Below are 72,089 nucleotides of genomic sequence, written 5' to 3'. Positions count from 1 at the left end.
AAGAGATTTGGTTGATGATCAAAACAAATGTGTAAGCATTCAGTTCTGGCAGATGTTCCTGTCAATCCTGTGATTCAGTCTGGCAACCCTGCCCTGCTGCTGTAATATTTAAAGTCATAATTGGTACCAGTTTAGGTTCAGATTTTCGATTAGGAAAATCAAGAGTTCGGAAAGATTTTTCTTCTTATAATTTTTGTAAATGACAGTTTGTCATCAAGCCAGATACCAAGGTATGTGTAGGAAGGAAGGAACTCAATTTCTCTACCATTCGTAATAACTAGTTATTACAAATTAATTTAACTTCTATGGGCTACGTGGGACGCGTCCCACCTGCGGGACACAGCCAGTGAAATATCAGGGCGGCAAATTCAAAAACAACAAAATGTCATAATTCAACTTTCTCAAACATACAACTATTTTACACCATTTTAAAGATACACTTCTCCTTGATGTAACCACATTGTCCGATTTCAAAAAGGCTTTACAGCGAAAGCAAAACATTAGATTATGTTAGGAGAGTACATAGACAAAAATAATCACACAGCCATTTTCCAAGCAAGGACATGTGTCAATAAAACCCAAAACACAGCTAAATGAAGCACTAACCTTTGACGATCTTCATCAGATGACAATCCTAGGACATTATGTTTGTCACGTCCTGACCAGTAAAGGGGTTATTTGTTACTGTAGTTTGGTCAGGACGTGGCAGGGGGGTGTTTGTTTTATGTGGTTTGGGGTTTGTTGGGATATGTGTTTATGTAGAGGGTTGTTTGTTTAGAGTATTCCGGGGTTTTTGGTTATGTTCTATGTTTGTATTTCTATATTCTGTCTATGTTGTGTATTTCTTTGTGTTGGCCTGGTATGGCTCTCAATCAGGAACAGCTGTACATCATTGTTGCTGATTGGGAGTCATACTTAGGTAGCCCTGTTTTCACATGTCCCTGGTGGGAAGTTGTTTTTGGACTGCTAGGGTTAGCCTGCAATACTGTTCGTTCGTTTTCTTGTTTTGTCATTTAACCTCTCTAGGGTAGGTGGCACCAAATCGTCCCACCTACGCAACAGCCAGTCTAATCCCGTGGCGCGATATTCAAATACCTTAAAAATGCTATTACTTCAATTTCTCAAACATATAACTATTTTACACCATTTTAAAGACAAGACTCTCCTTTATCTAACCACACTGTCCGATTTCAAAAAGGCTTTACAACGAAAGCAAAACATTAGATTATGTCAGCAGAGTACCCAGCCAGAAATAATCAGACACCCATTTTTCAAGCTAGCATATAATGTCACATAAACCCAAACCACAGCTAAATGCAGCACTAACCTTTGATGATCTTCATCAGATGACAACCCTAGGACATTATGTTATACAATACATGCATGTTTTGTTCAATCAAGTTCATATTTATATCAAAAAACAGCTTTTTACATTAGCATGTGACGTTCAGAACTAGCATACCCCCGCAAACTTCCGGGGAATTTACTAACAATTTACTAAATTACTCACGATAAACGTTCACAAAAAGCATAACAATTATTTTAAGAATTATAGATACAGAACTCCTCTATGCACTCGATATGTCCGATTTTAAAATAGCTTTTTGGTGAAAGCACATTTTGCAATATTCTAAGTACATAGCCCAGCCATCACGGGCTAGCTATTTAGACACCCAGCAAGTTTAGCCTTCACCAAAATCAGATTTACTATAACAAAAATGTTATTACCTTTGCTGTTCTTCGTCAGAATGCACTCCCAGGACTTCTACTTCAATAACAAATGTTGGTTTGGTCCCAAATAATACATTGTTATATCCAAACAGCGGCGTTTTGTTCGTGCGTTCTAGACACTATCCGAAATGGTAAATCAGGGTTACGAGCATGGCGCATTTCGTGACAAAAAATGTCTAAATATTCCATTACCGTACTTCGAAGCATGTCAACCGCTGTTTAAAATCAATTTTTATGCAATTTATCTCGTAAAAAAGCGATAATATTCCGACTGGGAATCTGCGTTTCGGTAAATAGAGGAAAAAAAAGAAAGACGGGGGCGACCAGTGCACGCGCCTAAGCCCACTGTCCCCTGATCGGCCACTTGACAAAGGCGATAATGTGTTTAAGCCTGGGGCTGGAATGACGACAGTCAGCTTTTTCCCGGGCTCTGAGAGCCTGTGGGAGCCGTGGGAAGTGTCACGTTACCGCAGTGATCCTTTGTTTTGGAAAGAGATGTCAAAGAAAGCCAATAAATGGTCAGACAGGCCAATTCCTGTAAAGGAATCTCTCAGGTTTTTGCCTGCCATATGAGTTCTGTTATACTCACAGACACCATTCAAACAGTTTTAGAAACTTTAGGGTGTTTTCTATCCATATCTAATAAGTATATGCATATTGTAGTTACTGGGTAGGAGTAGTAACCAGATTAAATCGGGTACATTTTTTATCCGGCGGTGTAAATACTGCCCCCTAGCCCTAAGAGGTTAAAATGAACCTTACAAATAGCAGTGTTGGGTGATTTGGAAAGCAATAGTTAGTCAATATAAGGGCACAAGGCAAGACCCAGATGCAGACATGGGAGGCAGATGGTTTGAGTCTTGATATTTATTAAACAATCCAAAAGGAGTAGGCAAGAGAATGGTCGTGGACAGGAAAAAGGTCAAAACCAGTTGAGAGTCCAGGAGGTACAGAGTGGCAGGCAGGCTCGAGGTCAGGGCAGGCAGAATGGTCAGGCAGGTGGGATTATAAACACACCTGGAGGGGTGGAGACAATCACAAGACAGGTGAAACAGATCAGGGTGTGACAGTCAATAAATAATATAATAATACTTATAGGAAAGGTTTTCAACTTTGTCTCACAATCTGTGGATACTATATGATTAGAAAGGTTCAAAATGAATGTAAAACATCACAGCACAATTGAAAAATATATGGCGCATCGAAACCACAAGGGTGGTCTATGGTGATAGGTGGGATGGGCTGAGAGTGGCGGGATTAAGGAGTTTATGTTCAGTAATGTGTCATTGTTATGTGATTGCTGTATATAAAAGTACCATGAATGTAAAATCTGTATGCAAAATGTATATGTAAAAAGCTGTAAAAAATAAATAAAGATATGTGTCCTCCAAGGTGGAGTGGTGCTGGATGGGTTAATACAAAAGAAAAAAAGAATAACCCTGTTACACTCCCCACTACTGAATTCCACTTGCTAACTAGACAGAAAATACACTACTGCCCTATGCAAACATACCATGAACACTCAACATACTGTATGTACAAAATTATGCAGAAAAAAACATTTAGAAGAGAAAACATAAAGGTAGAGATGTGTATTGAGGGTGCAGACCCTGCTTCTTAAACAGTCACTAAATATTCCAGTCGTCAGACTATTCTCCATGATAAATTGAGTGAAAAGAGGTTGATCAGTCCCCATAGCCCTCATACCTGTCACATGTTAATAACACCCAGTGACTTGAAAGGACCTCAAATAAAAAGAAAACCACAATAAGGGACTTGAACATATCCTCGTCTCATTCTTGTCCTGTGACATCGAACCATGTCCACAGGGACATAAAAAACAACAACAAATATAATATGTAAATACCTTTGACCCCCTGTATGCACATATTAGCCTTTAAGAAAACAAAATACTCATGGAGAGATACCTCCACATAGCTATAAAAACCTTTCAGACTAACTCTCTGCTGATTCATAATCTCAATAAATCTCAACACTGGTTTAACTACACAAGGGGTGACAGTGTCGTGTGCTGTGTTGATGGTGGGTGCGTCAACACAGTCAGTGTGTAACTAGCCAGGTAAGGAATGGTCAGTATGGGGATGGTCAGAAGGAGACTGGTCAGTGTGCTCACTCACTACACTGTTAAGTTCTGAGCCAGAGTCTCGAGGACTCTGGTTGAGGCAGGACCTCGGCTGCGATACAGCTTGAACAGAATCAAGATGTGAAATGTCCTGAGCATCCCAGGATCACACATCATCCTCCATGCTCATGTCATCTGTTCCTTCAGATGGCAGCTCCAACACCTACACATTTGTTATTTACTCAGCATCATTATTATCATCCACTGCAGGAAATCGGCAAAGCCTGTGGTCTCATAGATTGTACAGTTGTATGCAAATTAGGGACAATATATCGGTGAGCATATCGGAATCGGCCGATATTAGCTAAAAATGCCAACATCGGCAACGGCCTGATGTCTACTTTAACACCAGAGTGCACTGACGGGCATACCTATGTAACGTAGGTAGATGATGTACTGACACCACAAAAAATACAGCGCTACACAGAACAAAAGCAGAAAAATATTAAGTGCACACTTCCAACAACTAAACGAGTTTAAGTTGAGCAGTCATTTGAAAGAGCAAGAACAGCGAGACAACTCAAAGGAGAAATCCATTGACGCCAAGATAATGGAATTCATTGACCTTGACAATCAACCGTTCTCTGTCGTGGATAATGTTGGCTTTCGCCGACTGGTCGAGCCCCGATACAAACTATTTTTCAGATGTTGCCGTACTGGAGCTACACAGTATTGTTGAAACTCGCATCCATGAGCTACTTGCTATGGGCGTCACTGCTATTAGCTTCATGACTGACATTTGGACCAGCGATGTCAGCCCCATGAGCATTATGAGTCTGACAGTACAGTGGGTCGACAAGGATTTCGTACTGAGGAAAGCCGTATTGCATGCTCAAGAATGTTCTGGTTTTCATTCCGCTGCTGCCATTTCAAAACATGTTTGAAACTTGGAAACATGAACACACTCCTAGTGCCGTTCGAACAACTGACTTGAGAAATAAGCTCATCAACTGCAGCTGCAGCAGACGTGATATCATTTGTCATGGCAATGAAACACCTGCTCAACAAAACTGCCGACACAGAACGTGGGGTTAAAACTTACAAAAGTACTCTAGGCTGTGAACAAGCGATTCGGTGGCATTCTCTCTGAGCCTCTTTACTGTGTCACCACCATGCTCGATGCTAGGTACAAGGACCGCTAGTTCGATGCAGACAAGAAACAGGGTTTATGTGATATTTTACATACACAGCTGGACAAGATGGAAACGGACACAGTGACAGTGTGCACAGAGGAAGAGAGGCCACGGACAGACAGAGCTGAAACTTCTCTGCTTGACATGTATGATGAGATCCTGGTTGAGAATGAAATGACTGAACAAATGAACAACGAAACAGCACAGCAAGAAAGTGGAAGAAATAGGTTTGATTGTTTTACTGGTAAATGGGGACATACATAAATGCAAACAAAAAAAAACGTTTTGGTCAGTGTGGTGTAGTGTGTGTAACCTTTATTTAACGAGGCAAGTCAGTTAAGAACACATTCTTATTTACAATGACAGGCTACCCCGGCCAAACCCGGACAACGCTGGGTCAATTGTGCGCCGCCCTATGGGACCCAATCACGGCCGGATGAGATACAGCCTGGATTTCAACCAGGGACTGTAGTGACGCCTCTTGCACTGAGATGTAGTGACGCCTCTTGCACTGAGATGCATGATTATACTCTCCAGTGGAGCTTTGGCCACCGGATCAGGAGTCTTCCTCATGACGCATCTCCTGCAGCACCACACATACTCCTTGACATCCCTCTCCAGACCATGTCTTGTCCGGTACATCGTCCTCTGTCCATGGTGGCCAGCTTCATCATGGACACGCTTTAACACCGTCTCTCATGGCGATTGGGACCACATACAGGTATGTTTTCCTCTTTGTAACCATGTTCTTTGAAACGCGATACAATATACCCATCTTTTGAGAAGACGTAGAATCTCGACAAACACGTATGGACGCTCTCTCCGTGACGGTCTTCGTCCCCGCTCCACAAAGAAGATCACTCTACTCATCACGTCATCATAACGATGCTTACTCATCAGTTAGTCTTGTGGCAGGACATCGTCATCGGATTGCTCTGATGGCATCACAGCTTGTGGAAGCTGTGGCAACAGCAGTGCACGGGAACACACATCCCCCACCCAGCGCCTGTTTGAGTGAAGAACAGCAGCAACTTCCTCTCTTTATAAAGCACCAGATGGGGTAGCAACAGCAGACTGGCAGCTAATGACTAACTCATTGGTGTTAGAGGCTTTGTCAAAAGGATGAGTGGACCAGCGAAACACATCTTGCACTCGGTCTGTGCACACAGCATTAGCTTCGGCTAGTAATGTCTCGTACGGAAACCTCGTCAGGCGGTGGAGTGCACTGGGTCGTATGAAGTGCTCTCTGAATCTGCAACGACATTTTTGGGACCAGCGATGTACTTGATGTCAAATTCGTACGGTGCCAGCCTGGCAACCCATCTCTGCTTACAAGCAATGAGCTTTGCTTTTGTCAGGATGTGCAGTGCATTTGGAAAGTACTCAGACCCCATCACTTTATTGAAATGTTGTTTTGTTACAGCTTTATTCCAAAATTGATAAGATTGATGAGGGAGAAAAAACTATACACATAATAACCGATACTGACAAAGCAAAAATGTTTTGGGGAAATTTTAGCACATTTATAAAATAAATAAAATCTAAAATATCACATTTACATAAATTGAAGCACCTTTGGCAGCGATTAGAGCCTGAAGTCTTCTTGGGTATGACACTACAAGCTTGGGACATCTGTATTTGGGGAGTTTCTCCCTCCAACTCTCCCTCACTCACTATGCTTCTTTGCCTCCCACATACCGGGCTTACCTGTAGCTGGATCACCCAAATTAAGGAAACGGTGGTGAAGAGGAAGGAAAAGGGATATCCAAGCTGGACTGAAAAGTGCTTTCTGATAAACATTCGATACTGCAGCGATACGAAAGTAATCACAAGCTCCTGCTCACCCAATCTGGAGTTTATGATGCTGAATTGCCGGCCCCACTATCTGCCGAGTGAATTCACATCTGTTTTCATGACTGCTGTGTACATACCACTGACACCACGTCAGCACTCAATGAACTGTACGAGACCATTAGCCAACAAGAATCCTTACACCCCAAAGCTGCCTTTAACCAGAAAAAAACAAAAACATCCTTAAATATCACCAACATGTCTCCTGTCCTACAAGAGCAGGGCCTACAATGAAATGTTTGGTCCACCGGCCACTGTGGCAGGTAGATGGAAAAATCTACCTCTTTTAAAGAAAATATCAGCTGAGACAAAATGTTCAGCTGCCACTTTAAGGACGGGAGGTTACCGTGGTAATGGTGACACTCATGTGTCTGTGTGTGTGTGATTTGGATCTGACAAGTAGAATACTCTTTTGTATCAGTTGAAGCAGCAGAATCAAAAATTGAAAAACAACTGACTTTGTGAACAAAACAATGTAAATAGCCAATAAACCCAAAGACAAAGTCCCTCTTGTAGACTTTCGAGTAAATTAGATAAACTTTTATGCCTGTGAGCAGTGCAGTGCACAAAGCTTCCCAGCCAGGCTGTGTTGCTGCACGAGATATAGATTCATATTTCTTTTTGTGATTAGCAGCTATAAAACAAAACGGCAAAAATACTTTGAAAACAGCTACTGCAACATTTTCCTGCTATAAATCACAACTCGAACATATGCTCATACTTCACCTTTTTTCTTCTTGCAAATGTAATGCTAGCACCGTAGAGGCCTGCAAATTGACCACCCACCTACGTGGTTGGTGAAATAAACAGTCTTACCCGCCAATACCTAAATTGACCCGCAATTTGGCAGTTGGCGGGTGTTGGCGGGTGTTAATTTTATGCCCTGTATGAGACAACGGAACATGCTGGACCATGCTTACACAAACATCCGGGACGTTTAGGGAGCCATGCCCCGCCCCCATTTCGGGCCAGTCAGATCACGTCTCCCTGTTTCTACTCTACTAATCTACACATGAATCATCCGCTAACATTGTGGAATACATTTGACATTTTACAAACACTCTTTTCCAGAGCAACTTACAGTAAGTAGTGAGCACATACATTTTCGAACTGGTCCCCCATGGGAAACAAACCCACAACCCTGGCATTGCAAGTGCCATGCTCTACCAACTAAGCCAAACCTGACCATCTTACACATCAATACATGTTAAATCCAGGCTTTATCACATCCAGGCCGAGATTGGGAGTCCCATAGGGTGGCGCACAACGGGCCCAGCGTCATCAGGGTTTGGCCGGTGTAGGCGTCATTGTAAATAAGACTTAACTGACTTTCCTAGTTAAATAAAAGTTAAATAAAAACATATTTAAAATAATATCAATACACATCATCAGTCACAAGTTTAATTAAAAAATGTGTTGATGTTGTACCCACAGAAAAAACCCAGGATGATTGGAAGAATCCGTGAAATGCTGAGAGCCAGTACTGCAGTATTCAACATCAGCAAAGCAATGCCTGATGACACTGCTGCGCATGATATGTACAAGGCGATCCTGTACGAGGTCTGGAAATCCATTAAGGATGCAAAAAGACAATATAGACTCATTGGAATCAAAATATGACAGCTCAGACACACAACGCATGTGGCAAGGACAACAGGCCATCCCGGACTACAAAGGCAAATCCAGCTGTGAGATGCCCACTGAGTCCTCCCTCCCAGACAAGCTCAACACATTCTATGGTCGCTTTGAGGCCACCAACACCAAGCAATCCAAGAGGTCTCTCTCTGCTCCGGACAACCAGGTGCTTCTGCACTCCGAGGCTGACCTGAGGAAAACGCTTTGTGAGTGAATTACATTAGATTACATTTTAATCATTTAGCAAACGCTCGTTCAGCATTCAACACCATTGTTCCCTCCAAGCTTGTCACAAAGCTTAGGGCCCTGGGTCTCAAAACCACCCTCTGCAACTGGATCCTGGACTTCCTGGCTGGCAGGCCACAATTTGTGAGGATTGGCAACAACACCTCGTTCACTCTGACTCCCAACAAAGAACCTCCAGGGATGTGTGCTCAGCCCACTGCGGTACTCTTTGTTCGCCCATGAATGCATGGCGAAGCACACCAGCTCCATCATCAAGTTTGCTGACGAAAACCATGTACAACCAGATCTCATAGTTTCACTTCGAAATATGCAGTAATTGGATGAATGTCTATTTTTTTACTCATTAATTCCATGTGGTTACAGGGTTTATTCCGTGTGGTTACATGGTTAAAACAGAAACAACTCAAAGGTTTAAGTTTAGGTATGCATTCACAGTGGTTAAGGTTAAAGCTATGGTTTGGGGAAAGCATTAAATAAAAATGGCCATTTCCATTTAGTCATGAAGTAATCTCCCTGCTTGCTAGGGAATTGTGAACTGCTGTGGCATAGTGTTCTTACCAGAAAGCTCTGGTTCTAGGCTTTGTGAGTTCAAGCCCAGTGTTGTGCCATTGTTTTTGTTGGTGAGCCCCGAGGAAGGCATATATCGACGTCCTCAGGACCTTTTCAAATGTCCAAAATCAAAATCTGTTTCTAGTGACCAGCCTGAACAACAACCTTTCCTTCAACATCAGGAAAACTAATTGATTTGATTGTCTATTTTAGGGAGGAGGACACACCCTGATCCACATCGACGGGACTGCAGTGGAAAAAGTCAGCAGCTTCAGGTTCCTCAGCGTCCACATCACCAAGAACCTCACATGGACCGACAACACCACCGCCCTGGTCAAGAAGATGCAACAGCGCCTCTACTTTCTCAGGTGGCTGAAGAATTTAGGCATTCCACCTCGGGTCCTCTCCAAATTCTATTGCAGCACCATCGAGAGCGTCCTGACCCACTGCATCACGGCCTGTTACGGAAATTGCTCCGTTTACGACCTCAAAGCCCTTCAGCGGGTACCGGAGCATCGGGTCCCGGACCTCCAGGCTCATAGACAGTTTTTACCCGCAAGCCATCAGACTACTGAACTCTTGAACCGGGACTGAACCCCGGCACAACAACAGTTTTTTGTACTGACTCCCTGCACCTTAACATACATGCACTCACTCACACAAAGGCTCGAACACACACACACACACACACACACACACACACACACACACACACACACACACACACACACACACACACACACACACACACACACACACACTCCATGACTGCTGCTACTGTACTCCCATTGTATTTATAATACTGCACAATGTCTATTTGCACAATTCATCTACACATGTGTAAATATCCTACTTTAATTCAATTGAGTGACTTTTTGTAGATATTTTATCAAAGTTAAAAACCAACTTTTTTTTGTACTCTATTATTCAGTTAATAACTACTTTCCTATTGTTGTTGCATTGGCGAGAGGTAAACCTGCAAGTAAGCATTTCGTTGCACTGTGTACTTCACGTAAATCATGTGTATACAATAAACAAACTTGAACATGAACAGATCTAATGAAAATGGGGATCGACCATGAGTGCATTGTGCGTGCCACAGATTCGGGGGGGGGGATTTGGTGGTGTAGAGAAATGCTCACCTTTAAATGTAATATTCTGCAATTCTACACATTTTGTCATGGGGCCTAGAGAAAATATTGCAGTTTAAAGAAAATTGTCTGCAATTCTTACATGTTTTTGTCATGTTGGCAGAGAGAACACTTAGCAGCCACGTATGCACTTATTGCCTGAGCACTAACCTAACCACCCACAGGAGGCTGAGCCACACCATGACAATTTTATTCTGGGTGTCATTAGAGTTTGAGTAAACAAACTGCTATATACTGTTTTTTATTTATTTAAAAGGTATAAAAGAACAGTGATGTGACAGTAGTTTATGTAGAATAGCCCAAAGACACAGAACATACTCTATGCCTATGTCTACACCACGGCAGTCTGGAGAAAGATACCAGGTGATCTGGACTTACATCCTTTTTTATACTTAAATCCTGTTTTTCTTGTTTTAGGTGGTTTTTTTTACTTTTTATATTCAGAAAGTAAGGACATCAGAGGGGGAGACAGGCAAGTGGGAGAAAGAGTGAGATAGGTGGACACAGGGATTGATCCATGGTCTCTGGTGGGGAGATGTATATATGACTTATGCCAGGGAGTTTTACCACTGTATGGGTCTGCACGACAAGCCTTCTGTTTGATTCACACACACTACAGTGAGGGAAAAAAGTATTTGATCCCCTGCTGATTTTGTACGTTTGCCCACTGACAAAGAAAGGATCAGTTTATAATTTTAATGGTAGGTTTATTTGAACAGTGAGAGACAGAATAACAACAACAAAAAATCCAGAAAAACTCACGTGAAAAATGTTATAAATTGATTTGCATTTTAATTTGGGAAATAAGTATTTGACCCCTCTCAATCAAAAGATTTCTGGCTCCCAGGTGTCTTTTATACAGGTAACGAGCTGAGATTAGGAGCACACTCTTAAAGGGAGTGCTCCTAATCTCAGCTTGTTACCTGTGCAAAAGACACCTGTCCACAGAAGCAATCAATCAATCAGATTCCAAACTCTCCACCATGGCCAAGACCAAGGAGCTCTCCAAGGATGTCAGGGACAAGATTGTAGACCTACACAAGGCTGGAATGGGCTACAAGACCATCGCCAAGCAGCTTGGTGAGAAGGTGACAACAGTTGGTGCGATTATTCGCAAATGGAAGAAACAAAAAAAAGAAATGTCAATCTCCCCCGGCCCGGGGCTCCATGCAAGATCTCACCTCGTGGAGTTGCAATGATCATGAGAACGGTGAGGAATCAGCCCAGAACTACATGGGACGATATTGTCAATGATCTCAAGGCAGCTGGGACCATAGTCACCAAGAAAACAATTGGTAACACACTACGCCGTGAAGGACTGAAATCCTGCAGCGCCCGCAAGGTCCCCCTGCTCAAGAAAGCACATATACATGCCCATCTGAAGTTTGCCAATGAACATCTGAATGATTCAGAGGACAACTGGGTGAAAGTGTTGTGGTCAGATGAGACCAAAATGGAGCTCTTTGGCATCAACTCAACTCGCCGTGTTTGGAGGAGGAGGAATGCTGCCTATGACCCCAAGAAAACCATCCCCACCATCAAACATGGAGGTGGAAACATTATGCTTTGGGGGTGTTTTTCTGCTAAGGGGACAGGACAACTTCACCGCATCAAAGGGACGATGGACGGGGCCATGTACCGTCAAATCTTGGGTGAGAACCTCCTTCCCTCAGCCAGGGCATTGAAAATGGGTCGTGGATGGGTATTCCAGCATGACAATGACCCAAAACACACGGCCAAGGCAACAAAGGAGTCGCTCAAGAAGAAGCACTTTAAGGTCCTGGAGTGGCCTAGCCAGACTCCAGACCTTAATCCCATAGAAAATCTGAGGGAGCTGAAGGTTCGAGTTGCTAAACGTCAGCCTCGAAACCTTAATGACTTGGAGAAGATCTGCAAAGAGGAGTGGGACAAAATCCCTCCTGAGATGTGTGCAAACTTGGTTGCCAACTACAAGAAACGTCTGACCTCTGTGATTGCCAACAAGGGGTTTGCCACCAAGTACTAAGTCATGTTTTGCAGAGGGGTCAAATACTTATTTCCCTTATTAAAATGCAAATCAATTTATAACATTTTTGACATGCGTTTTTCTGGATTTTTTTGTTGTTATTCTGTCTCTCACTGTTCAAATAAACCTACCTTTTAAATTATAGACTGATCATTTCTTTGTCAGTGGGCAAACGTATAAAATCAGCAGGGTATCAAATACTTTTTTCCCTCACTGTATGATTGGAGTGTTTGTAACAGTAAAGTAAAGCCTGGTAGCTGAGACATTGTTTCAGTTGTATTTGTATTCATATTCATATTATTGAACTACACTAGGGATGAATGAAGTTTGCTGTATAGACTACTCAATGTCCATTGCTGCCACAGGTAACAATGTTTTTCCATGGGATTAAACACTTTGAAGAGTAATACCGTGGCAATAATAAAAAGAGTCTTGGTAATCGATGGAAATCTAAGAATGAAGGATTTATGAGACATCAATAAGAGATTGATAGTTTCACCTGATAGACACTGTTATCCTTGTCTTGTGAACCAAAAATATCTACAAATATTTCTATAGGTACTATTAGGAACATGGAGAACTCAACGCAATTCACGTCATTTATGCTAGCTGGATATAGTGACAGTGACACTTAAAGTACTTCTATTTCATTATATTAACTGTGTTATACATCTCCATAGTTTTTGCGAACACTGTGCTTATTGTGGTTATATGTATGGATAGAAGCCTTCATGAACCCATGTATCTGTTTCTGTGCAGTTTGTTTGTGAATGAGTTGTATGGTAGCACTGCTTTGTTTCCTGCTCTTATGACTCATTTGGTTTCAGATGCCCATTCAGTTTCCACTGTGTACTGTTACCTCCAGATGTTTTGTATATACATATATGGATCTATTGAATTCACCAATTTAGCAGTCATGTCCTATGACAGGTACCTTGCTATATGTTATCCACTACAGTATAATGTCGCCATGACACCTAACAGGGTGTGTATTTTAGTTTGTGTAATATGGTTGTACTCTTTTGTAAAATTCATCATAACACTGTCTTTAACTATTTATTTGAAATTGTGTGGGAACCTTATAGACAAAGGGTACTGTGACAACTTCCTGGTAGTGAAACTTGCTTGTTCAACTTCAGACACAACAGTTAATAACATCTATGGACTCTACGGTGTTGTTTTGTCTGTCGCCGTCCCTTTAATTACTATTTTGTTTTCTTATATTAAGATTCTGACTGTTTGTTTGAAATCTTCCATTGAGACCAGACAGAAAGCTTTCAGCACCTGTACTCCTCACCTGGCCTCGCTGCTCAACTTCTCTTTCGGCTGTTTCTTAAATCTGCTCCAGAGTAGATTTGATAGGCCTATGAGAAATGTACCAACTGTACTTCACACTATGTTGTCAGTGTACTTTGCGATGTGCCAGCCACTTTTGAACCCTATTGTGTATGGAGTTAGGATGGCTAAAATCAGACAGGCTTGTAAAAACATACTACCTGTAGGTCTGTACCCTAAAACATAAGCTAAACATTAGTGTGACTTTTTCTGTCCTGATTGTTAGATTTTTGTGATGTTGACTTGTGTGTTTTGTTACTTATAGTTACAATAATGAGTGGGGGTGAGGATGGTGAAAATCAGACATGTAAAACATTTGCTAATTTGTGAAATATTGTCATTTACCTTTTATTCACTAAATAAATAAGTGGAATCGACTCGTCTGCCTGTCAGGCCTACTGTCCCCCTATGAACCTCCATTAAGTTAAAGCCACGCCAAACAGCTCCATGCCACCAGGACCTGGATACACACAACGGAGGGCCGTTTCTTTTGCTCCCAAGCATCATGCCTTTGGGACTCCCTTCCTGACAATCTCAGGGCTGCTCAGAATGTTGGTGCCTTCAAAGTTGGCCTTAAGACTCATCTCTATGAGCCTTCCCTTCCTTCTAGATTTTGATTGTTGCTTTCATGGTTTGGTTATATACACTGCTCAAAAAAATAAAGGGAACACTAAAATAACACATCCTAGATCTGAATGAATGAAATAATCTTATTAAATACGTTTTTCTTTACATAGTTGAATGTGCTGACAACAAAATCACACAAAAATAATCAATGGAAATCCAATTTATCAACATTTACATTTACATTTTAGTCATTTAGCAGACGCTCTTATCCAGTGCGACTTACAGTAGTGAATGCATACATTTCATACATTTCTTTTCATGCATTTTTGTACTGGCCCCCCGTGGGAATCGAACCCACAACCCTGGCATTGCACACACCATGCTCTACCAACTGAGCCACAGGGACGGAGGTCTGGATTTGGAGTCACACTCAAAATTAAAGTGGAAAACCACACTACAGGCTGATCCAACTTTGATGTAATGTCCTTAAAACAAGTCAAAATGAGGCTCTGTAGTGTGTGTGGCCTCCACGTGCCTGTATGACCTCCCTACAACGCCTGGGCATGCTCCTGATGAGGTGGCGGATGGTCTCCTGAGGGATCTCCTCCCAGACCTGGACTAAAGCATCCGCCAACTCGTGGACAGTCTGTGGTGCAACGTGGCGTTGGTGGATGGAGCGAGACATGATGTCCCAGATGTGCTCAATTGGATTCAGGTCTAGGGAACGGGCGGGCCAGTCCATAGCATCAATGCCTTCCTCTTGCAGGAACTGCTGACACACTCCAGCCACATGAGGTCTAGCATTGTCTTGCATTAGGAGGAACCCAGGGCCAACCGCACCAGCATATGGTCTCACAAGGGGTCTGAGGATCTCATCTCGGTACCTAATGGCAGTCAGGCTACCTCTGGCGAGCACATGGAGGGCTGTGCGGCCCCCCAAAGAAATGCCACCCCACACCATGACTGACCCACCGCCAAACCGGTCATGCTGGAGGATGTTGCAGGCAGCAGAACGTTCTCCACGGCGTCTCCAGACTCTTTCACGTCTGTCACATGTTCTCAGTGTGAACCTGCTTTCATCTGTGAAGAGCACAGGGCGCCAGTGGCGAATTTGCCAATCTTGGTGTTCTCTGGCAAATGCCAAACATCCTGCACGGTGTTGGGCTGTAAGCACAACCCCCACCTGTGGATGTCGGGCCCTCATACCACCCTCATGGAGTCGGTTTCTGACCGTTTGAGCTGACACATTTGTGGCCTGCTGGAGGTCATTTTGCAGGGCTCTGGCAGTGCTCCTCCTGCTCCTCCTTGCACAAAGGCGGAGGTAGCGGTCCTGCTGCTGGGTTGTTGCCCTCCTACGGCCTCCTCCATGTCTCCTGATCTACTGGCCTGTCTCCTGGTAGCGCCTCCATGCTCTGGACACTACGCTGGCAGACACAGCAAACCTTCTTGCCACAGCTCGCATTGATGTGCCATCCTGAATGAGCTGCACTACCTGAGCCACTTGTGTGGGTTGTAGACTCCGTCTCATGCTACCACTAGAGTGAAAGCACCGCCAGCATTCAAAAGTGACCAAAACATCAGCCAGGAAGCATAGGAAAAGAGAAGTGGTCTGTGGTCACCACCTGCAGAACCACTCCTTTATTGGGGGTGTCTTGCTAATTGCCTATAATTTCCACCTGTTGTCTATTCCATTTGCACAACAGCATGTGAAATTTATTGTTAATCAGTATTGCTTCCTAAGTGGACAGTTTGATTTCACAGAAGTGTGATTGACTTGGAGTTACATTGTGTTGTTTAAATGTTCCCTTTATTTTCTGAGCAGTGTATATATTTTGTACACTTTTTTATCTTTGATTTTATGCACTTTGAGATTGTTCTTGTATAATGAAAAGCACTTAGAAAATGTAATACATTGTTATTATTACATAAACAAAAAAAACAGAAGTTCATTACTTTGAATTCCTTACTTAAATTGACAGCTGTATCTTAGTATGTAACAGTGGATAAACTGATGTACAGTAAATGTGGAAAAGGTAAACCCACCTTATAGCCCACCTGGCAACATTACATCCATCCTAATAGAAAATAGGCCCTGTACAGTACATACAAGCTTGGGGATTGTTTGACATTTTGAGAGAGAAATTAAGGGAAATACTGTAGCATGAAAACCAACTGTATTCTGTCTGAGATCTGGATGCATGTCATATTTTCTGAGGGCCAACTGTTCAATGTAACATGATATATGTGTGCCAGCTATCTGACAGATGACTAGCTTTGGTATTCCTCAGAAATGTCGAGTCATACCAGAAAGGCAACTACCTGGGACACAAGAGTAACATGTTGCCTAATTTGAATAGCTTATTCTGTCCTAACAAAATCCAGATAATTCATTGATAATAACAAATATACTGCATATACTGTATTTCGTTTTATTTATAAGTCGTAGGACCAGATTTACATTTATGTCATTTAGCAGACGTTTGTGTCCACAGCGACTTACAGTTAGTGCATTCACCTTAGAACACAGCTAGGTGGAACAACCACATACCCATCTTGTTTTTCCAGGGTCACTGTGAGATATGTTTGACCCACAGAATAAAAGAATACAGCAAGGGTAATGATGATGGATTGCATGTATGAAACACATGTCATGTACTTTATCCATCCTGTAAAAAGATGTAAAAAGTTTTGGAGTTCTGTCAATGAAAATTGTGTGTGAAACACCAGTAATTTGTTTTACTCCATGCATACTTCACTATGGGGAAAGCAGAAGCCAATAGCAAGAGCATAATAAACATGTTAATCGAGTCATTAGGTACCAGGTCATTAGTCCACTGTATCACCTCGTTCCCTAGGAACCAATTAATGCAGCTATTAACCTGTAGAGACCTGAGGGGCTCCAGGAGAGGCACGGCTGGTCTTGATTGCATCCCAAATTGTACTCTATTCCCTATATATATTCCCTATTCCCTATATTGATCAGAGGCCTCTGGTCAAAGGTATCACTATATAGGGAATAGAGTGCCATTTGGGACACACAACTTCTGTCATCGCCTCTGGGTTGATAGGCTCTGAAAGTGTACTGTAGGCCTAGGGAAGCCCAGAGTGTCAATAATGGTCTTAATTTTTATCTGAGCAGGAAAGGCTCTGGGCCTAGTTCTTAGACCATAGCTAGGACTCAGGGTCCTGAGTTATTCCCTGTTTTCCCTGGTTAGAACATATGGTCAGGAAAAACTATAGTGCCCTAATACATATATAGCCTGGGTACCAGTCTGTTTGTGCTAACATTCCACCCCTTGTCATTCCATACATGACAAGGAGTTGGAATGATAGCACAAATAGATCTGGGGACAGGCTACCAACGATGACATCTCCTCAGACTGTTGTGTTGCTTCCCTCATTCAGACTGAAGCTAACAAGGTAGTCCCTCAACAATACCAAGATACCTGCCAGTGGTTGGGAACATGAATAAGGGATGGATTCTCCATGAAAGTGTAGTTTAGTCCATGACTATACTTAATCTGGGTCCAGGAAACCGTCCATTTGTCAGAGGCTTTGGATTGGTTTCAATTAACTTTTTCTTTACTGTGCACAATACATGGCACCCAAACTCCTGCTTAACAGATACTGAGAGAGCTGATAGCATTGCTTGCCCAGCCCATTGGTGATGATACATACTTCTTCTACATTGTAGAGTACCAGACTAGAGGGTCCCCACACATACATTGTTTAACGGGATCTTAGACCACTAACACAGCCTGTTCATAACATTAAGGATGTGTATTCTTCTGATGTGCTGTACTACCCTACCAAACTACTATTTTTATTTAGGAATGTCACTCTGGCTATGTGTAATAGTGTTGCTTCCGTGCTTCAACCTCGGCTTTAACCATGGAGTATCTGAACACATCGTCAACCGAAATGGACTGTCCTGGGTGTATTCTTTAGTCATCAACTCCATCATTATCTCCCTGAGTTTACGACTGCAATTTTGTGGTAATGTTATAGACAGAGTGTATTGTGACAACTACTTGCCTGTTCAAATATTACACAAAAATATAATATGGGGTCTTGTAACTATGCTTTCTTTGGCACTTTCCTCGAAATATGTTAAGTATTTTACAGAAAGCATTTACCACCTGTACACCACATATAGCCTCTATGCTGAACTTCTTCTTTGGCTGGTTATTTGTGATTCTACAAGGCAGATATGAAATTGCAGATCTTCCACCTTTACTTCACACTATTTTATTTGTTTATTTTCTGATATGTCCACCACTTTTCAATCCTATTATGTACGGCATTAGGATGGTTAAAATCAGGCAGGCTTGTAAAAAGGTACGAGGCCTTAACCCTAAAACATAACATGATTGTTTATTTTTGTAATATTGTATGATGTGTTTTTTAAGTTGTTATAATTGACTATACAAATGTGGCCAAAAGATAATTTTAAAAAAAGTATGAAGTTTGTAATGTATTGTCACTGAGAATGTTTTATGTCATATTAGGTATCTGATCTTTATCATTTGCCAATTAAGTATGATGTTCCTCAAGGCTCTCTTCTAGGAAAGTTATGGTTTTTTACAGTTTTCAGAATTGGGCTGAAAAATGATATTCTGCTGGCAAAAATGTGTCATTAGGACGTTCCCTGAACATGAACAAATGGTCGCGTGAAGTGGTCAGGATGTTGTGTCATTGTCACCTGGAGGTTTTAGTTCCCGCTTTATCCCGGGGGCTCCCCTGATTACTTAGATTTTGTTTAAATTTCTATTTCATTTTTTCAATAATTTTAATGATCTTTTCGATTGCATCTCTTCAGTTTGTTTAGTTCAGTTTGGAAAGAACAGGGTTAATAGTGAAGCGAAAATATCCAATCAGGATTTGTCTTTGCTGGTCTCTGGGTAAAAAAACCGAGCCAGTTCAGCCAGCCATTGCCTAGGCCTTCAGAAGGTGGGTGGCAGGTAGTCTAGAGGTTAAGAGCGTTGGGCCGGTAACCAAAAGGTCGCTGATTCGAGCCGGTAAGGTGGAAAGTTATGCAACTGACTTGGTTTTCCCTGCCATTCAACTGTATTAGAGCAGGATTGTGGAATGAACCAACATAATTTTGATCTGCAGTGGGTGGAACCGTATATAAAAAAAACAAGTGACGTGTTTAGGCACATCAGTACTGAGAGAGCAAGAGCAAATAATCAGTGGCAAGAGCAAGCTGTAATCTTACCATGCTAGTTGCTAGTGTGTGTTGTAGTAGTGTGACATTGGCAACGATGGCTGCTGCAGCAGCAGGTGTTTTCATTTTCCATATTTTTATTAACTTTTAAAATATACAATCCACCTGCAGAGAAGCTGCCCAACATTTGCATTACATTTTAGTCATCTAGCAGATGTTCCCATCCAGAGTGACCACGGTCAAGCGCCCAGCTCAGGGGCACATCGACAGATCCCCCTGCCAGCTAACTCAGGGAACTGAACCAGCAACCTCATGGCCACTGGTTCAGTGCCCTTCGCTCCCAACCACCAACCTTCCTTTTTAGTGTCTTTCTTTCTTTTTATATTTTTACCGTCACTTCACTCATCTCCAGTTCCAGATTCCAACTCTCGGTTTCCTTCATCCCATCCCACCTATCTCTGCTGGTCATCCCCTTCAGATTTCAGCGCATTAAGTGATGCTATGTTGTCTGTTCATTTCTAGATTTTAAAGTTTGATTCAACGTAGGCTATTGAAAGATTTTTGTTCCCTCTGAAGGCCTTGGTTCGGTCGTCACAGTTCAAACTAAGATTTTATGACATTGTGTCATGGTTCCTCTGGATGTTTTGTCTCGTTCCCGTTTTTTCCCGGGGACGTCACTTGATGGTAGCAAAGAAATGTTATCCATGTATACCCAGGGCATGTATATCCTAGTTTCATTACACATCACTTGTTACTGTTGCCAAGCCCATGGTCCAATCACAGCCCTTTGTCTTTTGACAATGTTAGGGACATCCCCCTATACACAGTGCTTTTACCATACACTGTTTTCAACTCACATATTTGACATAGATGATTACATTGTGCATGTTCATTTATACAGTAATTATTATTCAAACATGTCCTCACCTGGGATTTGAACTCACAACATTCCGATTCTCATGCTATGCCACCTTGTCTATGTCAATGACTGATTTCATTTGTATTCCTACACTTTGCACTTCAAAGTAAATGTCAGTTCTGTTAAAAATACACTCAAGAAAGACTGTTATACTTATCGTAGTGATTCAGGAGTACGACTAAAACAGACAACTATACTGAAAAGCCAAACTCAAATAGTTGAAATAAGTAAATGAACTCAATGATGAGAGAATAGTCAGATTAACTGATAACTAAAATAACAGTGCAGATGGCACTATTTTGCTAAGTGCAGAGATGTATTATAGGTAATGAACATGTATGGGACTTCAGAAATTCTTCATATTGTGGTGCAGAAAAAAAAACAATATACCCCCAAATCCAGAGGTTGTGAGTTCATATCCTAGATATGAAATAATTACATTTCAGTTCGAAGTGATCATGTCAAATGTGATCATATTGTCGCTGAATAAAGATTTTTTTAGCTGAACAGCGTACCACTTACCTTAAAACCTCCATACCATTTAATTATTTAGTTACCTTGGGACACCTGGGACCTTCTTGTGACAAAAACCTCCAGGGGACCATGACACAACATCCTGACCTCTTTAGACGACCATTTTGTGACGTTCTGGGGACGTTCTAAAGACTCATTTTTGGTTGCAGGGACGTTCCCTTGAGACCATCCCACAACGTCCTAATGACTAGTAAAATGAAAGTCTTGAGAACGTCCTAAAAAATATATGATATGGTCCTCAGTGACGTTCTGGTAACTTAAAGGGAACTAGACAATAGTCCCCCAGAGACATTCCCTTGGGTCCATCACGCGACATCCTACTGACTAGTAAAATTAAAGTCCTGAGAACATCCTAAAAAGGTCCTGACATGATCCTCTGGGACATCCTGGTGACTTACAGGGAACTACACAAAAGGCTCCCCAGAGAATATTCCCTTGGGACCATCACAGGGCATCCTAATGACTACTAAAATTAAAGTCCTGAGAACGTCCTAAAAAGGTCATGATATGGTCCTCAGTGACATCCTGGTAACTTACAGGAAACTAGATAAAGGTCCCCAAAAGAACGTTCCCTTGGGACCATCATATGACGTCCCATTGACTATCATGAAACGTCTCCTTGTGGTCATTGAATGTCCCATGGATAACGTCATGTCAGACACAAATAGGAAGCTTTTCATAATGTTCCACATTTTTACATTTTAGTCATTTAGCAGACACTCTTATCCAGAGCGACTTACACTAGTGAATGCATACATTTCATTTCATACATTTTTTTTTTTTGTGCTGGCCCCCTGAATCGACCCACAACCCTGGCGTTGCAAATACCATGCGTTGCAAACACCATGCTCTACCAACTGAGCTACAGGGAAGGTTCCCTAATGGACTTAAAAATAAATTATTATAACATTATACTGCGTCCAAACCGGGATCTGTACTGAATGTCCTCTTATCGTCCCGAGGTTAACGTCATGTTTCAAAGTTCCTAGAATGTTCTCAGAATGTCAGTGGGATAACATCTCGCTCAAACCCTTAAAACAATGTTTCCCAAACGTGGTCCTGTGGACCCCAAAGGGTGCACGTTTTGGTTTTTGCCCTAGCACTACACAGTTGATTCAAATAATTAACTAATTAAATCATCAAGCTTTGATTATTTGAATCTGCTATGTAGTGTTAGGGCAAAAAGAGAGAACATTGCCAAATGTCCTTAGGACATCCCCTGTTTGCTGGGTTAATACGTTAGCTGAATAAAAATATAAACGCAACGTGCAACAATTTCAAAGATTTTACTGAATTGCAGTTCACATAAGAAAATCAGTCAATTGAAATCAATTCATTAGGCCCTAATCTATGGATTTCACATTACTGGGCAGGGGCGTAGCCATGGGTGGGCCTGGGAGGGCATAGGCCATCCCACTAGAGAGCCAGGCCCAAAACATGAGACATCTGTGGCATTGCATTGTGTGACAAAACTGTACATTTCTGAGTGACCTTTTATTGTCCCCAGCATAAGGTGCACCTGTGTAATGATCATGTTGTATAATCAGCTTCTTGCCACATCTTTCAGATGGATGGGTTATCTTGGCAAAGGAGAAATGCTCACTAACAGGGATGTAAACACATTTGTCCAGAACATTTTAGAGAAATAAGCTTTTTGTGCGTATGGACATTTTCTGGGATTTTTTATTTCAGCTAATGAAACATGGGACCAACACTTTACATGTTGTGTTTATATTTTGTTTTGTGTACTTAGTTCAGTGTAATAATGAAGGGGGGCGAGGATAGTGAAAATCAGACATGTGAAATATTGTCATACCTTTTATTCACTTGCTGATGTCCATTGGCTACCTGTCCCTCAAATAAATTAGTTTAAAATTCTCCTTGTTTACTAGGCTCAACATATCATTGGACCAGCCTACCTGTCAGACCTACTCTCCCCTATGAACCGCCATGCACCCTAAGTTCCAGCAATGCCAAACTGCTCCATGCCCCCAGGACCTGGCACCCAACAGCAGTTGGGAACAAGACTAAGGGCTGGAATACAGGACCCAGATTAAGACTGGTCCTAGAATAAAATACATTCTCAATGGGAATCTCCATTGACAGTGTGGTTTAGCTCAGGAGTAGACTCTGGGTCCAGGAAATCATCCCTTTATCAGAGACTTGGATTGGTTTCACTGAACAATTTATTTACATGGTACATTTACATTTTAGTCATTTAGCAGACACTCTTATCCAGAGCAATTTACAGTAGTGAATGCATACATGTCAATTCATTTCATACATTTTTTTTTCTTCTGTACTGGCCCCCCATGGGAATTGAACCCACAACCCTGGTGTTGCAAACACCATTGCAAACACCATGCTCTACCAACTGAGCCACAATACATAGCACACAAACTCCTGCTAAAATGTAAGAGAGTATAGCCTGCCCAGTCCATTGGTGATGGGGTGGTAGGTAGCCTAGCGGTCAAGAGCATCGGGCCAGTAACCAAAAGGCTGCTGGTTTGAATCCCTGAGTCAACTAGGTGAGAATTCTGTCGATGTTCCCTTGAGCACTTAATCCTGATTGCTCTGGATAAGAGTGTCTGCTAAATGACTAAAATGTGAAAATTATGTCACATACTTCTACAGTGTAGAGTACCAGGCAACATTGTTTTAACAAAAGCCACAGCCCTTGCAGAGCAAGGGAAAAAACTACTTGGTCTCAGAGAGGGTAACATCTCCAATTGAACGCTAGTGTGAAACGCAAACGAGCTAGCCATTTCACATCAGCTAGACATGCCCTGTTTAATCTACTATTCTTTATGAATTACTGTATTTCTAGAGAATTTAAGAAAGGTTTTGAACATTTATATTTTAGTCATTTAGCAGACGCTCCTATCCAGAGTGAGCAATTAGGATTAAGGGCCTTGCTGAAGGGCACATCAACAGATTTTTCACCTAATTGGCTTGGGGATTTAAACCAGCAACCTTTCCGTTACTGGCCCAAAGCTCTTAACCACTAGGCTACCGGCCCCATGGAGGGCCTGTGTTACAAAATGGTATCTGTTTTTCTCTATATGCTTCCTTGACCGAGAATATCAAATTTCCCCCAGGTATTGGGGACTACTTGCATATCACACCAAGGCAGCCACTTTTTTTTCATCCCACAAGTATAAGAATCAAGTGAGGAGTTTCAGGAGTTCGTCATGGATTAGAAATGGTCAGTCTAAACATCATATCAATTTTATCAATATATTTAGCATTTTAATGCAATAAATAATGAGTGCAGGATAGAAAGTATAATATTGTTTGATTTAGGCTATGAATTATGTTATCCGGAGAATGAAAAGCCATCTATATTGGTGAGTACAGCTATGGGAAATGTATCACTGTAACATGAACAGGTCAAGGTTATCAATTTAGGTTGTCTGATCTGGTCTGTGATTTCATTGTTTTAAGTTATATTGAAGTTACAGTACTATAGAGGCTTTGCTTCTCTCCTTCAAACATTGACAGCACATCTTTACCAACTCCCAGGACCATGGAAAACTCTACTCACTACGAGGTCTTCAGGCTTGCTGCATACGGTGATATCGGACAATTGAAGTATTTCTACTTTGCTCTAGTAACTGTAATATATTTTGTCATCATTCTTGCCAATGCTTTGCTTATTGGAGTTATCTGCATTGAAAGAAGCCTTCATGAACCCATGTATCTGTTTCTATGTGCTTTGTTTGTTAATCAGTTGTATGGGAGCACTGGTTTGTTTCCTACTCTCATGTTTTACTTACTCTGACACACATGATATTTCCCTTTTTTATTGTTATCTCCAGATTTATGTGTTGTACACATACGGTTTAACAGAATATAGTAATTTAGCAGTTATGTCCTATGACAGGTACATGTCTATTTGTTATCCTCTACAGTATAACAATATTATGACACCTAAAGTAATTTGTGGCTTAATTCTACTGCCCCAAGTGTATTCTTTTTTCATCAACGCCATCATTATCTCCCTGAGTTTGCGACTGCAATTTTGTGGTAACGTTCTAGACAGAGTGTATTGTGACAACTACTCAGTAGTCAAGCTTGCCTGTTCAAATACTATGCTGAATAACATATGGGGTCTTGTTGTCACTGCACTCTCTTTTTCTTGTACTTTATTTCCTACCATATACTCATATGTAAGAATTCTGCAAATATGTTTGAAGTCTTCTAAAGAGACGAAACAGAAAGCATTTAACACCAGTATGCCACATATAGCCTCTTTGCTGAACTTCTCCTTTGGTTGTTTATTTTTGATTATACAAGGCAGATATGATACTGCACATCTTCCACCTATACTTCACACTATTTTATTAGTTTATTTTCCAATATGTCCACCACTTTTCAATCCTATTATGTATGGCATTAGGATGGTTAATATCAGGCAGGCTTGTAAAAAGTTACTAGGCCGTTACTCTAAAACATAACCTGGTTGTAATTGTTTTGTAACATTTAATTATGTGTTTTATTACTTATAGTTGCTATTATTGACGGTACAGATACGTGTCATTTTGGAATAATTTCTCTGTAGCCCAAATATTATTGTAAAGTTTATAATGTATTGTAACAGAATGTGTTGTGTCATATTAGATAGTTAACTGCATAACTACAGAGCATCAAGGGGAGCGGCCCTCCCTACCTTCAAGCTGTTCTCAAATAGATGCTAAGTGGGATCCTTGGGATGACCCTACACCCCAACCCATTCTGCCTCTTTTGGTCTCTTGGCTCTGGTCTCTTGGCCCACCGTACATAAACATTTCAGCAATATATATGTAACGTTTGCTTACGTTATTATAGCAGTGATGGCATATGACAGGTATGTCTCCATTTTTCATTGCATTATGACTCCTTCTAAAGTGAATAAGTTGTTAGCCTTGGTATACTTTATTCCCTTAACTATTTTCAAATGTGTATCACTTCAAGGCTCCCTTTCTGCAGGAACAGCAGCTTTTTTTGTGATGAATAAGCAGTTGTTAAACTCTCTCGTGTTGAAAGTGCACTGAGCAACCTGTATGACATATGTATCATATCAAGTCTAGTGGTTTTACCTTTTGTGTTACTTGTGCTCTCATATGTAAAGATATTGTTTGCTTGAAAGCCTCAAAGGAGTCACAAACGAAGGCTTTTAATACGTGTGCTCCCCACTTGATCATATTCATCAACTTCTCTGTAAGACATCCTTTTTCTGATGTTTACAACAGGCACAGAGGTTAATTGTCACGTCCTGACCAGTAAAATAGGTTGTTATTGTAGTTTGGTCAGGGCGTGGCAGGGGGTGTTTGTTTTATGTGTTTTTGGTGTATGTTCTATGTTAGTATATTTCTATGTCCGTGTCTAGTTTTTCTATTTCTATGTTTAGGCTTTTTGTTTGACCTTCAATTGGAGGCAGCTGTTTCTTGTTGCCTCTGATTGGAGGTCCTATTTAGTAGAGGTTTTTCATCTTGTGTTTGTGGGTGGTTGTTTTCAGTCTAGTGTTTTGTACCTGATGGAACTGTTAAGCTGTCGTTCGTTTCTTGTTTTGTTTACGTGCTCAATAAAAGTAAAAAATGAGCACTCCACCCGCTGCGCCTTGGTCTACTCCCTTAGACGGCCATTACATTAATGTATTAATATCAGTACAGTTCATTCTTTTCCCACCACTGGTACACCCTGTCTTATATGGTATTAGGACCAAGAAGATCAGGACATGTATTGCAAAAATTATAAGAAGAATCTTTCTAAACTCTCGATTTTTCTCATCAAAAATCTGAACCTAAACTGGTACCAATTATGACTATAGAAAGTACAGCAGCAGGACAGGGTTGCCAGACTGAATCACAGGATTGACAGGAACATCTGCCAGAACTGAATGCTTACACATTTGTTTTGATCATCAATCTAATCTCTTGTTTCTCCTTTGTATTGCATTCTATTTCTGTGAATTATTCTGAATTTCCTTTAAATGTAAGTCAAATCAGGGATGCAGTTGTGTCACTGACCCTATGTCCTTCTAGAATGTCAGTGGACATGTACGTGGGTTTCAGTGGGGTTGGGGACAGAGTAAAAGGATATAAGGATACAATAAGTTGTGTTTCCAAAAATGGGAAATAAATGATTCTTCTAGACATGACGGATCTAGCAGATATTCTGAAGAAATGTGAATTAGCAAGTGAAAATACAAATACTTTCCAGTAAAATAAAAAGGATGAATCCATTTTCTTGATCAAACAGTTGCGTTTTTTTCTTGCCAATGAAAATAATTCCAATGCATTTTTGAAAGAGCTTCATGCACAATGAGGAAGATCAGCCCAATTCCCCACTCAGCTACACTTAATCTAAAGACACCTCAGTCTGTCCCAATAGAGTACCACATAATACCCATGAAACCTGGCAGCCAGATAGGGAAATGGTTCCATAGGGGATTTTTTGAAACTATTGGAACCATCTCTCTGTTTGACGTCTAGTTTTTATGGGTATTATGACACCTCCACTGTGGGTCTCTTTATGGAGTCTCTAAGATCACTGGAAGCTCCATTGAGGCCGTCTCCATTTTGAAGTAGTCCATTTTCTTCTACTACTTCTATGAGTTTTCAAACAAACTGGAAGGGTGCATACTGCCACCTGGAGAGTGTTGTTTGAACAGGTATGAAGCCAATGTTGACGATTCACTGACACCAGCAGTTATGGAATGTTAGCTCACAAGTATAATACATTGGCTGATCCCTCATGGTGACCCTTATGGAATTATGTGATCCTTCCTTAACCCATATGAAGTCCCACCCAGTTACTACTCGAGTGACTTTTGGCCACGCGAGTCCTCTATCTATCTCTACGCTTGCTAACTTTTTAGACTGGCCACTGAGCTAAAGGAATGACCCATCTGGCATTTGCCCTAATTACTGGGCCGGTCTGATAAAGCTTAATTCTTAAAAATACAGTTCCAGTCAAAAGTTTGGACACACCTACTCATTCCAGGGTTTTTCTTTATTTTTACTATTTTCTACATTGTAGAATAATTGTGAAGGCATCAACACTATGAAATAATACATATGGAATCATGTAGTATCCAAAAACGTTTTTAAAAAATCAGAATATATTTTATATTAGAGATTCTTCTAAGTAGCCACCCTTTGCTTTGATGACAGCTTTGCACACAGTTGGCATTCTCTCAACCAGATTCATGAGGTAGTCACCTGGAATGCATTTCAATTAACAGGTGTGCCTTCTTAAAAGTTAATTTGTGAAATGTCTTTCCTTAATGCGTTTGAGACAATCAGTTGTGTTGTGACAAGGTAGGGGTGGTATACAGAAGATTGCCCTATTTGGTAAAAGACCAAGTCCATATTATGGCAAGAACAGCTCAAATAAGCAAAGAGAAAAGGCAGTCCATCATTAGTTTAAGATATGAAGGTCAGTCAATCCGAAACATTTCAAGAACTTTGAAAGTGTACTCAAGTGCTGTCGCAAAAACCATCAAGCGCTATGATGAAACTGGCTCTCATGAGGACTACCACTGGAAAGAAAGACCAAGAGTTACCGCTACTGCAGAAGATAAGTTCATTAGAGTTACCAGCCTCAGAAATTGCAGCCCAAATAAACGCTTCACAGAGTTCAAGTAACAGACACATTTCAACATCAACTGTTCAGAGGAGACTGCAAGAATCAGGCCTTCATGGTTGTGTTGTCGCAAAGAAACCACTACTAAAGGACACCAATAAGAAGAAGAGACGCCGGAGAAGAATGGCACCGGAGAGGATGGCTGACGTTTTAAGTGCTCCTAACCAACTGTGATATTTTGTTCATTTTTTTTGCGTTGTTTTGAACTTTTTTAAAAAACGTATTTAGTATATTGGCTCTAATGACCGAAAATAACTTCTGTACATCAGAACAACGATTACTCACCACGAGTTGGAAGAAGCTTTTTCCATTAACGAGTCCGACGTGAAGGATATACTGCTTTCCCGGGAACAGGCCCAAATCCGGCGGAGGTCGGGTTGCCTTCTGAGAATTTGTAGGCGAGCGAGTAAACCCCTACTACCATTCATCCTATTGGACAACGTGTTATCATTGGAAAATAAAATCGATGACCTGTGAGCAAAGATTAAACTACCAACAGGACATTAAAAACTGTAATATCTTAGGTTTCACTGAGTCATGGCTGAACGACAAAATGAAGAACATACAGCTGGCGGGTTTTACACTGTATGGGCAGGATAGAACAGCAGCCTCTGGTAAGACAAGGGGTGGTGGTCTATGTATATTTGTAAACAACAGCTGGTGCACAATATCTAAGGAAGTATCAAGGTTTTGTTTGCCTGAGGTAGAATATCTCCTGATAAGCTGTAGACCACAATATCTACCTAGAGACTTTTCATTTGTATTTTTCGTGGCTGTCTACATACCACCACAGACCGATGCTGCCACTTCTAGTGGCCGGGGGCTTTAATGCAGGGAAACTTAAATCCATTTTACCAAATCTCTACCAGCATGTTAAGTGTGCAAACACAGGGAAAAAAAACTCTAGACCACCTTTACTCCACACACAGACGTGTATAAAGCTCTCCCTCGCCCTCCATTTGGCAAATCTGACCATAATTATATCCTCCTGATTCCTGCTTACAAGCAAACATTAAAGCAGTAAGCACCAGTCACTCGGTCAATAAAAAAAATGGTCAGATGAAGCAGATACTGAGCTACAGGACTATTTTGCTAGCAGAGACTATATGTTCCGGGATTCTTCCGATGGCATTGAGGAGTACATCACATCAGTCACGGGCTTCATCAATATGTGCATCGATGACGTTGTCCCCACAGTGACTGTACGTACAAACCCCAACCAGAAGCCATGGATTACAGGCAACATCCTCACTGAGCTAAAGGGTAGAGCTGCAGCTTACAAGGAGCGGGACTCTAACCCGGAAGCTTATAAGAAATCCCACTATGCCTTCCGACGAACCATCAAACAGGCAAAGCGTCAATACAGGATTAAGATCGAATCGTACTATGCTGGATCCGACGTTCGTCGGATGTGGCAGGGCTTGCAAACTATTACAGACTACAAAGGGAAGCACAGCCGAGAGCTGCCCAGTGACACGAGCCTACCAGACCAACTAAATTACTTCTATGCTCGCTTAGAGGCAAGTAACACTGAAACATGCATGAGAGCATCCGCTGTTCCGGACGACTGTGTTATCATGCTCTCCGCAGCCGATGTGATTAAGACCTTTAAACAGGTCCACATTCACAGGGCCGTAGGGCCAGATGGATTACCAGGACGTGTACTCTGAGCTTGCGCTGACCAACTGGCAAGTGTCTTCCCTGACATTTTCAACCTCTCCCTGTCTGAGTCTGTAATACCAACATGTTTCAAGCAGACCACCATAGTCCCTGTGCCCAAGAACACTAAGCTAACCAGCTTAAATGACTACCGACCCATAGCACTCATGTCTGTAGCCATGAAATGCTTTGAAAGGCTGGTCAAGCGCACATCAACACATTATCCCAGAAACCCTAGACCCACTCCAATTTTATACCACCCTAACAGATACACAGATGATGTAATCTCTATTGCACTCCACACTGCCCTTTCCCATCTGGACAAAAGGAACACCTATGTGAGAATGTTGTTCATCGACTACAGCTCAACGTTCAACACCATAGTGCCCTCAAAGCTCATCACTAAGCTAAGAACCCTGGGACTAAACACCTCCCTCTGCAACTGGATCTTCCTGACTGGCTGTCCCCAGGTGGTAAGGGTACGTAACAACACATCCGCCACTCTGATCCTCAACACGGGGGCCCCTCAGGGGTGCGTGCTCAGTCCCTTCCTGTACTCCCTTTTCACTCATGACTGCATGGCCATGCACGACTCCAACAACTTCATCAAGTCTGCCGATGACGGTAGTAGGCCTGATCACTGACAACGATGAGGCAGCCTATAGGGAGGAAGTCAGAGACCTGGCCGTGTGGTGAAAATGTCCCTATCGGACGGAACAGATATGACGGCTGGTTACAAAGAAAGGGGGTTGAGTTTTTAATGAAAGCGCGGGAAGACTGAGGAACAAAGGAATTTGGTCTCTGATCGGACCTTGTAAAGCTATGCTATCGTCAATACAGAATCTTATGCATTCTAAATAACCGCCCATTTGGAAAAGGAAAATGCATGGAATATTTACTCTGAACCGTCCTTCAATAGGTTGGTTGTAGATGGAAGGCCGTGTTGCCCAACAGAGATCTTCCTGTCCTCTGAAGAATGTCTGGTAGAACGGATACGTTGTAGTAACTTTGTGTGTTTGGTAGAAGAGATACTTTGTCCGTCCCTTCCTAGCCCACGTTTACAGCTGCTGCTGCTCGCTCAACGGCTAGGAGGTATCGCTCCTTTAGTGAATAAGAGTTCAAAGTTCATACCAAGTTGCCATACTTTAAGCTCACGCTGAAGTTGGCTTAGTTCTGTAGTTTGATATTAGCCCTTTTAACGTATGGACTGTCGTCCTCACGTCCTCGGGAACACAAATGTTACATTTTCGTAAAGGGCTTATATAGTGGTGGAGAGACGGGCGTGTTTCATTGTTTACAACCAATATCTGTTCACATGGGTGGGGCCACTGAGTTGAGCCTAGTTCACCTATGAAAACCAGTTATCTTATTTAGAAGCTAAATTACATTTCATCTTTTCACAAATAGTTTCATATTTAAACATTTAAATTGCACAACAATTCCATGTGAATCTGATAACTAGAATGTGTAGACTTTCCAAGATACAGTTTATGTCATCCTACCATCAATAATAATGTCTCAGATGACAACTGATCTGATATCATATTCTCTTTAAGTACCAACGCATATTTTCAACTGGTTGGATTTCCAAAATATGGTTCTGGTCCCCACCCTTTTGATGTTTTCAGACTCTCTATATTAACAAAGTTCTTTCCAAGAGTCACTCTGTATAGTAGAGAGAGAGAAATGGGGGGGGGGGGTATTTATGGAGGTCATAAACCACACCAACAGGCCAACGTCATGACAGTACGCTTATGTCTTCCACTTTCTGGAGGAATGAGTTTTGTAGTCAGTAGAATTAGAGTATGATAGCTAAGGAGGTGGAGAAATCACAGGTCTCCAGACTACATCTTCAAACTAAGGGCAAACATGGCCAAGGCGCAGCGGGTTGCGTGCTCATCATTATTTTTTTATAAGTGGACACGAAAAAACAATAAACATGGAACGACAGTACAACAGTTTTGCAGGCTAAACTAACAGCAGTGCAAAGACAACTACCCACAAAGGGACAGGTGAAAAACAGGCTCCTTAAGTATGACTCTCAATCAGAAACAACGATGTACAGCTGTTCCTGATTGAGAGCCACACTAGGCAAACAAATAAATACACAACGTAGACAACCTAGAATACAAAACAAGAACATAAACCAAAAACCCCAGAACACATAAATACAACACCCATCTAAGTACACACACACCCCGAACCATATAAAACAAATACCCCCTGCCACGTCCTGACCAAACTACAATAACCAATAACCCCTTATACTGGTCAGGACGCGACAGTGGTAGGGAAAAGTGTCCAACCATGATGTATACGGCGTGTAAGATAGTCTAGCTAGCTTCATTTTCAGATATAACACGTTTCTAATTTTAACAGAAAGTGGTTTCATTTCATGTGCACTGTTAGCTGGCTGGCTGACTTACTAGCTAACATTATGTGAATGATGTTATTATTCATATCTCAGAGCCTTTTGCTTGGCTAGTTATAGCCTAATGTTAGCTAGCTAACATTGGACCTGGTTGGTTATGTCACGGCCGTCGTAGTGAATGGACCAAGGCGCAGCAGGTAGAGTGCTCATCTTAACTTTTATTGTGAACACTTAAATAAACAAAACAATAAATGAACAGTCTTGCAGGCTAACCACAGCAGTGCAAAGAACAACCTCCCACAATTCCCATAACAAACGCACTCCTAATTATAGGACCTTCAATCAGAGGCAATGATAAACAGCTGCCTCCAATTGAAGGCCCCAATCCCAATACCTAAACATAGAAATAGAATGACTAGACGGAACATAGAAATACACTAACATAGAACATAGACCAAAACCCGGAATACATAAATCAAGCACCCCTCTACATAATACACTAACATAGATCATAGACCAAAACCCGGAATACATAAATCAAACACCCCTTTACATAAACACACACCCCAAACCACATAAAACAAATACCCCTGCCACGTCCTGACCAAACTACAATAACCAATAACCCCTATTACTGGCCAGGACGTGACAGGTTAGCTACCTGCAGATTCATGCAGGGTATTAACGTCATGAGTTGAGATTGTGGTTCATTGTTTATCTAGCTAGCTAGCAACATATCTTAACAAAATACTCCACTATGCAAGTAACCATTTCAGGTGCGTTCGTAAATTAAATCTGACCATCTACTCCGATTTCAGAACACTCTCGTCTGAATGTGCCAGAGAGCAGAATAACTCAAGTCCAGTAACTCAAGTTCTTTTTTTCATCCAACCTTGATTACCTCACAAGCAAATGCAGACTGTATTATCTCCCAAGAGAATTCTCTTCGGTTAGTCACAGCTGTGTATATCCCCCCTCAAGCCGATACCGCGACGGCCCTCAAAGAACTAAACTGAACTTTATGCATACTGGAAACCACATCTACTCCGATGAGGCCGCATTTATTGTAGCTGGGGATTTTAACAAAGCTAATTGGAGAAAAATGCTGCCGAAGTTCTAACAACACATTGACTGTAGTACTCGTGCTGCTAAAACACTCGACCACTGCTACGCCAGCTTCAAGGATGTCTACATGGCCCTCCCACGCTCTCCTTTCGGCAAATCTGATTGAGACTCCATTTTGCTCATCCCTTTCTATAGGCAGAAAATCAAACAGGAAGTACCTGTGCTGAGGGCTATTCAATGCTGGTCTGACCAATCGGAATCCACGCTTCAAGATTGTTTTGATCACATAGACTGGGATATGTTCTGGGAAGCCTCCGATAATAACAATGACGAATACACTGATATAGTGACTGAGTTTATCAGTAAGTGTATAGGAGATGTTGTACCCATTATGACTATTAAAACCAACCCAGAAACCGTGGATAGATGGCAGCATTCGCGCAAAACTGAAAGTGCGAACCATCGCATTTAACCATGGCAAGGTGACTGGGAATATGGCAGAATACAAACAGTGTAGTTATTCCCTCCCCAAGGCAATCAAACAGGCAAAATGTCAGTATGGAGACAAAGTGGAGTCGCAATTCAACGGCTCAGACACGAGATGTATGTGGCAGGGTCTACAGACCATCACGGACTAGAAAAGGAAAACATGTTATGTCGCAGACAACGACGTCTTGCTTCCGGACAAGCTAAATGTCTTCTTCGCCCGCTTTGAGGATAACACAGTGCCACCGACGCGGCCCACTACCAAGGACTGTGGGCTCTCCTTCTCCGTGGCCGACGTGAGTAAGACATTCAAGCGTGTTAACCCTCGTAATGCTGCCGGCCCAGATGTCATCTCTAGCCGCGTCCTCAGAGCATGCGCAGACCAGCTGGCTGGTGTGTTTATGGACACATTCAATCTCTCCCTATCCCAGTCTGCTGTCCCCCCACATGTTTCAAGATGGCCACCATTATTCCTGTACCCAAGAAAGCAAAGGTAACTGAACTAAATGACTATGGCCCCGTAGCACTCACTTCTGTCATCATGAAGTGCTTTGAGAGAATAGTCAAGGATCATATCACCTCTACCTTACCTGTCACCCTAGACCCACTTCAATTTGCTTACCGCCCCAGTAGATCCACAGAAGATGCAATCACCATCACACTGCACACAGCCCTATCCCATCTGGACAAGAGGAATACCTTTCATTGATTATAGCTCAGCATTCAACACCATGGTACCCTCCAAGCTCATCATTAAGCTCGAGGCCCTGGGTCTGAACCTCACCCTGTGCAACTGGGTCCTGGACTTCCTAATGAGCCAGCCCCAGGTGTTGAAGGTAGGAAACAACACCTCCACTGATCCTCAACACTGGGGCCCCACAAGGGTGCGTGCTCAGCCCCCTCCTGTACTCCCTGTTCACCCATGACTGCTTGGCCGCGCATGCCTTCATCTGAATCATCAAGTTTGGAGACGACACAACAGTGGTAGGCTTGATTACTAACAATGGTGAGACAGCCTACAGGGAGCAGGTGAGGGCTTTGGGACTGTGGTGCTAGGAAAATAACCTCTCACTCAACATCAACTAAACAAAGAGGATGAAAGCTTCAAGTTCCTCGGTGTACACATCACTGACAAACTGAAATGGTCCACCCACACAGAGAGTGTGGTGAAGAAGGCGCAAAAGTGCCTCTTCAACCTCAGGAGGCTGTTGAAATTTGGCTTGGCACCCAAAACCCTCACAAACCTTTACAGATGCACAACTGAGATTATCCTGTTGGGCTGTATCACTTCCTGGTATGACAACTGCATCTCCAGAGTGTGGTGCGGTCTGCCCAACCCATCACCGGGGGCACACTACCTGCCCTCCAGGACACCCGATGTCACAGGAAGGCCAAAAGGATCATCAAGGACAACAACCACCAGTGTATCTTAGTCTATGCCGCTCTAACATTGCTCATTTATATATTCTTAATTCCATTCCTTTACTTTGATTTGTGTGTATTGGGTACATGTTGTGAAATAGTTAAATATTACTTGTTAGCGCACTGTCGGAGCTAGAAACACAAGCATTTCGCTACACCCGCAATAACATCTGCTAAACATGCGTATGTGACCAATACGATTGGATTTGAATTTATGAACGCTCTACACCCATTGAATGTGGCCGGTGTCAGTAAATGACGGCAAGAAAGCGTAATTAAATTGTCACCAACGCTCTGGGCAACATGAAAACAGCCTATCCAGCTCTGCTAGAGTGAGTAAAATGGTCAGAGTGGGGTGTTCTCTCGTTTGTGTCTGGAAGTAGCTTACGAGCGCGTCAATGTTAGCCAGTTAGCTTGGGTGCTTGACTGCCGTTGTGAGGTCAGAATGCTAGGATCAACCCTACTCATCGGCCAGAGCGAAACGCTCTGAATTTACGAACGGACAATCTGACAACACAGTTGCAGTCACCAAAGCGCTGGATAACATAAAAACAGCTTAACCAGCTCTGCCATGGCGAGTAATGGTCAGTGAGCTGTTCTCTCATTTGTGTCTGGAAGTAGCCAGTTAGCTTGGGTGATTGACTGCTGTTGTTCGTACAGAACGCTCGAATCAACCTTTGGGTCGGGCTTAAGCTTAAGAGGGTGTGAACGATGCTGAATGGGTGTAGACAAAGAAGAGCTCTCCAACTGGTACCAAAACATTCAAAGACCATTTTCTCAAAAGTGAGGTTACAAGTTTATCAACCTTCAAAGCAGAATTACTTTCCCATTGTTCCTCAAATGCAGTGTATGAGCTACCATTTTGTAGCTCTGTGTCTCTGCTTTTATCCAATGTAAAAAACACAATTTCAAACTGAATCAAGTCGGTCACATTTATCCAGTATCTCCCAAAAAGGGTTCCCCACAAATGCTAAAAAAAGGAAAAAATAGTATTACCCTGCGAGTGTTTATGCAACTTTTCACTGCTTCAGAGTGATTGGAGCAACTACAGGAAACCTGGGACAAAATATCCCTGACGAGACCTCATTTTGTTACATTCCCCCAAAAACTAAATTCATCACTCAACATAAAAAGGGACTAACAAATGAGTCGCTGACAACCAAAACGAAACTAGGTGGGGTTTTGAAATAGGTTCTGAAAGGCATCCATGGGGGTGCCTACTGAGTCCTGGCCAAGGAAACTTGAGTAGGGTCTAAACTAGGGTCGCCATTGGTGTTGGCTAATGGGGATCCTAATAAAATCAATCTAAACATACACCCACTATGGATGCCCACTAGATTTACCTGAGAAGACAAACTAAAAGAAAACCCACACCACCTTAGGTTAGGGAGTGAAAGTAAACATGGAGCAAACCAATCAGAAAAGACACGATAAAAGGCTTTCTTTAACCCAAGCTTAAAGGGAGAGCTAAACATCGGTCTAGCTCTTCCAACATCTCTCGCACCACTAGGAGCATTGGCTCTGCTAGCACAGGTGAAACTAACCAGGCGACAGGTGCAACACATCCTGGCCAACAAGGACGACTCCAATCAGTGCACATCCACACCTAAAAAGAAACCAACCTCGAAATCGAAAACCAAAGCCTGTAACAATTACCACGTTTACATGTGCATCAATATCCCATTATTAATCGGGATACTCAAGTATTCTGTTTTTGAGCTGATGCATATAGACATATCCTGTTAAAATAACCCAAAACAAGTTGTATCCTGGTTATGAGAAACCCGGATACGATGCCTGGGATATACGGATCTAAGATGTGATACTGTGGCATGTAAACATCTTATCCCGTTTACTGTTGTTTTTGCAGTCTGCGCAGGCTCAGTTAAGCATATCATGGGTGTTGTGTGATGTTTTCATCTGATTGTCAAATAAATCACTTCAAAAACTAGGCTATCCTGAGCAGTTCGATCCACCATAATAGTTGAGCCTACTATAATGTATTTACTGGCTACTTTCACCCTTAATTTAGACAAGTTTCTGCTTATAGTTTGGTAGGCCATTTTTTCTGTCAACTACAGTTAAATACATGCATCTTCTCTTCTTTAATAACGTTTTGCCCCAGAAGACTAAATAAAGTAGTGCTCACCAGAATGTCTTACATCGATAGAATGCATGCATTAGTAATCTACATTTTTATTTATTTATTTCACCTTTATTTAACCAGATAGGCAAGTTGAGAACAAGTTCTCATTTACAATTACGACCTGGCGAAGATAAAGCAAAGCAGTTCGACACATACAACAACACAGAGTTACACATGGAGTAAAACAAACATACAGTGAATAATACAGCAGAAAAATACAGCAGAAAAATAAGTCTATATACAACATGAGTGTCACGAGATTTTTCCATCCCAATTTCCCAATATTCGTCATGGTAACTCTGTGCATTCAAATTGAGCTGATGTGAAATGGTCTGATGTGATTGGTGAAAAGACCAATTAGTCGAAAAAAGATCAGAAATGGGCTTTCTGCTTGAACACAGCCATATAGTCATCTTGTTACCCTGACCAATTAATGTCCCAGTGCAGTCAAAAAAGTGATTTTCCTGTGTTTAATATATATTCCCACACTATGAGGTTGGAATAATACTGTTAAATTGTACAAATTATGATAATGCCCTTTTAGAATAAGAGCTGTTTGAAAGTGCTAGAGGCGTCACTACAGACACCCTGGTTCGAATCCAGGCTGTATCACAACCGGCTGTGATTGGGAGTCCCATAGGGCGGTGCACAATTGGCACAGTATCGTCCGGGTTTGCCGGTGTAGGCCGTCATTGTAAATAAGAATTTGTTCTGAAGTGAAAATAGATGTTTATAGGCCTACTGTATATATCCTGTTCTTATATTTGACGTAAGAAGACATTTCCAGTTATGTGGATAATTGTTATCTTAGGCCTACTACTGATTCAAGTTCATTTCCACCTATTGTTGAAGCACTAACTTTAACATTGATCTTGTGTCTAATCCTCTGACTGATTAAAAGTCATGTTTGTCTTTGTGGAGATTTACTACAAACATCAAACCCCCATAAAACATTGCCTTCCTCTCTCATAGGCTTCAGACATACAACACATTTTTCCCATTGACATAATTGCACGATTGAGGCAAAAAATTGCGAAGTTCCAAATGTATTTTTCAAGTTAGAATTCTATGCATACTCCCTTGATCAAAGCATCCAGCCCATTCACAATACTAAGCACTTCATATGTGACACAGTAAGGCCCAACCAATATAATGATCATAAACAAGCCTATTTAAGTTACAATTTAATGATGAACTTTTCCCAAAACATGGGAATTAGCTTTCCTTTGTCCTCCTCACTGTTTGCACTAGAGACATGTGTACCAACACCACTGTTTTCTAATATGCCCACCAATTTTCAATCCTATTATGTATGGAATGAGGCTGGCCAAAATAAGACAGGCTTGTAAAAACATACTAGTTCTGTACCCTAAAATAAGAATCTTCCTGACTGTTTCATTGTGCTATTGAAATAAGTGGCTATTTGCTTATAGTTGTAATCACTGACTGTACACGTCAATGGACTTTCACTGTTGCTCAAAGACTATTAAAAGTTTGCATCAGTTTGCATTGTATTTAACCTTTACGTGTCTCTTGCCATATCATCTTCATACTCAGACCCAGTAACAGCACAAAGGCAGTAATTCAATCAATTTCAGATAAAGTAGAATCACACTGTGGTTCACTTAGAATGTTATGCTGTACCAGAGGTGTTCTCCACGTTAACACTGATACACCCCACAAACATTTCCTCTCAGGGACATTATCATGGGATATTGGTGTGAAACAACACCTGTGCTTAAATGACAGTCTGCACATATCTTGAAGAATTAAGCAGAAACAGACTGGCCAGGCAGTTAGGGCAAATGCTAGATGGGCTTGACAATCTTTAGCTCAGTGGCCGGTCTAAAAAGTTTGTAAGCATAGAGATAGAGAACTCTTGTGGCCAAAAGCCACTAGAGTAGTAACTGGCTTGGACTTCCTATGGGATAAGGAAGGATCACATAATTCCATAAAGGTCACCATGAGGGATCAGCCAATGAATCATACTTGTGGGCAAACTGCAGGTGGCAGTAAATCACCAACTATATACCTGTTCAAACAACTCTCTCCGAGTGGCATTATGCAACCTTTCAGATTGTTTGCCATCTCATAGAAGTAGTAGAAGAAGAAAATTGACAACTTCAAAATGGAGATGGCCTCAATGGCACTGCCCGTACTCTCACAGACGCCATATTGGGACAGATACACTGATGCGATGTCTATGTTTGTAACACTAACTGAGGTGTCTTTAGATTAAGTGTATTTGAGTGGGGAATTGGGCTGATCTTCCTCATTTTACATGAAGCTATTTAAAAAATGCATTGGAATTATTTTCAATTACATAAACAATAAATATTGCAATAATAGTTATATTTATTTTAGGATGACTAAATTAATCAACTGTTTGATCAAGAAAATGCATACATCCCTTTTTTTACAGGAAATGATTTGTTTATTTTACTTTCTAATTCACATTTCTTGAAAATATAAAAAGGATCTACTAGATCCGTCATGTCTAGAAGAATACTTTACTGCCCATTTGTGGAAACAGAACTTATTGCATCCTTACATCCTTTTTCTCTTTCTCCAACCCCCCTGAAACACACGTACATGACCACTGACATGCCAAAGTAGAAGGACATTGGGTCAACGACACAGCAGCATCCCTTATTTGACTTTCCTACATTAAAATAGACTTAACAAAATGCATAATAATTCACAAAAATAAAATGCAATACAAAGGAGAAACAAGCGATTCGGTTGATGATAAAAACATTCAGTTCTGGCGGCTCACATTCTGTCGTAACTTCTTGTGAGACCTGGGATTTAAACCGGCAACCCTTGCCCTGTTGCTGTACCATCTAAAGTCATAATTGGTACCAGTTTAGGTTCCGATTTTAGATGAGGAAAATTAAGAGAGTCAGGAAAGATTCTTGTTCTTATTATTTTTGTAATACATGTTCTGATCTCCTTGGTCCTAATACCATATATGATAGGGTGTACCAGTGGTGGGAAAAGAATGAACTGTACTGATATTAATACATTAACCTCCTTGCTAACTGTGCTGTGCCTGTTGTAAACAACAGAAAAAAGGATGGCTGTAGAGAAGTTGATGAAAGTGATCAAGTGTGGAGCACAAGTATTAAAAGCCTTCTTTCGTGACTCCTTTGAGACTTTCAAGCAAACAAGTAATATTTTGACGTATGAGAGCACAACTAACACGAAAGGTAAAACCACTAGACTTGCTATCATACATATACCATATAGGTTACTCAGTGCACTTTCAACACAGGAGAGTTTAACAACTGCTAAGTTATCACAAAATAGCTTATTGATGTTGTAGCTGCACACAGGGAGCCTAGAAGTGATAAACATTTGAAAAGCAAGCATGGTTATGGGAATAAAATATACCAAGGCTACCAACATCTTCACTTTAGAAGGAGTCATAATGCTATGATATTGCAATGGCTTACAAATGGAGACAAACCTGTCATAAGCCATCACTGCTAGAATAACGTAAGCACACGATGCATATACACTGCTGAAAAACACCTGCAATAAACAACCTTTGTGAGATATGTCCTTTATGTCATTAACAAGATTGTCCATGATCTTCGGACAGACGGATAAACACCCAATCAGTCCATTCACCGCCAAGTTGAACAGAAATATGTACATGGGCTTGTGTAAGCGTGATTCTAAGTAGATGACAAGCATGAGACTGATGTTGGAAAATATTGTAATGAAGAAAAGCAAACATGTTAAGAAAAAAGCTGTGTAGTTGATTGGGCCTGGAGGTCCATACGCAGTGAAAAAAACAGTGCTATGTAAGATAGTTTGGTTCATATTTACTGAGTAAAAGACAATAATAATCAGAAGTTATCAGACAATTTTACATAAATATAATGCATTAATAAAATAAACGTTTTGAAAATGTGCAAATGTCAAAATAGTTACCATCAGATTAGTACACTAGAGTTGGTGTAAGGGGTTGACAGAATGAATTTGATGAAGATGAGAACATTCTAAAATGAACAGTCTTCCAAGTAAGATGTTGGCTGGCATGATACATTTTAGCCTTTTTTATACCTTCACCATATCATAATTGACATGAGTATTTTTAGTATTTTCCAAATTAAAGCAATGTCTTAGAGAGATGTCACCCAATGGCATTAATTAAGGATGTATTTGTATCACTTCATTTGAGATCAGGGAGGTGTTGTGTTTGTTTGACTGTATTCCAATTATTTTGCTTCTCTTAAATGGGCAATCTTGCTAACCCATTTTCAAACTTTTAAAAGAATGATATACACCCATTGATTCTTGAAAAATATAACTTATGAATGCCTCATGGGCTTAGTCAACTGTCTTACCCCATAAGAACCCAAAATATAAGCTTGTTTCACTCCATTGCTTATAAACAATACAACTGAAAACAAACACTGTATAGACTCAAAACATGGTTAAAACTCTGATTTTGATATCGTGGATGGTCAGTCCTTGCATCTATGAATTTGGACGATATATACCACCGCCAACAACAGGTTGACTTTAGTAGGGGTCATGATGGTGTGGTACTGCAAGGGCTTACAAATAGAGTCATACCGGTCATAGGCCATGACTGTTAGAATCAGATATGCATAGACTCTACTGAAAGAGATTGGATTAAACAGCCAACCGAGATATCTTGGATTCCCATGAGGAGGCATCATGGTCTTTGGACAGACTGAAGAACTTTCAATTACAGCCAAGTGGAACAAAAACATGTAGACTTGTTTCATTGTAGATGACCATGAGAAACAGATTAAGAGACAAAGTTTAGACATACATCACAAACAGAAATATACATTTGAAGTCGGAAGTTTACATACCCCTTAGCCGAATACATTTAAACTCAGTTTTTCATAATTCCTGACGTTTAATCCTAGTAAAAATTCCCTGTCAGTTAGGATCACCACTTTATTTTAAGAATATGAAATGTCAGAATAATAGCAGAGAGAATGATTTATGTCAGCTTTAATTACTTTCATCACATTCTCAGCGAGTTAGAAGTTTACATACACTCAATTAGTATTTGGTAGCATTGCCTTTAAACTGTTTAACTTGGGTCAAACGTTGAGGGTAGCTTCCCACAATAAGTTGGGTGAATTTTGGCCCATTCCTACTGACAGAGCTTGTGTAACTGAGTCAGATTTCTAGGCCTCCTTGCTCGCAAACGCTTTTTCAGTTCTGCCTACAAATTTTCTATAGGATTGAGGTCAGGGCTTTGTGATGGCCACTCCAATACCTTGACTTTGTTGTCCTTAAGCCATTTTGCCACAACTTTGGAAGTATGCTTGGGGTCATTATCCATTTGGAAGACACATTTGTGACCAAGCTTTAACTTCCTGACTGATGTCTTGAGATGTTGCTTCAATATATCTACATAATTTTCCCACCTCATGATGCCATCTATTTTGTGAAGTGCACCAGTCCCTCCTGCAGCAAAGCACCCCCACAACATGATGCTGCCACCCCCGTGCTTCACAGTTGGGATGGTGTTCTTCGGTTTGCAAGCATCCCCCTTTTTCCTCCAAAAATAACGATGGTCATTATGGCCAAATTGTTATATTTTTGTTTCATCAGACCAGAGGACATTTCTCCAAAAAGTATGATCTTTGTCCCCATGTGCAGTTGCAAACTGTAGTCTGGCTTTTTTTATGGCGGTTTTGGAGCAGTGGCTTCTTCCTTGCTTCGTGACCTTTCAGGTTATGTCGATATAGGACTCGTTTTACTGTGGATATAGATACTTTTGTACCTGTTTCCTCCAGCATCTTCACAAGGTCCTTTGCTGTTGTTCTGGGATTATTTGCACTTTTCGCACCAAAGTACGTTCCTCTCTAGGAGACAGAACGCATCTCCTTCCTGAGCGGTATGACGGCTGCGTGGTCCCATGGTGTTTATACTTGCGTACTATTGTTTGTACAGGTGAACATGGTACCTTCAGGCATTTGTAAATTGCTCCCAAGGATGAACCAGACTTGTGGAGGTCTACAATTGTTTTTCTGAGCTCTTGGCGGATTTCTTTTGATTTTCCCATGATGTCAAGCAAAGAGGCACTGAGTTTGAAGGTCGGCCTTGAAATACATCCACAGGTACACCTCCAATTGATTCAAATTATGTCAATGAGCCTGTTAGAAGCTTCTAAAGCCATGGCATCATTTTCTGGAATTTTCCAAGCTGTTTGAAGGCACAGTCAACTTAGTGTATTTAAAGTTCTGACCCACTAGAATTATGATACAGTGAATTGTAAGTGAAATAATCTGTCCGTAAACTATTGTTGGAAAAATTACTTGTGTCATGCACAAAGTAGATGTCCTAACCGACTTGCCAAAACTATAATTTGTTAACAAGAAATTTGTGGAGTGGGTGACAAACAAGTTTTTATGACTCCAACCTAAGTGTATGTAAACTTCCAACTTCAACTGGGTTCACAGGATAACAGAAAGTACACAAGATCAGTTGGATAACAAAGCAGTCTGGAGTTAATCAGACATATGTTTCATGAGGTGAAGATTATTGCATATGATTTTGAGCTTTAGCGTTACATCTGCAAAGAATGTTGCCAATCATTTCCTTGTTTTAGATGTCAATACCAAATTCAGTGAGGTTCATTTTAAGGACATCCATGATAGCGACAACACGTTTCAAGTTGATAAGCAACTATTTACAGTGGTTTAAATGGACACGTAAAATCTGAAATTTGATTTGTCAATAACTCAGCCTATCCCTTAGTTTTTCTCAAACTAAGTATAGACATGGTGTCATTTCGTCCTGTAATTGTTTTGTTTTTTAAGCATATTTTAGCATATTTGCATAGCCGCGTGAAGTAGGGGTACTGATTGTGCTGCAACGCCCCCAGAAAAACAAAAAAATATATATACAGTACCAGTCAAAAGTTTGGACACACCTACTCATTCAAGGGTTTTTCTTTATTTTTTACTATTTTCTACATTGTAGAATAATAGTGAAGACAACAAAACTATGAGATAACACATATGGAATTATGTAATAACCAAATCAAAATATATTTCATATTCTTCAAAGTAGTCACCCTTTTCCTTGATTACAGCTTTGCACACTCTTGCCATTCTCTCAACCAGCGTCATGAGGAATGCTTTTCCAACAGTCTTGAAGGAGTTCCTACGTACAGTATGCTGAGCACTTGCTGGCAGCTTTTCCTTCACTCTGTGATCTAACTCATCCCAAACCATCTCAATTAAGTTGAGGTCGGGTGATTGTGGAGGCCAGGTCATTTCATAGAGCACTCCATCACTCTCCTTCTTTGTCAAATAGCCCTTACACAGCCAGGAGGTGTGTTTTTTCGGTCATTGCCCTGTTGAAAAACAATTGATAGTCCCTGTCATAGGCGTCGTAAGGATAGGACCGAGGCGCAGCGGGTAAAGTGCTCATACTTAATTTATTTAAAGAAACCACTTAAACAAAAATAAATGTACAACGAAAACAGTTCCATAAGGCACATAGGCTATACAGAAAATAACCACCCACAAAACACAAGTGAAACAAACACAACTAAATATGGCCTCCAAATAGAGACAACGACAACCAGCTGCCTCTAATTGGAGGTCATTGCCAAAAACCCAACACAGAAATAGAAAACTAGATATAGACATAGAAATAGAAAACATAGAACCTAAACCAAAAACACCGAAACAAACAAAACAAACACCCCCTGCCACGCACTGACCAAACTACAATGACAAATAACCCCTTTTACTGGGCAGGACGTGACTGTCCCGCTAAGCGCAAACCAGATGGGATGGCGTATCATTGCAGAATGCTGCGGTAGCCATGCTGGTTAAATGTGCTTTGAATTGTAAATAAATCATAGACCGTGTCACCAGCAAAGCACCCCCACACCATCACACCTCCTCCCCCATGCTTCACAGTGGGAATCACACGTGGAGATTATCCGTTCACCTACTCTGCGTCTCACAAAGACACGGCGGTTGGAACCAAAAAGTTCAAATTTGGACTCGTCAGACCAAAGGACAGATTTCCACCAGTCTAATGTCCATTGCTCGTGTTTCTTGGCCCAAGCAAGTCAAATCAAATGTTATTTGTCACATGTGCCTGAATACAACAGGTGTAGACCTTACAGTGAAATGCTTACTTACAAGCCCTTAACCAGCAATGCTTTAAAAAGTTTTTAAAAAGGGGGGTACTGGTACAGAGTCAATGTGCAGGGGCACTGGTTAGTCGAGGTAATTAAGTAATATGTACATGTAGGTAGAGTTAAAGTGACAATGCATAGATAATAGAGAGTAGCAGCAGTGTAAAAGAGGTGTCTGGGTAGCCCTTTGACTAGCTGTTCAGGAGTCTTATGGCTTGGGGGTAGAAGCTGTGAAGAAGCCTTTTGGACCTGGACTTGGCGCAGTCTATGACTAGGGTGGCTGGAGCCTTTTACAATTCTTAGGGCCTTCCTCTGACACCGCCTGGTATAGAGGTCCTGGATGGCAGGAAGCTTGGCCTAAGTGATGTACTGGGCCGTACACACTACCTTTTGTAGTGCCTTGCGATCGGAGGCCAAGCAGTTGCCATAGCAGGTAGTGATGTAAGCAGTCAGGATGCTCTCGATGGTGCAGCTGATGATCCTTTTGAGGATCTGAGGACACATGCCAAATCTTTTCAGTCTCCTGAGGGGGAATAGGTTTTGTCGTGCCCTTTTCACAAGTGTCTTGGTGTGCTTGGACCATCTTACTTTGTTGGTGATGTGGACACCTAGGAATTTGAAGCTCTCAACGTACTCCACTACAGCCCCGCCGATGAGAATGGGGGCATGCTCGGTCCTCCTTTTCTTGTAGTCCACAATCATCTTCTTTGTCTTGATCACGTTGAGAGAGAGGTTGTTGTCCTGGCACCACACGGCCAGGTCTCTGACCTCCTCCTTATAGGCTGTCTCGTCGTTGTAGGTTATCAGGCCTACTACCATTGTGTCATCGGCAAACTTGATGATTGTGTTGGAGTTGTGCCTGGCCGTGCAGTCATGAGTGAACAGGGAGTACAGGAGGGGAACTGAGCATGCACCCCTGAGGGACCCCTGTGTTGAGCATCAGAGTGGCGGATGTGTTGTTACCTAGCCTTACCACCTGGAGGCGGCCTGTCAGGAGTCCAGGATCCAGTTGCAGAGGGAGGTGTTTACTCCCAGGGTCCGTAGCTTAGTGATGAGCTGTGAGGGCACTATGGTGTTGAATGCTGAGCTGTAGTCAATGAATAGCATTCTCACATAAGTGTTCCTTTTGTCCAGATGGGAAAGGGCAGTGTGGAGTGCAATAGAGATTACATCATCTGTGTATCTGTTAGGGCGGTATGCAAATTGGAGTGGGTCTAGGGTTTCTAGGATAATGGTGTTGATTTGAGCCATGACCAGTCTTTCAAAGCATTTCATGGCTATAGATGTGCGTGCTATGGATCGGTAGTCATTTAGGTAGGTCACCTTAGTGTTCTTGGGCACAGGTACTATGGTGGTCTTCTTGAAACATGTTGATATTACAGACTTAGACAGGGAGAGGTTGACAATGTCAGTGGAGACACTTGCCAGTTGGTCAGGGCATGCTCGGAGTACACGTCCTGGTAATCCGTCTGGCCCTGCGGCCTTGTGAATGTTGACCTGATTAAAGGTCTTACTCACATCGGATGCGGAGAGCATGATCACACAGTTGTCAGGAACAACTGATACTCTCATGCATGTTCCGGTGTTACTTGCCTCGAAGCGAGAATATAAGTAATTTAGCTCGTCTGGTAGGCTCGTGTCACTGGGCAGCTTTTGGCTGTGCTTCCCTATGTAGTCTGTAATAGTTTGTAAGCCCTGCCACATCCTACGAACGTCGGAGCCGGCGTAGTACGATTCGATCTTAGTCCTGTATTGACGCTTTGCTTGTTTGATTGTTCGTCGTCCAGGTTAGAGTCCTGCTCTTTGAAAACTGCAGCTCTACCCTTTAGCTCAGGGCAGATGTTGCCTGTGGGCAGATGTTGCCTCAGGGCAGATGTTGCCATGGCTTCTGGTTGGGGTATGTACGTGCAGTCACTGTTGGGACGACATCATCAATGCACTTATTGATGATGCCAGTGACTGATGTGGTGTACTCCTCAATGCCATTGGAAGAATTCCGGAACATATTCCAGTCTCTGCTAGCAAAACATTCCTGAAACTTAGTATCTGCTTCATCTGACCACTTCTTTATTGACTGAATCACTGGTGCTTCCTGCTTTAGGTTTTGCTTGCAAGCAGGAATCAGAAGGATATAATTACGGTCAAATTTGCCAAATGGAGGTCGAGGGAGAGCTTTATACGCGTCTTTCTGTTTGGAGTAAAGGTGGTCTAGAGTTTTTTCCCTTTGGTTGCATATTTAACATGCTGGTAGAGATTAGGTAAAACGGATTTAAGTTTCCCTGCATTAAAGTCCCTGGACACTAGAAGTGGCAGCATCGGTCTGTGGTGGTCTGTAGACAGCTACGAAAAATACAAATGAAAACTCTCTAGGTAGATAGTGTGGTCTACAGCTTATCAGGAGATATTCTACCTCAGGCAAACAAAACCTTGAGACTTCCTTAGATATTGTGTACCAGCTGTTGTTTACAAATAGACACAGCTGTATGTTCTTCATTTTGTCGTTCAGCCACGACTCGGTGAAACATAAGATATTACAGTTTTTAATGTCCTGTTGGTAGTTTAATCTTGCTCATAGGTCATCGATTTTATTTTCCAATGATTGCACCTTGTCCAATAGGACGAATGGCAGTGGGGGCTTACTCGCTCGCCTACAAATTCTCAGAAGGCAGCCCAACCTCCGCCCCCTTTTTCTCAGAAAACAAATTACGGGGAATTGGGCCTGTTCCCGGGAAAGCAGTATATACTCATCAGACGCGTTAACTTCTCTAGGGTAGGGGGTAGTATTTTGACGTCCGGATGAAAGGCGTGCCCGTAGTAAACTGCCTGCTACTCAGGCTCAGAAGGTAGGATATGCATATTTTTTGTAGATTTGGATAGGAAACACTCTGAAGTTTCTAAAACTGTTTGAATGATGTCTGTGAGTATAACAGAACTCATATGGCGGCAAAAACATGAGAAAAATCCAACCAGGAAGTGTGGAAATCTGAGGTTTGTAGTTTTTCAAGTGATTGCCTATACAGTATACAGTGACTTAGTGTTCATTTTGCACTTCCTGAGGCTTCCACTAGACGTCAACAGTCTTTAGAACGTTGTATCATGCTTCTGCTGTGAATGGGGAGAGAATAAGAGCTGACTCAACAAGTGGACTGCCTGAGGCCAATAAGTTGTTTACTGTACGGTCATTCAGGTGTGCCGTTCCTTCTTTTTCCTCTGTAATGAATACGCTATTGTCTGGTTGGAATATTATCGAAGATTTATGATAAAAAGACCATACGGATTGATTGTAAACATCGTTTGACATGTTTCTACGAACGTAAATATAACTTTTTTTGACTTTTCGTCGTGACATTTTGCGCGCGCTTCCTGCATTTGGAGTAATGGACTAAACGCGCGAACAAAAATGAGGTATTAGGACATGATGGACTTTATCGAACAAAACAAAAATTTATTTTGGAACTGGGATTCCTGGGAGTGCATTCTGATGAAGATCATCAAAGGTAAGTGAATATTTATAATGCTATTTCTGATTTTAGTTGACTCCAAAATGGCGGGTATCTGTATTGCTTGTTGTTGTTGTCTGAACGCTGTACTCAGATTATTGCAAAATTTGCTTTCGCCGTAAAGCTTTTTTGAAATCTGACACAGCGGTTGCATTAAGAAGTGTATCTATAATTCTTTGAATAACTGATGAGTATTTCTGTAAATTGATGTGCTCATTCACCGGAAGTTTTGGGAGGCAAAACATTTCTGAACATTACACGCCAATGTAAAATGGGGTTTTTGGATATAAATATGAACTTTATCGAGCAAAACATACATGTATTGTGTAACATGAAGTCCTATTAGTGCCATCTGATGAAGATCATCAAAGGTTAGTGATTAATTTTAACTGTATTTCTGGTTTTTGTGACGCCTCTCCTTGCTTGGAAAATGGCTGTTTGATTTTTCTTGTTTCGGCGCTGTCCTAACAATCTAATGTTATGCTTTCGCCGTAAAGCCTTTTTGAAATCGGACAATGTGGTTGGATTAACGAGAAGTGTATCTTTAAAATGGGATATAATAGTTGTATGTTTGAGAAATTTGAAATATGCAATTTTTGTTATTTTGAATTTGTCGCCCTGGTATTTCACTGGCTGTTGAATAGTGTGTCCTGTGGGTGGGACGCTAGCGTCCCACATGTCCCAGAGAGGTTACAAGAGCATTAGGCCGGTAACCAAAAGGTCGCTGATTCGAGCCGGTAAGGTGGAAAGTTGTGCAACTGACTTGGTATCCCCTTTCCCTGCCATTCAACTGTATTAGAGCAGGATTGTGGAATGAACCACCATCATTTTGATCTGCAGTGGGTGGAACCGTATATAAAAAAACAAGTGACGTGTCTAGGCACATCAGTACTGAGAGAGCAAGAGCAAATAATCAGTGGCAAGAGCAAGCTGTAATCTTACCACGCTAGTTGCTAGTGTGTGTTGTAGTAGTGTGACATTGGCAACGACGGCTGCTGCAGCAGCAGGTGTTTTCATTTTCCATATTTTTATTGACTTTTAAAATATACAATCCACCTGCAGAGAAGCTGCTCAACATTTGCATTACATTTTAGTCATCTAGCAGATGTTCCCATCCAGAGCGACCACGGTCAAGCGCCCAGCTCAGGGGCGCATCGACAGATCCCCCTGCCAGCTAACTCGGGGAACTGAACCAGCAACCTCACGGCCACTGGTTCAGCGCCCTTCGCTCCCAACCACCAACCTTCCATTTTAGTGTCTTTCTTTCTTTTTATATTTTTACCGTCACTTCACTCTCACTCATCTCCAGTTCCAGATTCCAACTTTCGGTTTCCCTCATCCCATCCAGCTATCTCTGCTGGCCATCCCCTTAGGATTTCAGCACATTAAGTGATGCTATGTTGTCTGTTAATTTCTAGATTTTTTAAAGTTTGATTCAACGTAGGCTATTGAAAGATTTTTGTTCCCTCTGAAGGCCTTGGTTCGATAGTCACAGTTCAAACTAAGTTTTTAGGACATTGTGTCAATGGTCCTCTGAATGTTTTGTCTTGTCCCCGTTTTTTCCCGGGGACGTCACTTGATGGTAGAAAAGAAACGTTATCCATGCTAGCGTCCCACATACCCCAGAGAGGTTAAAGGAAAAATTTTCTTCCAACCCATGGTGAGTATTCGCTGTTCTGTCCAGAAGTTATCTCCAGAAGTTATTTCCGGTCTTTAGAGCCTGTAGCAGCAACATTATGTACAAAATAAGTTAACATTGTTTTTCAAAACATTGCAAAAAAACGAACAAAATAACACAGTTGGTTAGGAGCACGTGAAAATGTCAGCCATGCCATTCTTCTCCGGCATCTCTTCTTCTTATTGGTGTCCTTTAGTAGTGGTTTCTTTGCAGAAATTCGACCATGAAGGCTTGATTCACGCAGTCTCCTCTGAACAGTTGATATTGAAATGTGTCTGTTATTTGATCTCTGTAACAACTGTCGTAGCGAGGGGACTAAAGCGCAGCATGTTGAGTGCTCATAATGACTTTTTATTTTGACACAGAACACTAAAGAAAATAACAAAATCGAAAATGATCAGATCACAGTTCTGTCAGGTACATAGACTAAACAGAATAAACTCTAATTGGAGATCATCCCCAAAAAACCAACATAGAAATAGAAAACTAGAACTAAACATAGATATAGAAAACATAGAAAAACACAAAACACCCCCTGTCACGCCTGACCTACTCTACCATAGAAAATAACATCTTACTATGGTCAGGACGTGATAGTACCCCCCCGCCAAATGTGCAGACTCTGAATGCTCCTAAAAAGGGGAGGATGGGTAACTCCTGTTTATGGCGGCTCTAGTGCAGTCCACATAACCTTATCCTCCAGCAGAGGAGGCGGATCCGGTTCGGGGCATAACCCCTGCTCCACCCGCTGATCCCTCTGCTTTAGTACCACCGGACCGTGGATCGCCGCTGGAGGTTCTGGGCTGTGGGCCGCCGCCGGAGGTTCTGGGCTGTGGGCCGCCGCCAGAGACTCTGGACTGGGGACCGCCTCAGGAGGTTCTGGACTGGGGACCGCGTCTGGAGGTTCTGGACTGGGGACCGTCGCTCCAGGCTCCGTGCCATGGATCATTACTACAGGTTCCACGCCATGGATCACAGGAGGCTTTGTGACATGGATCATCACTGGAGGCTTCGGACCATAGATCATCACTGGAGGTTTCTTTCCGTGGAGCTGGAATAGGTCTCACCAGATTAGGGAACGTCGCTGAGAGTTCTGGACTAGGGAACGTCCCTGGAAGCTGGGTGCGCAGAGCAGTCACAGGGTATACTGCGCCGTGGAGGCGCACTGGAGGTCTGGAGCTTATGGCTGGCACAACCCGTCCTGGCTGGATAACCCCGGTAGCCCGGCAAGCGCGGGGCGTTGGCACAGGACGAACTGGGCTGTGCAGGCGCACTGGCGACACACTGCGCAGAACTGACGCAGGATATACTGGGCCGTGGAGGCGCATTGGAGGTCTGGAGCATATGGCTGGCACAACCCGTCTTTGCTGGATGCTCAACCCAGCTTGACAACTGCAGGGTGCGGTCACAGATCGCACCGGCCTGTGAGTGCGCACTGGCGACACAGTGTGCATCACCGCATAACCCGGTACTTGCCTCGTCATTAGCTCCCCACGGTAAGCACAGGGAGTTGGCTCAGGTCTCCACCCTGACTTCGCCTATCTCCCGGTGTGCCCCCCTCCCAATTTTTGGGTGGGGGATGCCTCTCGGGCTTCCGTTGTTGCCGTGCTTGTTCCTCATAGTATCGTCGTTCCGCTTTCGCTGCCTCTATCTCCTCTTGCGGACGGCGCTACTCCCCAGGCCTTGTCCAGGGTCCTGCCCCATCCAGGATTTCCTCCCAGGACCAGTCCCCCTGACCCCGCTGCCTGGTCCTTTGGTGGTGGGTAGTTCTGTAACGACTGTCGTAGTGAGGGGACCAAAGCGCAGCGTGTTGAGTGCTCATAATGACTTTTTATTTTGACACAGAACACTAAAGAAAATAACAAAAGCGAAAACGATCAGCTCACAGTTCTGTCAGGTACATAGATTACAACTACCCACAAAAAACCCTAGTTAAGTATGATCTCCAATTAGAGACAACGAGGACCAGCTGCCTCTAATTGGAGATCATCCCCCCCAAAAAAACATAGAAAGAGAAACCTAGAACTAAACATAGATATAGAAAACAGAAAAACACAAAACACCCCCTGTCACGCCCTAACCTACTCTACCATAGAAAATAACATCTTACTATGGTCAGGACGTGACAATCTCTGTGAAGCATTTATTTGGGCAGCAATTTCTGAGGCTGGCAACTCTAATGAACTTATCTTCTGCAGTTGAGGTAACTCTTAGTCTTCCTTTCCAGTAGCGGTCCTCATGAGAGCCAGTTTCATCATAGCACTTGATGGTTTTTGTGACTGCACTTCAAGAAACTTTAAAAGTTATTGAAATGTTACGGATTGACTGACCTTCATGTCTTAAACTAATGATGGACTGCCGTTTCTCTTTGCTTATTTGAGCTGTTCTTGCCATAATTTTGGACTTGGTCTTTTACCAAATAGGGCAATCTTCTGTATACCACCCCTACCTTGTCACAACACAACTCATTAAGAAGGAAAGAAATTTCACAAATGAACTTTTAACAAGGCACACCTGTTAATTGAAATGCATTCCAGGTGACTACCTCATGAATCTGGTTGAGAGAATGCCAAGTGTGTGCAAAAATGTTATTTGTTTACCACTTTTTAGATACTACCTGATTCTATATGTATTATTTCATAGTTTTGATGTCTTCACAATTATTCTACAATGTAGCAAATAGTAAAAATAAAGTAAAACCCTGGAATGAGTAGGTGTGTCCAAACTTTTGACTGGAACTGTATTTTTAAGAATTAAGCAGAATCAAACTGGCCCAGTAATTAGGGCAAATGCCAGATGGGTCATTCCTTTAGTTTGCAAGCGTAGAGATAGATAGAGGACTTGACTGGTAAACAATCACTAGAGTAGTAACTGGGTGGGACTTCATATGGGTTAAGGAAGGATCACATAATTCCATAAAGGTCACCATGAGGGATCAGCCAATGAATTATACTTGTGAGCTAACATTCCATAACTGCTGGTGTCAGTAAATCTCCTCTGGAACCATTTCCCTATTTGACTGTTGGGTTTCATGGGTATTATGTGGTACTCTATTGGGACAGACTAAGGTGTCTTTAGATTAAGTGTAGCTGAGTGGGGAATTGGGCTGATCTTCCTCATTGTGCATGAAGCTCTTTAAAAATGCATTGGAATTATTTTCATTGGCAAGAAAAAATGCAACTGTTTGATCAAGAAAATGGATTCATCCCTTTTATTTTACTGGAAAGTATTTGAAACAGAACTTATTGTATCCTTATATCCTCTTACTCTGTCCCCAACCCCCCTGAAACACACGTACATGTCCACTGACATGATAGAAGAGCATAGGGTCAGTGACACAACAGCATCCCTGATATGACTTTACTACAGTAAAATACATTTAAAGGAAATTCAGAAGAATTCACAGAAATAGAATGCATTACAAAGTAGAAACGAGATTTGGTTGATAATCAAAACAAATGTGTATGGATTCATTTCTGGCAGATGTTCCTGTCAAACCTGTGATTCAGTCTGGCAACCCTGCCCTGCTGCTGTAATATTTAAAGTCATAATTGGTAGCAGTTTAGGTTCAGATTTTCGATGAGGAAAATCAAGAGTTCGGAAAGATTTTTGTAATACATGTCCTGATCTTCTTGGTCCTAATACCATATATGATAGGGTGTACTAGTGGTGGGAAAATAATGAACTGTATTAATAGATTAACCTCTGTGCCTGTTATAAACAACAGAAAAAAGGATGGCTTGCAGAGAAGGTGATGAAAATGATCAAGTGGGGAGTACACACATTAAAAGCCTTCGTTTGTGACTCCCTTGAGGCTTTCAAGCAAACAATATCTTTACATTTGAGAGCACAACTAACACAAAAGGTAAAACCACTAGACTTGATATAATACATATACCATACAGGTTGCTCAGCGCACTTTCAACACGAGAGAGTTTAACAACTACTTAGTCATCACAAAAAAGCTATTGTACCTGCACAAAGGGAGCCTTGAAGTGATACACATTTGAAAAGAGTTATGGGAATAACGTATATCAAGATTAACAACATATTCACTTTAGAAGGAGTCATAATGCTATGATATTGAAATGGCTTACAAATTGAGACATACCTGTCATCAGCCATCACTGCTAGAATTACGTAAGCAAACGTTACTTATATACTGTAGAAATGTTTAAGACGGTGGGCCAAGAGACCAGAGCCAAGAGACCAGGGCCAAAAGACCAAAAGAGGCAGAATGGGTTGGGGTGTAGGGTCATCCCAAGGATCCCACTTAGCAACTATTTGAGCACAGCTTGAAGGTAAGGAGGACCGCTCCCCTTGATGCTCTGTAGTTATGCAGTTAACTAGCTAACATGACACAACAGATTTTCAGTTACAATACATTATAAACTTGATGCAGTTTTTACAATAGTATTTGGGCTACAGAGAAATTATTCCAAAATGACACGTATCTGCACAGTCAATTATAGCAACTATAAGTAACAAAACACATAATTAAACGTTACAAAAAATTACAACCAGGTTATGTTTTAGAGTAACGGCCTAGTAACCTTTTACAAGCCTGCCTGATATTAACCATCCTTATGCCATACATTATAGGATTGAAAAGTGGTGGACATATTGGAAAATAAACTAATAAAATAGTGCGAAGTATAGGTGGAAGATGAGCAGTATCATATCTGCCTTGTATAATTGAAAATAAACAACCAAAGGAGAAGTTCAGCAAAGAGGCTATATGTGACATACTGGTTTGAAATGCTTTCTGTTTTGTCTCTTCAGAAGACTTTAAACAGATTTGTAGAATTCTTACATATGAGTATATGATAGGAAATATAGTACAAGAAAAAGAGAGCGCAGTGACAACAAGACCCCATATATTATTCAGCATAGTATTTGAACAGGCAAGCTTGACTACCGAGTAGTTGTCACAATACACTCTGTCTAGAACGTTACCACAAAATTGCAGTCGCAAACTCAGGGAGATAATGATGGCGTTGATGAAAAAAGAATACACTTGGGGCAGTAGAATTAAGCCACAAATGGTTTTAGGTGTCATAATATTGTTATACTGTAGAGGATAACAAATAGACATGTACCTGTCATAGGACATAACTGCTAAATTACAAAATTATGTTAAAGCATATGTGTGCAACACATAAATCTGGAGATAACAATAAAAAAGGGAAATATCATGTGTGTCAGAGAGTAAGTAAAACATGAGAGCAGGAAACAAACCAGTGCTCCCATACAACTGATTAACAAACAAAGCACATAGAAACAGATACATGGGTTCATGAAGGCTTCTTTCAATGCAGATAACTCCAATAAGTAAAGCATTGGCAAGAATGATGACAAAATATATTACAGTTACTAGAGTAAAGTATAAATACTTCAATTGTCCGATATCACCGTATGCAGCAAGCCTAAAGACCTTAAAGTGAGTAGAGTTTTCCATGGTCCTGGGAGTTGGTAAAGATGTGCTGTCAATGTTTGAAGAAGAGGAGCAAATCCTCTATAGTACTGAAACTTCAATATAAGTTAAAACAAAGAAATTACAAAAAACAGACAACCTAAATTGATAACCTTGACCTGTTCATGTCACAGTGATACATTTTCCATAGCTGTACTCACCAATATAGATGGCTTTTCATTCTCCGGATAACATAATTCATAGCCTAAATCAAACAATATTATATGTTCTATCCTGCACTCATTATTTGTTGCATTAAAATGCTAAATATATTGATAAAATGTATGTACCATTTAGACTGACCATTTCTAATCCATGATGAACTCCTGAAACTCAGCTCTTCACTTGATTCTTATACTTGTGGGATGAAAAAAAAGTGGCTTCCTTGGTGTGATATGCAAGTAGTCCCCAATACCTGGGGGAAATTTGATATTCTCGGTCAAGGAAACATATAGAGAAAAACAGATACCATTTTGTAACACAGGCCCTCCATGGGGCCGGTAGCCTAGTGATTAAGAGCGTTGGGCCAGTAACAGAAAGGTTGCTGGTTTAAATCCCCAAGCCAATTAGGTGAAAAATCTGTTGATGTGCCCTTCAGCAAGGCCCTTAATCCTAATTGCTCACTCTGGATAGGAGCGTCTGCTAAATGACTAAAATATAAATGTTCAAAACCTTTCTTAAATTCTCTAGAAATACAGTAATTCATGGCTAGCTAGTTGGCGTTGCACACTAGCGTTCAATTGGAGACGTTACCCTCTCTGACACCAAGAAGTAGTTGTTTCCCTTGCTTTGCAAGGGCTATGGCTTTCGTGGTAACAATGCTTCATGGGTGACGATTGTCGATGTGTTCAGAGGGTCCAACACTGTTGCACATGGTCAGAGGGACATTCCTAATCTCTTGTTTCTCCTTGTATTGCATTCTATTTCTTCTACATTTCGTTAAATGTATTTTACTGTGGTAAAGTCAAATCAGTGATGCTGCGTGTCACTGACCGTATGTTCTTCTAGCATGTCAGTGGGCATGTATGTGTGTTTCAGTGGGGTTGGGGACCGTGTAAAAGGATGTAATAAATTCTGTTTCAACAAATGGGCAATAAAGTATTCTTCTAGAAGTGTCAGTTCTAGCAAATCCTTTTGATATTTTGATGATGTAACGGCTGTCGTATTGTAGAGAGGACCAAGGCGCAGCGGGTTGCATGTTCATCATTATATTTAATGAATAAAGATAACACGAAACAAAACAATAAACAAAGAACGACAGGTGACAGTTTCACAGGCTACAATAATCACTAGCAGTGCGAAATACAACTACCCACAAATCCCCAGGTGAAAACACGCAACTAATATATGACTCCCAATCAGGAACAACGACGTACAGCTGTTCCTGATTGGGAGCCACGCAGAAATAAACAAACTAGAAAACCAACCTAGAAATTGTAAGTCACTCTGGATAAGAGCGTCTGCTAAATAACTTAAATGTAATGTAAATGTAAAACTCACGCTGGGGCGACCGTTAGAGATATTTGGAACTCACACGTGAAAGGGTTAAAAATCCTACAATGTGATTTTCTGGATTTTTTTCCTCATTTTGTCTGTCATAGTTGACGTGTACCTATGATGAAAATTACAGGCCTCTCTTATCTTTTTAAGTGGGAGAACTTGCACAATTGGTGGCTGACTAAATACTTTTTTGCCCCACTGTATATGGAGGTGTGTATGGAGTGGAGGGCGCCGAGTTATGAAGAAGTGCGCACGATCTCGCCCATACGCACGCACAGTCCAGTGCGAGTTTTTCCAGCCCCTCGCAGATGCCATGCTAGAGTGGGCATCCAGCCTGGTAGGAGGATGCCTGCGCAGCGCGTCTGGTCACCGGTGCGCCTCCTAGAACCAGGCTACCCTACGCCCGCTCTACGCACGGTAACCATCAGGCCCCTGCACAGCCCAGTTCGCCCTGTACTAGCACCCCGCTCGTACAGGGCTGCTAGTTCCATCCAGCCAGGACGGGTTGTGCAGGAGGTGCAATCAAGGCCACCTGTGCGCCTCCATGGCCCAGTTTTTCCAGTTCCCGCCTCTCGTGCTGACCCGGAAGTGCGAACCTCTAGTCTGGCACGTCCAGTACCAGCACCACGCATCAAGCTTCCAGTGAGTCAGCCTAGTCCTACTCAGCCTGTTCTCGCTCCTCGCACTAGCCCTGACGTGCGTGTCCCCAGGCTGGTACCTCCACTACCAGCCCCACGCATCAGGCTTCCAGTGCGTCAGACCAGGCCCGAGTGTCCGGCAACAGTGCCTCGTCCAGAGTGTCCGGCAACAGTGCCTCGTCCAGAGTGTCCGGCAACAGTGCCTCGTCCAGTGTGTCCGGCACCAGGTGAGACGGCCCACTGTCCGGAACTGGGTGAGACGGCCCACTGTCCGGAACCGGGTGAGACGGCCCACTGTCCAGAACCGGGTGAGACGGCCCACTGTCCCGAACCGGGTGAGCCTGCCCGCGGTCCGGAACCGAGTGAGCCTGCCCGCGACCCGGAACCGAGTGAGTCTGCCCGCGACCCGGAACCGAGTGAGTCTGCTCGCGACCCGGAACTGAGTGAGTCTGTCTACGGTCCTGAGCTAAGAAAGCCTGCCTATAGTCTGGAGGACAGTAGGCCAGAACCTGAGCCACCTCGAGTATAGGTGGATTGGGGATGGGGGGTGTAGCACAGGTGCCGTCGTTGACGGCAGCCACCCTCCCTTCCCTCCCCAAAGAGCTGTCAAAGGACACCAGAAACAAAATTGTAGACCTGCACCAGGCTGGGAAGACTGAATCTGCAATAGGTAAGCAGCTTGGTTTGGAGAAATCAACTGTGGGAGCAATTATTAGGAAATGGAAGACATACAAGACAACTGATAATCTCCCTCGATCTGGGGCTCCACGCAAGATCTCACCCCGTGGGGTCAAAATGATCACAAGAACGGTGAGCAAAAATCCCAGGACCACACGGGGGGACCTAGTGAATGACCTGCAGAGAGCTGGGACCAAAGTAACAAAGCCTACCATCAGCAAGGGGATTGAAGATGAAACGTGGCTGGGTCTTTCAGCATGACAATGATCCCAAACACACCGCCCGGGCAACTAAGGAGTGGCTTCGTAAGAAGCATTTAAAGGTCCTGGAGTGGCCTAGCCAGTCTCCAGATCTCAACCCCATAGAAAATCTTTGGAGGGAGTTGAAAGTCCGTGTTGCCCAGCGACAGCCCCAAAACATCACTGCTCTAGAGGAGATCTGCATGGAGGAATGGGCCAAAATACCAGCAACAGTGTGTGAAAACCTTGTGAAGACTTATAGAAAACGTTTGACCTGTGTCATTGCCAACAAAGGGTATATAACAAAGTATTGAGATAAACTTTTGTTATTCACCAAATACTTATTTTCCACCATAATTTGCAAATAAATTCATTAAAAATCCTACAATGTGATTTTCTGGATTTTTTTTCTCATTTTGTCTGTCATAGTTGAAGTGTACCTATGATGACAATTACAGGCCTCTCTCATCTTTTTAAGTGGGAGAACTTGCACAATTGGTGGCTGACTAAATACTTTTTTGCCCCTCTGTAAGCACGGGTAGCTGGCTTAGGGCCCAGCCAAACTACCCGTGTCCCCCCCCCAAAAAAAAATCTTGGGGGTGCCTCTCGTGCTCTACCTGCCTCCCAGGCAGGTTGTCACAGTGGTCAAATAATTGTTCCCATGTCCAGTCAATCCTTGACTCCAACACCTCCAGCGACCAGGATGCCATCTCCTCCCGAGCGCGCTGATTCCTATAGTCCACCTGCTGTCGCTCCTTCCTCCGCTGCTTGGTCCGTGTTTGGTGGGTACTTCTGTATGACTGTCGTATTGTAGAGAGGACCAGGGCGCAGCGGGTTGCATGTTCATCATTATATTTAATGAATAAAGATAACACGAAACAAAACAATAAACAAAGAACGACAGGTGACAGTTTCACAGGCTACAATAATCACTAGCAGTGCGAAATACAAATACCCACAAATCCCCAGGTGAAAACACGCAACTAATATATGACTCCCAATCAGGAACAACGACGTACAGCTGTTCCTGATCGGGAGCCACACAGACCACACTGAAATAAACAAACTAGAAAACCAACCTAGAATACAAAACCCAGAACATACACCAAAACCCCGTAATACATAAATAAAACACCCTTCTACAATACACATAACCCCCGAACCACATAAAAAAAATACCCTCTGCCACATCCTGACCAACCTACAAATACAAATAACCCCTATACTGGTCAGGACGTGACAGATGACATTTGAATTAGCAAGTAAAATATACAAATAATTTCCTGTAAAATAAAAGGGATGAATCCATTTTCTTGATCAAACAGTTGTTTATTACTTTAGTCATGCTACACTGAATAAAACATTGCATTATTTATTGTAAATTAAAATACTTCAAATGCGTTTTTTTTAAGAGATTCATGTACAATGAGGAAGGTTGCTCAATTCCACACTCAACTACTGTAACGATGGTCGTCCAAAGGGGACCAAGGCGCGGCGTGTAAAGTGCTCATATTTTACTTTAATGAAAACACTAAATCAAAAACAACAAAAACGACTGTCAACAGTTCCGTCAGGTTACAAGGAACAAAACAGAAAACCACTACCCCCAAAACCCACAGGAAAAACAGGCTGCGTCTCTGTAGGTTCCGGACTGGGGACCTTCACTGCAGGCTCCGTGCCTTGGATCCTCACTACTGGTTCCGCGCCATGGATCATCACTGGAGGCTTTGTGCCATGGATCATCACTGGAGGTGTAACGGTCGTCGTAGTAAGTGGACCAAGGCGCAGCGGGTTGAGTGGTCATTTTCACTTTTATTGTGAACACTTAGGTTGATGATAAAAACAAATGTATAAGCATTCAGTTCTGGCAGATGATCCTGTCAGACCTGGGATTCAAACCATCAACCATGGCCTGCTTCTGTAATATCTAAAGTTATAATTGGTACCAGTTTAGGTTCAGATTTTTTATGAGAAAAATCAAGAAAGTTCGGAAAGATTCTTCTTCTAATTTTTGTAATACATGTCCTGATCTTCTTGGTCCTACTACCATATATGATAGGGTGTACCAGTTGTGGGAAAAGAATGAACTGTACTGATATTAATAGATGAACCTCTGTGCCTGTTGTAAACAACAACAAAAAAGGATGGCTTGCAGAGAAGTTGATGAAAGTGATCAAGTGGGGAGCACACGTACTAAAAGCCTTCTTTCATGACTCCTTTGAGGCTTTCAATCAATCAAGTAATATTTTGACATATGAGAGCACAACTAACACAAAAGGTAAAACCACTAGACTTGATATGGTACATATATAGTACCATACAGGCTGCTCAGTGCACTTTCAACACAGGAGAGTTTAACAACTGCTTAGTCACCACAAAAAAAACATAGATGTTTTTCCTGCACAGAGGGAGCCTTGAAGTGATAAACATTTGAAAAGAGTAATGGGAATAAAATATACCAAGGCTGACAACATCTTCACTTTAGAAAGGTTCATAATGTTCTGATATTAAAATAGCTTACAAATGGAGACATACCTGTCATAAGCCATCACTGCTAGAATAACATGAGGACATGTTACATATACATTGCAGAAATGTATATGTAACGGTGGGCCAAGAGACCAGAGGCGGCAGAACGGGTTGGGTTGTAGGTTCTTCCCAAAGATCCTTGTTAGCATATGTTTAAGCACAACCTGAAGGTAAGGAGGGCAGCTCCCCTTGATGCTTTGTAGTTATGCAGTTAACTAGCTAATATGACACAAAACATTCTCAGTTATAGTACATGATAAACTTGATGCTTTACAATATTATTTGGTCTACAGAGAAATTATGCCAAAATTATACATATTTGTACAGTCAATTATAGCAACTATAAGTAACAAAACACAATTCAATAATACAAAAATAATCAGTTTATGTTTTAGGGTAAAGTCCTAGTACCTTTTTACAAGCATGCCTGATTTTAACCATCCTAACACCATACATTAAAGGATTGAAAAGTGGTGGACATATCAGAAAATAAACTAATAAAATAGTGCGAAGTATAGCTGGAAGATGAGCAGTATCATATCTGCCTTGTAGAATCACAAATAAACAGCCAAAGGAGAAGTTCAGCAAAGAGGCTATATGTGGTGTACAGGTGTTAAATGCTTTCTGTTTCGTCTCTTTAGAAGACTTTAAACATATTTGTAGAATTCTTACATATGAGTATATGGTAGGAAATATAGTACAGGAAAAAGATAGCACAGTGACAACAAAACCCCATATGTTATTCAGCATAGTATTTGAACAGGCAAGCTTGACTACCGAGTAGTTGTCACAATACACTCTGTCTAGAACGTTACCACAAAATTGCAGTCGCAAACTCAGGGAGATAATGATGGCGTTGATGAAAAAAGAATACACCCAGGGCAGTAGAATTAAGCCACAAATTACTTTAGGTGTCATAATATTGTTATACTGTAGAGGATAACAAATAGAAATGTACCTGTCATAGGAAATAACTGCTAAATTACAAAATTCTGTTATAGCATATGTGTACAACACATAAATCTGGAGATAACAATAAAGAAGGGAAATATCATGTGTGTCAGAGAGTAAGTAAAACATGAGAGCAGGAAACAAACCAGTGCTCCCATACAACTGATTAACAAACAAAGCGCATAGAAACAGATACATGGGTTCATGAAGGCTTCTTTCAATGCAGATAACTCCAATAACCAAAGCATTGGCAAGAATGATGACAAAATATATTACAGTTACTACAGCAAAGTAGAAATACTTCAATTGTCCGATATCACCGTATGCAGCAAGCCTAAAGATCTCGTAGTGAGTTGAGTTTTCCATGGTCCTGGGAGTTGGTAAAGATGTGCTGTCAATGTTTGAAGAAGAGGAGCAAATGCTCCTTCTGTAGCTTAAATATATATTAAAATCATGAAATCATAAACATCAAACAACCTAAATTGATAATTCCTTAACTTGTTAATTCAGAGATACATTTGCTCACATCTATACTCACCAATACAAACAGCTTTAGATTCTTCTGATAAAATAATTAATTGCCTAAATCAAACAATATTATACTTTGTATCCGGCACTCATGTTACTTATCACAATGAAATGGAAAATAATGAATTGATTACCTGTAAAGTGTGCTAAATCCAACATTTTGACAGAGCATTTCTAATCCATGATGAACTGCTTAAACTCCTCAAACGATTCTTATACTTATATATATAAAAAAACACCTGCCATGGTGTGATATGCAAGTGTACACCAATACCTGGGGAAAATTAGATATTCTCAGAGTCAAGGAAACCGTCCAGAGAAAAACAGACACCATTTTGTAACACAGGCCCTCTAGGGAGGAGGTTCAAAGCCTTTCTTAAATTCTATACAAACTACAGTAACTCAAAGAGAAAAGTAGATTACACAGGGCACGTACAACTGATGTGAAATGGCTAGCTTGTTGGCAGTGCGATCTAGTGTTCAATCAGTGATGTCACTCTTTCTGAGACCTAGAAGTAGTTGTTTCCCTTGCTCTGCAAGGACCGTAGCTTTTGTGGACTGACAGGTAACGATGCTTCGTGGGTGACGGTTCTTGATGTGGTCAGAGGGTCCCTGGTTTTAGCCCAGGTTGGGGCAAGGCAGGGGATGGAAGCAATACTGTTACAGTACACATGGTAAGAGGGACATTCTTAAATAAAGAAAGTCATTTGGTAGGCATTGCTAGTGGCCTATGATCCTGTTAGAACAATATATGATCGTGGACTACAGCAAAAGGAGGGCCGAGCACTCCCACATTCTCATAGATGTGGCTAAAGTGGAGCAGGTTGAGAGCTTCAAGTTCCTTGGTGTCCACATCAGAAACAAACAAACATGGTCCAAACACACCAAGACAGTCGTGAAGAGGGCAAGACAATGCCTATTCCCCGTCTGGAGACTGAAAAGATTTGGCATGGGTCCTCAGATCCTCAAAAAGTTCTACAGCTGCACCATCGAGAGCATCCTGACCGGTTGCATCACCGCCTGGTATGGCAACTGCTCGGCCTCTGACCGCAAGGCGCAACAGAGTGTAGTGCGTACGGCCCATTTCATCACTGAACCTCAGGACCTCAAAACCGCGCAGTGTCAGAGGAAGGTCCTAAAAATTGCCAAAGACTCCAGCCACCTTAGTCATAGACTGTTCTCTCTGCTACCGCATGGCAAGCGATACCGGAGCGCCAAGTCTAGGTCCAAAACAATTTTTAACTGCTTCTACCCCCAAGCCATATGACTCCTGAACATCTAATCAAATGCTACCCGGACTATTTGTATTGAACCCCCCCCCCTTTATGCTGCTGCTACTCGCTGTTTATTATCCATGCATAATCACTTTACCCCTACCTACATGTACAAATTACCTCAATTACCTCAACTAACCAGTACTCCGGCACGTTGACTTTGTCAGGGGTGTGCGTACTTGTGGTGAAGTCAGGTGCAGGAGAGCAGAGAATTGTGAACAGGCGAACACTTTATTTCGACAGGAGAGCGATACAGACGGACGCAGCTGCGTCAAAAGACCTCCAGCAACAAGGCAAAGTGTAAAGTGCGCAAAACAGTCACAAAAAATAAAATGTATAACAATACAAACAGGCTTCGTGAAATAGTCACGGAAAAACGAACGCTAGCCTAGTGCGTACAAAACACGTAACACACAATTTCACACAAAGACATTAGGGGGAACAGAGGAATAAATACATGTAGTGTATTTGGGGAATGAAAACCAGGTGTGCAGGGAACAAGACAAAACAAATGGATAAATGAAAAATGGAGCGGCGATGGCTAGAAAGCCGGTGACGTCGACCGCCGAACGCCTCCGGAACAAGGAGAGGAGCCGACTTCGGCGGAAGTCGTGACAGACTTGGTACCGGTGGCCTCATTATTGTTATTTTATTTTTTACTTTAGTTCATTTAGTAAATATTTTTCTTAACTCTTATTTTTCTTAAAACTGCATTGTTGGTTGAGGGCTTGTAAGCAATAATTTCACGGTAAGGTCTTCATCTGTTTTATTCGCCGCATGTGACAAATACAATTTTATTTTATTTGATGTGTTGGGACCCTCTAGCCTGGCACTCTACAATGTAGAAGAAGTATGTGACATTAACAACGGGCTGTGTAGGCAATGCTATCGGCTCTCACATTAACCTTCCAGGAGTTTGTGTGCTATGTACTGTGCATAATAAAGAAATAATTCAGTCAAACCAATCCAAAGCTTCTGACAAAGGGAAGGTTGCCCGGACGCAGATTAAGTCTACTCCTGGACTAAAACACACTGTCAATGGAGATTCTCCATTGAGGATTTTTTATTCTATTTACTCTATGACCAGTCTTAATCTGGGTCCTGTAATTCAGCCCTTAGTCTTATTCCTGACCACTATAGGGAGGTATCTGGGTACTGTTGAGGGGCTACCTTGCTAGCTATAGTCTGAATGAGGGTGCAACACAACAGTCTGAGGAGAGGTCATCATTGGTAGCCTGGCCCCAGATCGTTTTGTGCTATCATTTTAGCTCCTTGTCATGTTTGGCATGACAAGGGGTGGACTAATAGCACAAACATACTGGTACCTAGAATACACAGTTAGGGCAGTGTCGTTTTTCCTGAACATTTGATCTAACCAGGGACAACATAGAATAACTCAGCAGCCTGAGTCCTAGCTATAGTCTAAAACCTAGGCCCAAAGCTTTTGCTGCTCAGGTAAAAGTGAGGATCCTTATTGTCACTCTAGGCTTCTTTAGACCTACAGTACACTTTCAGGGCCTATCCACCCAGAGGGGATGACAGAAGTTGTGAGTCTCAAATTGCACCCTATTGCCTTTATAGTGCACTACTTTTGACGAGAGGCTTCTGGCTAATATAGGGAATAGGGAATATATATAGGGAATAGGGTACCATTTGGGATGCAATCAAGACCAGCCGTGCCTCTCCCGGAGCCCCTCAGGTCTCTACAGGTTAATGGCTGCATTAATTGGTTCCTAGGGAACAAGGCAATATAGTGGACTAATGACCTGGTACCTAATGACTCAATAAACATGTTTATTATGCTTTCCCCATGGAAAAGTATGAATGGAGTACATGAACAATGTGTCTTATACATAAACTCAGCAAAAAAAGAAACGTCCCTTTTTCAGGACCCTGTCTTTCAAAGATAATTCGTAAAAATCCAAATAACTTCTGCGTGAACATGCCTTAGGCATGCTGCAAGGAGGCATGAGTACTGCAGATGTGGCAGGGCAATAAATTGCAATGTCCGTACTGTGAGACGTCTAAGACAGCGCTACAGGGAGACAGCTGATTGTCCTCGCAGTGGCAAACCATGTGTAACAACACCTGCACAGGATTGGTACATCTGAACATCACACCTGCGGGACAGGTACAGGATGGCAACAACAACTGCCCGAACTACACCAGGAACGCACAATCCCTCCATCAGTGCTCATAGTGTAAGGCAGGTCCTCACCAGACATCACCGGCAACAACGGGCACAAACTCACTGTCGCTGGACCAGACAGGACTGGCAAAACGTGCTCTTCACTGACGAGTCGCAGTTTTGTCTCACCAGGGGTGATGGTCAGATTCATGTTTATCGTCGAAGGAATGAGCGTTACAACAAGTTCTATACTCTGGAGCGGGATCGATTTGGGGTGGAGGGTCCGTCATGGTCTGGGGCGGTGTGTCACATCATCAGACTGAGCTTGTTGTCATTGCAGGCAATCTCAACGCCGTGCGTTACAGGGAAGACATCCTCCTCCCTCATGTGGTACCCTTCCTGCAGGCTCATCCTGACATGACCCTCCAGCATGACAATGCCACCAGCCATACTGCTCGTTCTGTGTGTGATTTCCTGCAAGACAGGAATGTCAGTGTTCTGCCATGGCCAGCGAAGAGCCCGGATCTCAATCCCATTGAGCACGTCTGGGACCTGTTGGATCGGAGGGTGAGGGCTAGGGACATTCTGCCCAGAAATGTCTGGGAACTTGCAGGTGCCTTGGTGGAAGTGTGGGGTAACATCTCACAGCAAGAACTAGCAAATCTGGTGCAGTCCATGAGGAGGAGATGCACTGTAGTACTTAATGCAGCTGGTGGCCACACCAGATACTGACTGTTACTTTTGATTTTGACCCCCCCTTTGTTCAGGGACACATTATTCCATTTCTGTTAGTCACGTCTGTGGAACTTGTTCAGTTTATGTCTCCGTTGTTGAATCTTGTTATGTTCATACAAATATTTACACATGTTAGGTTTGCTGAAAATAAACGCAGTTGACAGTGGGAAGACATTTCTTTTTTTTGCTGAGTTTACATCATCATGACCTTTACTGGATTGTTTTATGCTGGGTCAAACATATCTCACAGTTACCCGAGAAAAAAAAGGTATCTAGTCCTTTGATTTCTCAATTGAAAACAAAATATATGCAGTGTATTTCTGATTGTCAAGGAATTTCCTGGACATTTTTTATAAATAATAAACTATCCAAATTTGGCAACAGGTTTTCAGAGGAAAACCAAAGCTAGAGGCCATCTGTCAGATAGCTGGCACAGGGGAATTATGTTACATTGAACAATTGGCCCTGAGAAAACAATACATGCATTTAGTTGGATTTCATGGTATAGTATTTCCCTAGACTTCTCCCTCAAATTGTCACACAATCACCAAACTTGTATATAACTTACATTGCCCATTTTCCATTACTGATGGATGTAATAATAGTAGTGTCAGGTAGCCTAGCGGTTAGAGTTTTGGACCAGTAATCGAAAGGTCGCTGGTACGAATATTTGCGACGACAAGGTGAAGGCATATAACCCTAATTTGCTCCAGGGGTGCCGTACTGCTTTGGCTGACCCAGTAAAACAACACATTTCACTGCACCTATCCAGTGTATGTGACAATAAAACATCTTATTTTTTTATGGAGGTCTAAGGGGTGGGCTTACCTTTTACACATTTAAATCCATTTATTCACTGTTGTCAATTGATACTGAAAGTCTTGCATATCTTATGTAAGAAATTCAAAGTCATAAACTTCTGTTTTTTTTAATCTTTTTTTTATTGAAATAATAATTGTATTGCATTATACAGAACTTATCTCAGTGTATAAAATAAAATATAAACTTGATAAAGACAATTAAAAAAGTCCATGTATTTTACTAGAATAAGAATATATTTACTAGAATAAGAATATATAATTTTACTGTGTGTGTGTGTGTGTGTGTGTGTCTATATATGTGTATATATATATATATATATGTGTATATATATATATATATATATATATATATATATATATATATATATATATATATATATGTGTATATATTTGTGTATATATATATATATGTGTATATATATATATATGTATATATATATATATATATATATATATATTGTGTATATTATATATATATATAATCATGAAATCAAAATGTAGGAGGAAAGGAAGGCAAGCCGATAGAGATGAGTCTTAAGGCCTGCTTTCAAGGCCCCAGCAGTCTGAGCAGCCCTGAGATTCAGGAAGGGAGTTCTAAAGGCGGGTGCTTGGTAGTTAAAGGCACGTCCCCTATTGTGCGGAGCCAGGTGCTAGGGGCGAGGAGCAGTTTGGCGTGGCTTGAACGTAGAGTGAGTGGAGGTTCATAGGGCGAGAGTAAGTTTGACAGGTCAGTGGCTCCAATGCCATTTAGTGCTTTTTAGATGAGGAGGATAAGTCAATTATTTGAACAATAGGTATCCAATGGAGACCAGCAAGTGAATTACAGCAAGTAAATGGCAATATTTCACAAATCAGCAAATGTTTTACAAAAACACACAAGTTACATCACAAAAATCTAACAATCAGGACAGAAAAAGTCACACTAATGTTTAGCTTATGTTTTAGGGTACAGACCTACAGGTAGTATGTTTTTACAAGCCTGTCTGATTTTAGCCATCCTAACTCCATACACAACAGGATTAAAAAGTGGCTGGCACATCAGAAAGTACACTGATAAAATAGTGTGAAGTACAGTTGGAACATTTCTCATAGGCCTATCAAATCTACTCTGGAGCAGATTTAAGAAACAGCCGAAAGAGAAGTTGAGCAGCGAGGCCAGGTGAGGAGTACAGGTGCTGAAAGCTTTCTGTCTGGTCTCAATGGAAGATTTCAAACAAATAGTCAGAATCTTAATATAAGAAAACAAAATAGTAATTAAAGGGACAACAACAGATAAAACAAGACTGTAGAGTCCATAGATGTTATTAACTGTTGTGTCTGAAGATGAACAAGCAAGTTTCACTATCAAGTAGTTGTCACAGTACACTTTGTCGATAACGTTCCCACACAATTTCAAACGAATTGATAAAAAAAGTGTTATGATGCTTTTTGCAAAAGGGTACAACCATATTACACAAATTAAAAAACACACCCTGTTGGGTGTCATGATGACATTATACTGTAGTGGATAACATATAGCAAGGTACCTGTCATAGGACATGGCTGATAAATTGCAGAATTCCATAGATCCATATGTGTACATGCAAAATATCTGTAGGTAACAGTACACAGTGGAAACTGAATGGGCATCTGAAACCAAATGAATCATAAGAGCAGGAAACAAACCAGTGCTACCATACAACTCATTCACAAACAAACTGCACAGAAACAGATACATGGGTTCATGAAGGCTTCTATCCATACATATAACCACAATAAGAACTGTGTTCGTAAAAACTATGGAGATGTATAACACAGTTAATATAATGAAATAGAAGTACTTTAAGTGTCCACTGTCACTATATCCAGCTAGTATAAATGATGTGAATTGTGTTGAGTTTTCCATTTTCCTAATAGTACCTGTAGAAATATGTGTAGATATATTTGGTTCACAAGACAAGGGTAACAGTGTCTATCACGTGAAAATATCAATCTCTTATTGACATCTCATAACTGCCACATTTTTAGAATTGCTATAGATTTTTAAGATTCTGCATTATTGTCACAGTAACCTGTTACGTGGCTGTCATGGACATTGAGTAGAACATACAGCAAACTTAATTCATCCCGAGTGTAGTTCACTAATATTATATATTATACAAATACAATTGACAAACTGTCTTAGCTTACCGGTCTTTGCTCTACTGTTAAACTTACAAACACTCCAATCATAGTGTGTAAATCAAACAGGATGCTAGTCATGCAGAGCTGTGGTGTGGTAACACTCCTCATCATAAGTCACATACATCTCCACACCAGAGACCAGGGTTCAATCCCTGTGTCTACCTTTCTCACTGCTTCTCCCACTTGACTGTCTCCCCCTCTGATTTTCTTACTGTATAAAGAAAAACCAAGAGAAATATATACATATACACACACACACACACATACATACACACACACACACACATATATATATATATATATATATATATATATATATTATAAAAACAGGATGTAAGTCTAGATCACCTGGTATCTTTTTCCAGACTACATTGGTGTAGACAGGCCTTCTGTATGGTCTGTGTCAGTGGGCTATTCCACACTAAAATACTGTCACATCACGGACCTTTTATACCCTTTAAAGGAAAAAAAACAAAACAATATACAGCAGTGTGTTTACTTGAACTCCAATAATTTCTCTCTCTCTCTCTCTCTCTCTCTCTCTCTCTCTCTCTCTCTCTCTCTCTCTCTCTCTCTCTCTCTCTCTCTCTCTCTCTCTCTCTCTCTCTCTCTCTCTCTCTCTCTCTCTCTCTCTCTCTCTCTCTCTCTCTCTCTCTCTCTCGTATGCCATGAACAAAAATATGATTAAACAAATATATCATGGCTTCTTGCATCATCAAACGATTAATTGATGTTTAGAATACACTGCACAATTACAAAGCAGATGCATAAGACATAGATATCACTCCAACAATGTCTTCATTTACTTTCACCTGACAAGGTGCTCTCCAAGGCTCGGAACACATTCCTAGCCAGTGTTTTGAAGTCAGTGATCAAGCAGCTCCTGGATGACCTTTTGGAGGACAAGGTGCTGAACGATGAAGAGACAAACTCAGTGATGGAGGAGAACAGCGCTAGGGCAGAGCAGGCACGATGCCTTATCGATATGGTGCGGAAGAAAGGGGGCAAAGCCAGTGAGAAGATGATTGCCAGAGTTCAGGAGAGAGATCCTGGAGTTTATAACAAAATGGGTCTGGCCCCCAGGCAGTCTGCCCAGATGAGTGATTATGACCACTTTATGGAAAGGGGAGACTCCCATGATGGTGTTCTTTGTTTTGCTCTACGACACCCACAAGTGTATCAGCAAATAATGTATCAAGAGTAGGTTTTGCTACTCCTGTTGTAACATTTGGAAAATAAGCAAGATAAGTCTGGGTGACACAAATGAGAGAACCTCACTGACCATTTTAGTCACCCAGAGCTGGTTTAACTTCTTTTCATGTTATCTAAACAGGTGAGTGACTATAATACAGGAGGCA

The 72,089-nt window shown here is 41.7% G+C and overlaps 3 protein-coding genes and 5 pseudogenes across 3 annotated transcripts; 2 read left to right on the top strand and 6 right to left on the bottom strand.

Moving 5' to 3' along the window:
* The first annotated feature begins 13,016 nt into the window (after positions 1 to 13,016).
* On the top strand, positions 13,017 to 18,711 carry LOC123724090 (olfactory receptor 11A1-like; annotated as a pseudogene).
* A 5,781-nt stretch (positions 18,712 to 24,492) lies between these two features.
* Positions 24,493 to 25,423, top strand: LOC106612766 (olfactory receptor 52K1-like; annotated as a pseudogene).
* A 15,063-nt stretch (positions 25,424 to 40,486) lies between these two features.
* LOC123724145 (olfactory receptor 52E4-like) lies at positions 40,487 to 41,746 on the bottom strand. Its single transcript, XM_045687089.1, has one exon. The coding sequence runs from the start codon at positions 41,567 to 41,569 to the stop codon at positions 40,550 to 40,552; it is 1,020 nt and encodes a 339-aa protein (XP_045543045.1). The 5' UTR covers positions 41,570 to 41,746; the 3' UTR covers positions 40,487 to 40,549.
* A 12,917-nt stretch (positions 41,747 to 54,663) lies between these two features.
* LOC106612767 (olfactory receptor 52K2-like) lies at positions 54,664 to 55,460 on the bottom strand (annotated as a pseudogene).
* A 139-nt stretch (positions 55,461 to 55,599) lies between these two features.
* On the bottom strand, positions 55,600 to 56,844 carry LOC106612768 (olfactory receptor 11A1-like; annotated as a pseudogene).
* Positions 56,845 to 61,469: 4,625 nt separating this feature from the next.
* On the bottom strand, positions 61,470 to 63,773 carry LOC106612769 (olfactory receptor 11A1-like). Its single transcript, XM_014214242.2, has one exon. The coding sequence runs from the start codon at positions 63,446 to 63,448 to the stop codon at positions 62,516 to 62,518; it is 933 nt and encodes a 310-aa protein (XP_014069717.1). The 5' UTR covers positions 63,449 to 63,773; the 3' UTR covers positions 61,470 to 62,515.
* LOC106612926 (olfactory receptor 10J1-like) lies at positions 61,504 to 62,280 on the bottom strand (annotated as a pseudogene).
* Positions 63,774 to 69,502: 5,729 nt separating the features above from the next.
* On the bottom strand, positions 69,503 to 70,453 carry LOC106612770 (olfactory receptor 11A1-like). Its single transcript, XM_014214243.1, has one exon. The coding sequence runs from the start codon at positions 70,451 to 70,453 to the stop codon at positions 69,503 to 69,505; it is 951 nt and encodes a 316-aa protein (XP_014069718.1).
* Between the last annotated feature and the right edge of the window lie 1,636 nt (positions 70,454 to 72,089).

This window comes from Salmo salar, chromosome ssa09 (assembly GCF_905237065.1).
Source record: "Salmo salar chromosome ssa09, Ssal_v3.1, whole genome shotgun sequence".
Classification (NCBI taxonomy): domain Eukaryota; kingdom Metazoa; phylum Chordata; class Actinopteri; order Salmoniformes; family Salmonidae; genus Salmo; species Salmo salar.
This window is presented reverse-complemented; position numbering and strand designations above follow the sequence as displayed.

Excerpts from the sequence above, each read along its gene's own strand:
- LOC123724145 (XM_045687089.1), bottom strand. The coding sequence starts at position 41,569 with ATGAACCAAACTATCTTACATAGCACTGTTTTTTTCACTGCGTATGGA.
- LOC106612770 (XM_014214243.1), bottom strand. The coding sequence starts at position 70,453 with ATGGAAAACTCAACACAATTCACATCATTTATACTAGCTGGATATAGT.
- LOC106612769 (XM_014214242.2), bottom strand. The coding sequence starts at position 63,448 with ATGGAAAACTCAACTCACTACGAGATCTTTAGGCTTGCTGCATACGGT.